General features: G+C 44.3%; 1 protein-coding gene across 1 annotated transcript; it reads left to right on the top strand.

Moving 5' to 3' along the window:
- The first annotated feature begins 30,712 nt into the window (after positions 1-30,712).
- LOC134400205 (cysteine-rich protein 1-like) lies at positions 30,713-61,929 on the top strand. Its single transcript, XM_063128502.1, has 4 exons — positions 30,713-30,816; positions 50,052-50,146; positions 57,711-57,765; positions 61,623-61,929. The coding sequence occupies exons 1-4, from the start codon at positions 30,771-30,773 to the stop codon at positions 61,703-61,705; spliced, it is 279 nt and encodes a 92-aa protein (XP_062984572.1). The 5' UTR covers positions 30,713-30,770; the 3' UTR covers positions 61,706-61,929.
- Positions 61,930-72,089: the final 10,160 nt, after the last annotated feature.

The raw sequence follows: 72,089 nt of genomic DNA, 5'->3' as shown, positions 1-72,089 counted from the left end.
CACACAGTAATCAAGTTTTCTTGTTTATTTACACAGAAAATTGTGATTGAGGATAGAATAGCACTATTCAATTAACATGGAGTGAAAATGCAGAGAAAGAATGATTTTAGCTAAATGTGATTGTGGACTTAGCAGTTATCTCCCCGCCATCTTTTTTTTTCTTTTGCTGATGGAAATTCTCTGCCTATAAAAGCTGCTTGACAGGCAGAATGCAATAGATGCTGGTATGGAATCAGCTGGGGAACAAAACACAGATTAATGTTTCGCAGTGCAGTCCTATTCCTGTGTACTCAAAAGTAAATCCCGTTTACTCCCAGGAAAGTGGGGATAGGATTGCAGCCTAAGAAGGTAAGGACATCTCCTTGCTGGAGAAGATTAAGGCTCACCTAATCTAGTGTTTTGATTCCAGAGGTGGATAGCCAGATAAATGGGCAGCTGGTGCAAAATATGACAGTGAGATTGTTACCTGGGACCATGCACTAAGAACATATTAATTCACGGGCTCAATCCAGAGTGCTGGATTTAAACTATGTAGCCCTACACAGTTTGAGGCCTCAGAATCTAAAGCAAATGTGATGATCCTCAGGTCCAGGGGTCAAATCCAGGCCTCCTGGGGTCCCAATCGGGCCCTTTGGGATTCCCCAGATGGCCATGCTCCCTTTCCCTGGCCCCACACCTTTTCCTCCAATAATTGATCATTAGGTTGTTTCCTGGCTTTTGTGCCATTTTGTTCTTCAATCTAAAAGGAGAAAGGCTTAGTTGAGTGAAGCGAGGACGCGCAAGACTGCGTCCAGACAACCCCAAAGACTCACTCCGTTGTCTCAGCAGAGTCGTGGCTGGGCGGAGCCTGGTGGAAGGTGACCTGTGATTGGTCGCCTTCCACCAGGAAGAGGGCGGGTGTGTGTGGCTCCAGTGGTCAGATGGCGGCCCAGAAACCCTGCGCTCCCTCCTCGGGGAAAGGAGAAAAAGCTCAGGGTTTTCAAGGGGACAGGCCCAACCCAGTGCCATGAAGACACCCCCTTGATTATTTCTGCAGGTATTGTGCCACTTCACCCAAAAGTGGAGCTGCACATTCAGGGTATTTATCTGTAAAAAGCGGTTTGAAATGTTCACAGAGTGCCCTAGTGTTGATGTGCCGTTTACCCATTCAAAGTGCCAATTGGCCGTTTCGCATGGGGCTAGGCCACTATGGAATAGACGGAGCAATTTTTTAAACTCATTCCCTTTTATTGCACTCGTCTCCTTTCCTGAAACACGATAATTGCTCAGAAACAGTTTGATTTATTCGGGACACCTGTCTATAGGCAAAACCATGGATTGCCACTGCATCTGCAAAGCAGCTTGGACTAGTCACTGTTAAGGGATTGCAACCACCATCTTCCACCTGCTTGTGATCAGATCTTAGGCTTCTATCGAGGCAGAATGCTGGGCTACGCATGGACCCACCATGACAATTCTCATGATAATAACCAGCTACTCCAGGAATCCTAGCTTGTCATCCATAGGTTACTCTCCTCTTCTATATGTGCAACTTCATAACATAAGGGTTATATGCTGCCAGAGTAATGTAGGAAAATGTCCCCAAGTGGCTGTGGTACATTGTAAACCCAAGGCTCACTGCTGCCAGAACGATGCTCATTGAGAACACTGGAGGCTTGATCGTCAGGCTGAAGCTATTATTGTTTATACTTTTCCAGAACTATGGAAGATCAGTGAAGGTTGGTGGCTCCGATTTCAGTGGGGTTGTGAATCCATTATTATTATTATTATTATTATTATTATTTATTTATTTATTTATTTATTTATTTATATAGCACCATCAATGTACATGGTGCTGTACAGAGTAATGGGTTTCAGTCAGAACCAGCCAGAACTCTAAAGGAGCTCTCCAAAACAACAGGATGAAATTTAATAGGGATAAATGCCAAGTTCTACATCCAGGAAATAGAAACCAAATGCACAGTTACAAGATGGGGGATACTTGGCTCAGCAATACTACAAATGAGAAGGATCTTGAAATTGTTGTAGATTGCAAGCTGAATATGAGCCAACAGTGTGATATGGCCGCAAGAAAGACAAATGCTATTTTGGGCTGCGTTAATAGAAGTATAGCTTCCAAATCGTGTGAGGTACTGGTTCCTCTCTATTCGGCCCTGGTTAGGCCTCATCTAGAGTATTGCGTCCAGTTCTGGGCACCACACTTCAAGAAGGACGCAGACAAGCTGGAGCATGTTCAGAGGAGGGCAACGAGGATGATCAGGGGTCTAGAAACAAAGCCCTATGAAGGGAGACTGAAACAACTGGGCATGTTTAGTCTGGAGAAGAGAAGATTGAGGGGAGACATGATAGCACTCTTCAAATACTTAAAAAGGTTGTCACACAGAGGAGGGCCAGGATCTCTTCTTGATCCTCCCAGAGTGCAGGACACGGAATAACAGGCTCAAGTTAAAGGAAGCCAGATTCCAGCTGGACATCAGGAAAAACTTCCTGACTGTTAGAGCAGTACAACAATGGAATCAGTTACCTAGGGATGTTGTGGGCTCTCCCACACTAGAGGCCTTCAAGAGGCAGCTGGACATCCATCTGTCAGGGATGCTTTAGAGTGGATTCCTGCATTGAGCAGGGGGTTGGACTCGATGGCCTTGTAGGACCCTTCCAACTCTACTATTCTATGATTCTATGAAAGTGCTGAAGTTAAGCAGTAGGTAAAGTGCTCCATCTCATTGTCTTCTGCATGGCTTTTGTAACGTTTATTCAGTCAGCCCATTAAGATGCTTGTTGTCTAACAAAAGGCTAACTTCTATTCTGTCCCCAGAGCCAAGCTATTGTACCTTTTGTTTTATCCTCATTCTGAGAACACCCAGAATCCTCCTGTCTTTTCTGCCAAACTTGTAACTGACCTTAGGCTTAGAAGGGGGCAATGGGAAAAACACTGGGGTAACTCAAGGCAGCCCTGGGGCCTGTCTACATTTTGTATATACTCTGTTGTAGCTGTGAAGTGGTGCACCTTTGTTTATATGACGCAGCCACTAATTCACATCCACGTTGTGGTTTTCGTCACGAAGCTGCGCATTTTCGATGTCTCGTTTTACTGCATATTTTTACTTGGCTCCAGTTGTTCATGCATTTGTCAGTGGTAGCTTGAGTGTGGCTAAGGATGCTTCACCTGGACACACCTCTGCGCATATGCGAAGCATCGCAAGGCTGCAGGGTAGGGGCGGGACCCAGGTCACCATGGCAACAAGACAGTAGAATTATGGGACAAAAGCAAGGACAGTAAATGTGTAATAATGCAAAGACTCAAGGAACTGTAGCCGTGTCGGTACGCAGATACAGGCTTTCAATGCTACAAAGTTGTGCTGAGTTTTCAACAACAAAAATAGACAGTTCCACCATTACTCGATCTTTCTGCACATTACCCCTGCGCCACAACGGTGCTGAACATTTTCTAGGCAGGATAGTCTGCATTCCATCCTGCGATGTATTACTGTCGTTGCCACTTTGCAGCTGCGATGCTGCGGGTTTTTGAGGGATAAGCAGTGAAAGCAGTGCTATATAGATGGTCCCCTGGAAACTATGGACAAGGCCTGGCTAGGGAAGGGAGGAGGACCTACTGGCTCGCCTCAAGACCAGGGAGTAAGAAGCTGGCGGTGGAGCAAACCCTGGAAATCTTGGACCAGCTACAGCAAGGGAAGCCTAAAGTAGATGGCCAAACTTGAACTGGATGCTATACTAGTGGTCATTTGGTTTGTTTTTGGAGCACTGTACCATGTGCATTGCATCATTTGCATATCGCTTGATTCCGACTTTGACTTACCACACCCTCCCAAGGTTGGACTGAGAATCGTGAGTGCTCACTTTCACAGAGAAGTAGCCGAGCAATTCCTAACCCAGAGAGGAATTGCCATCAGGGTTGGTGGTTACCAACCTGCACCCTGGCATCCAGGGACCCTTTATCCTGACTTATTTATCACTGAGGTGAAAGGCTATCCAGTGAGGTAACTGGAGAGCCAATAAAGTCAAACTTAGGATGCAATCCTATGGGTTGCACCCCTGTTAGATGGAAGCCTCCAGTGTTGAGGACTTCCAAGTATCCAAGGCTTGCAGACTGCTGCCAGCAGGGCAGGAGGAATGGCTGAGGCAATTATCGCTCCGCTGTTTTCCCTCAGTTCCTCCCCCCCCCCCCCAATAGATGGGCCTGTCTAGAGTAGTCAGGCTGCTGGGGCTGGCCATGGGATGGAGAAGCCATAGGAAACATTATATCCTATCCTATCCCTTCCCCACCTATCCCAACGCCCCCTTTGCAGACCTCTCCGAGGTCTTCTGGGGCCTTTTCCAACCTTGGAAAGCAAAGCCGTTGTGGTTCTCTCTGCAGTGGCTGTGAGGGGAAGAGGAAGGACCAGATCCCAGAGTCCCTCTTCCAAGGTCATAGCAGTATCTCCAGCCTTGGAGGGGGTGGAACTCTAAATAATCCTATGGTCCCTCAGATACTCTACCACGGCCCATAGGATTGCTCTTTTAATCGCCAACCTGTTTTTAATCTTCCTTTTTCCAACTGTGAATTCAATTGTAAAGGAAGTTCTGTTGTGTTCCTCCTCCCTGAGGAGCAGATGACGCTAGTAAAGATTCATAGGTAGAATTTTCCTACTCCCCCCCCCAATCTTTGTCCGTTATGCAATTTTTGTACCTTGCTATGTTGCCCTGAAGGCTCCGAAAAAGATCTTGCTTGTCTAATGTGCATTAAGCAAGCACCCATGAGCGTCGCCAACCAGAGGGGAGGGGAATGAAATGAGACTGCTGTTTATTTTAAGAAAAAATCATTTATGGCTAATACCACGATAAGCAGAAGAAACAGTACAGCACACTTTGCTGGATTGCCATAAAAATAGTTTCCTTGCAGCATGTAGCCAGCAAATACTCTTGTTAGCAAAAAGGTTGAATGTGTCAAGCAGCCCGTGTTTACCTTTTTCGGGATTCTTGGCTTTCTCTGTTACTTAAGGGCTGGCCATCTGGATGGCAGAACTAGATTTTGTCTCCTGTGGCACCATCAAGGACAGCGGGAGCAGAGGGGTGGGTGGGGGAGAATTAATTCTGTGATGCATGACCTACAAACGAACTCTTCCCTCGTGCCATTTAGGTTATCCTCTTGTAATAACAAGCATTAAAATCCATAGGACTCATTTACTGCTTCATTCTGCAACCAAGTCTATGATTCATATGTATCATTTCATATTGTAATGGGATGTTTCACTCTATAGTACTTGTTCTCGGTTAATTTTCATTGATACAGCTGTTGAAGAGTTTCAGCGGGCCTTTAAATCCCTGGTTAAGGGACAACAATTCCACGTACCTGTTTCCCTCAAATTATCCCCATAGCGTAAAGCTGTCGTCATCATTGTTGTTAGCTAAATCACACCCCAGGCGGTGGCGCTCCTAAGATCCTTTGCATACCAGGAAAAGGGTTTGGGGGGGGGATGTAAAAAAATCATTAAAAATCAACGGATGACCGAATCCTATTCAAACTTGGTATGCTGAAAGCCCACCTTAACATCTATTACTGTGCCAACTTTGATTTCTTTATCTTTAAAATGTACGCAGATGTAAGTATTTGTTTAATTTGAAGTTTAAAAATATCAAATCCTCCTCCTGCGCCCCCAGTGGCCGCTCGGAGAACAACAAAAGATTCGCTCTTAAAAGGGTACTAAAATACGACACTTCTTTTGGCTAAGAAGCACAATTAAAGCAGGATGCCTGGGAGTGCTTCACAGTAAAAGCAGATTATAAACTGGACAACTTCGGAATCCTTTGCACGCAATTCGCAGTGATTGCACAGTATAACGCTGGTGTGATGAAGCTAGAAGTGTTACTTGCTTTCCCTTTTTCTGTGGCACACTAAAGCAGAGGTGGTGCGAGACCACCAACTAACTGAGAAGGAACATACTGATTCAGATCATTGGTCCATTTAGATCAGGATGAGACCACAGTGATCTCACTTGGGATCTGTGAGCCCCCCTGACCCTTATAAGGTGGGTTTGTTTTTTTATTAAAATACTAGCAAAAAAGCCCATCATACGACAGGTGTAGAGGAGCAGTCTGATGAGGAGGTTAGTGGGTTTTGGCCCCTCTGCTAGGCTGGAAGCTCCTGGCAGTTATCTTTCTTCGGAACTTGGATCTTCCATAGAAGGCCGCAGTTCCGAGAAACGTCCCTAGATGGCGCCAGAGGGCTTGGAGGAGCCCTCCGGCCTTCTATCCTGGAACTTCCCTAGATGGCAGTTATTTTTCTTGGTAGATGGCAGCTATTTTTCTTGGAACTTCCATAGAACTTCCATTGTGACATCACCAACCAGTAGGCCAATCCACTGCCTCTGCCTTCTCTCCTATTTGCATAAGTGGCTTGGAGGAGGCCTCTGGGTTTTATATCTATAGATTTTTAATGGACAGCTGGATGTGCTGCAAATTGAAGTGCTGGCTGAGGCTCCAACCATCTTCATTTCCCTAGAAGGCCTCTGGGTACCACATGGGCTCAGAAGCATTCTTGGCAAGTAAGCATACCTAGATGCCCAATAAAAATGTGAAATAAAGAACCACTGCCACTGCCTGGTAAGCAGGGGAAGGAGAGGAGAATGGATCTTCATCTCCTCTATGGGGCTGGGGGCATAGAGGTCAATGACCATGGGTGAAGACAAAGGGGAAACTGGGACAGTGGGGGAGGAAAGGAGGAAGCGACCTGGGTGGTGGTTGGGGGGAGAACGTGGGGTCCCACATATGGGGCTTTTGTACACGAGGCATTTATTGGGCGCTTGTTATTCCTGACTCATCGTTGTTTACAGGTTCTTTACATGACATTTTAACCTTCTATTTTCACTTCTGTGTCTAACCAGGGGCCTTCCTAGACGAGGCCTTAGCGCGCCTTCTGTCCCGGCTTCCCTGCTGTGCGTCCAGATGACGCACAGGGGAATCCGGAGGCAGGCCGCGCTGAGGCCTCCTCCAACGCACCATAAGCGAATTCGCTTATGGCGCGCCTTTTCCCCAGCTCCGGCCTCAGGAACGTCTAGGGACTTCCGCAGCTTTTCGCGGCTCCTCGCTTACTCGCGAGGAGCCACGAAAAGCCGCGGACCTGGCACAGCGCCTATAGGAGCGCTGTGCCCATCGGTGGGGGGGGCGAAGGCTGGGAGGGTGGTTGGCAGGGTGGGTGGCATGGGGGGAGGGCGGGTGCGATCGCGCTGCGCGCCGCCCGGGCAATGCCTGGCATGGGGCGGCATTGCAATGCCGCCCCATGCCAGGCATTGCCCGGGCTCGGGCGGCGCGCGGCGCGATCGCACCCGCCCTCCCCCCGTGCCACCCACCCTGCCAACCACCCTCCCAGCCTTCGCCCCCCCGGGTAAAAAAACCCAAAAACCCCCCACTTACCTTTCCGGAGTCTTCGGGCCGCACCCGGCCCCTTTAAAATTAAAAAAAATGGCGGACGCCGCAGGGACACGACGTCCCTGCGCGTTGTGCGTCTGGTAGCCTGGGGGAGGCGCGCTAACTTCAGCGCGCCTCGGCCCTGCCTCCCTGCCGGCGTAAGCCGGCAGGTCTAGCAAGGCCCCAGGACTTTTGGTGGGTTTTCAGCTTGAGTTTGACTGACGCGCACATCCCTGTCCAGGGAGGAGTCTTCAGCCCATCCCCTGACCCACGTTCTGCCAAATAGCTGATCAGCATGATTTGCAGCCTCTTTGGCTGCTCAACTATTATTTAATTGAGTTGAAAGCACCAAGCATAGTAATTGCTTGCCCCTGTAAATTTACTTTACAATCACAATTATAATTTTCATGGCCAGATAAATCAAAGATGGTTTACTCTGTATCTAGAATTATTTCCATTCTTATAATGCTCTGTTTTGGAGAACAACAGCACACATGTAATGGATGGCTCTCCAGGCACGTGATAATTACCCAAACTGTACATGGTAGTAGAAAGCTGTGTGGTGAGAGACAGAATTCATACCGAAAATAAACATGGGTAGCCCAGATCCTAGTGAAGCCGCACATATAATAGAAAAATACCTAAATATGGATGAGGACATGTTAGTGTCTGGGGCAGAAAACCAAATTGGCATTCTATTAAAATGAAGCACAAACCAACAGGACATTTTCCTCCTCAGATGAATAATATTTCCCAATCTGGTGCTCCCCAGATGTATTAGATATTGGCTGGAGAAAGATGCGAGTTGCACCAGGTTGGGGAAGGCTGCTGTATTCATTTCTTCTACAGTTGACTGCCCAACATCGGCTTCTGAAGCCGGTGGGTAGCAAAATGGCTGCAACAGCAATTGGACGAAATATGTACAGCGATTTATCAGGATATGCAATGATTATGTGCAATGGTGGTTAGGCATTTGACATTTCAAAGCTTCTGAGATGTCACAATTGGTGCTGGCTAAAATAAAAACAACCAAGGAATGCCAACAAGTTGGGTTCTGAACTTTGAATTAAAGTTTCACATTTGACGCTTCCATTTAAATTTCACATTTGAAATCCGTACAAGAGCCCTCTAAGGCTGGGCCGCATTGTTGTGATCCCGAGACCGCGGAACGTGTGTGCGGGCATCACAGTTTGTCCCGGCTCCTCGTGGTTACTCGCGAGGAGCCAGGTGTGGCGTTACACCCCACAAGTCAGTTCCCTAATGTATGTCTAGGATTTGTAAGTCTATTGTGTTTAGAACGTTGACCTGAGTGGGTGGAGATTGAATATCTTAGGAGGGGGGGAAATGGAAAGGATATCTAAGGGAACAACTGAGGTGATAGGGTGGTGTGTTTTTAAAGTACTTGGGTTCGAGGGAGAATTAGAGGATCAGGGTAAAGAGGGTTGTCTTTTGAGTGTAGTGTGCAGATAGTCAGTTGGAGTATATTAAACAATCCTGATAATAAAGAAAGTTCAAGCGTGAAGGTGTGAGAGAAAGGAAAGCATGTATGAGAAGAGAAAAAGGATTGGATGAGAGGTTTTAACAAGGGTTTGAAAAGTTTTATTATGAAACAAAGTTTGTGAACATTGAAATAATTTTTTATTTAGTTTGTTTTGCTACCACAAAAATCCCACGTGTCTCCTTGGCATTTATCATTTGCAGTTATATACATATAACACTCGTTCTGACATTAATTCGCCATCAGCACATATAATTCACAGCACATTATTTTATTCCTGAAATTATTCCTGTTTAACCCCTTTCTCCACATAGTTTGTAGAAAGGTGGTGTTTGACCCTCACCTCAGGCTCATAATGTGGTGGCGCTTAGCTTGAGCAGGGAGTGTCCGTGGACAGGCCTGTTGTAAAGAGCCTGTGTCGTGGCACCGGGACCCGCACACAGGACGCAGAGCTCCTCAGGAGCTCTTCGCCCATTGGGGGTGGGGGGTGGGGAGCAGGGAAAATTGTAAAAAATAAAAAACTTACCTATTGCACACGAGCGTTTGTGTGCTCTGCTCTTTAAGAAAAAAACCCAAAATGGCGGACACAATGTCCTCTTCCTCCAAGGTCGTCGTGCGTCACATGTAAACAGAGGGGGGATCTCGCGATAAAAATATTGCAAGATCTTCACCCCTCCATCATGGTAGACCAGGTAGGTCTAGCTGAGGCCTGTGTCTCTGTCTGTCAGCATCATTATTATTATTTTTCAATGCATTCATTAATTTAAATGTAGCAGTGTAGTTGAAACTTGCAATAATATCTTAAGCTAATACATATATATTGGCTTGCCTAAAGTTACCCAATGAATTTATGACTGAGGTGACATTTGCACCCAAGACTTCTTAGCTCCCAGGCATGGCTACCACAGAACACACCTCCTCTGCTGAGGGAACTGCACTGGCTGCCTATTCACTACCAGGTCAGGTTTAAGGTTCTTGTAATTGTGTACCAAGCCCTAAACAACTTGAGACCAGGATACCTGAGAGAGCGCCTTCTCCCCTATCAACCTGCCCAGTCACTGAGGTCATCCGAAGGCATGCTCCTGGTGGTTCCACCGATTGGAGTCCACCAGGAGGAGAGCCTTCAGGGTGGTAGCCCCCCTCCTATGGAATTCCTTGCCTCTGGAGGTCAGGCAGGCGCCAACTTTGTATTCCTTTCGGCACCTCCCGAAAATATCATTATTCCAGGAAGCCTTCCCTTAATGACCAGTCACGGTTCACAGTTCACCTTTCATTTTGCTTCTTTTAAAAATCTCTTTGTACATTTACTTCCACCTGGCAGCTTTGCCAAAGGCTGCCATCTTCTTCCCAGGGGAAGATTATTATGAAAAGAATCTAGTCCAGCAGATATGAGTACCCTGTTTTTAAACTGGACTCCCTTCTCACAAGGCTCCACAAATAGTTTCATGCTCCTGACCCTGTGACTTCACTCTGCAGACATGCAAAACATTGAACATGCCGGACTGAACAGCCTGGAGGGGTAGAAAAGCAGCCCCGGCATCATTCTTCAGTAGAACAGGTGTGGCAACACACACTAAGTTGAGTTGGCACATGTAACAAATGTAGTTAAAGCACAGTGGTAGTTAAAGCACACTGGTGCGCAGCACTCATTAATGAAATGCGCTTTAGAAGTAGACAGAATTAATATGATTTCATGTTAAAAAGTGCAAATATTAAAGACATTGTATCCAAAATGTATATGTCACAATGTATGAATGTTATATTGATATAAAGGTTATGTTATTATCATATGAAGCCCGAAACAACTTGGGACCAGGATACCTAGTAGACTGCCTTCCCTTAAAGACACCCAGGTGACATTTAAGATCATCAGAGGAGGCCTTAGTGGTCATTTCAAAAACCGCCTAAAAACGAACCATTTCACCCAGGCTTTCCTTGGGCTGTAAATAAACTAATCATGGTGCTCCATTTTGCCGCTCCTTAAACAGTTTTTACTGCAGTTGTTTTAACGCCATGCTTTTAATGTTGTGTTTTTAATGTTATCTCTAAATGTATTTTAATATCAATATTTAATATTTAATAACAATATTCAGCAGTATATCCATGCCACAAATAAATAAATAATATTAAAAGGACATTTATGTTGAAAGTAAAATATATTTGGTGCTCTTGCAGCTCACTTCTAAGAGGTGAGAAGACACAGGGGCTCCAGCACCTATTAAGACTTCAGTTTCCTGAGAAGGAGGACACTGGAGAATTGTGGCATTTTTCATAAAAGATTTCTATACACTGAGTTCAAGATGAGGCTGAGATACATTACCAGTCCAACAGATCTTTAATCCCCCTCAGCAGACTAGGGATTTCCTGCAGAGAGCCCAAATCAGCTCCATCTTAGATCCAGAGACTCTCTAAACTAGGGTGACCATATAAAAAGGAGGACAGGGCTCCTGTATGTCCTGTAGACACTTGTATGCATGCAGCACCTGGTGAAATTCCCTCTTCACCACAACAGTTAAAGTGGCAGGAGCACTGCCTACATGACCAAATACAAAAGAGGGCAGGGCTCCTGCCACTTTAACTGGTGTGATAAGGAGGGAATTTCACCAGGTGCTGCATGCATACAAATGACACCTGCTGAAATTCCCTTTTCTATGCAACTGTTAAAGATACAGGAGCCCTGTCCTCCTTTTCATATGGTCACCCTATCTAAATAAGTGATTTATTGCACACTCGTGATTGGCCACTCACAGAAGTTTGTAGGTCCATTACACAACATCATCGATGTCCAGGACATCTCTTGCAGTATCCCTTGGAAATCCTGCTTTGAAAAAATCTGAAGATAATGCGGTATTGTCTGAGAAATAGCAAGATCTCCCAGTGTGTAATCTCGGCATTGTGCTATAATTCCACCACTTGATGGCACTGTCTCATTAAACTCAGTGGAGACTTCCCAGGAAGAGAAGTTTTCAATTCAAAATCACATGGTCGCTTGTAAAGGACTGCCTCATCATGGTAGGAGACTGCAGAGGATGAAGCCCTAGTAAGGCTGCAGGATTTTTCTTGTGTGTAGAGAAGCTCCCACTCTTAGGCAGCCTGGCTTCCTGCTATGCACACAGACCACACTCGTCCCTTTCCCTTGGGCTACTAAAACAAAAGGTTACCAGCTCAAGAGTTACAGAGTTGCGGGGTAGAGGAGGATCCTGAATCTCTTTATAATCAGAGGCACTGAGTTGCGAGGGTCCCTAGAAGGTAATTTAGACTGACCCCCAAGCACATAATATAATAACAAACTTTAACAAAAATGCAAAAGGCTAAACACATTTTTGCATTTCATCTTCATCAGTGGCCAATGCAAAAGTATAAAGTAAAAACATAAACCATCAACAGTTGCACTGACAGAGTCTCAACAAAATATTTGTTTTAAAAAGGCAGCTACTACTCACCACTACTATGGCCTGAGGTCTAATTAAAAATTCTTTCACTGGAAGGATGAATATGTATTCATGTATCTTCGGCAGACATTCCTTCTAGATGCATTTGCAATTAGCAAACATGAATAAAATCTTGACATGTAGCAAATGCCCCATCTGCAAATGATTCCAAGGGGCTGTCTTGACGTAGTCTTTGCCCCCAGGTGGCTCCAAATCTGTGCTGTGTCGGTTAGATGACACAGCTGCAAATTCGAAGCCACCCCAGGCCAAAGAGGTGAAGATGCGTGCCTAAAAAGTTGGGGACTTACCCCGACCTTTCCAGCCAGAGTGAGGGCAGCCCGGCTCGTTTGCCAGTCTGTCCTTGCTCAGAGCCACTCTGGGGGCACTCCTGGGTGGAAGTTAACCACCTATTGGTCACCAGAAGCCAGAGGGGAGGGCCTGGTGAGCCTAATGACCACCAAAAGCCTGTGCTACCACCATGTACCAGGGATAATGTGGGGTTTGGCAATGGAGCAATACCATAGAATCATAAAATAGTGGAGTTGGAAGGGGCCTATAAGGCCATCGAGTCCAACCTCCTGCTCAATGCAGGAATCCATCTTAAAGCATCCCTGACAGATGGTTGTCCAGCTTCCTCTTGAATGCCGCTACTGTGGGAGAGCCCACAACCTCCCTAGGTAACTGGTTCCATTATCGTACTGCTCTAACAATCAGGAAGTTTTTCCTGATGTCCAGCCAGAATCTGGCTTCCTGTAACTTGAGCCCATTATTTTGTGTCCTGCACTCTGGGGGCCTTGCTAGACGAGGCCTTAGCGCGCCTTCTGACCCAGCTTCCCTGCTGTGCGTCCAGATGACGCACAGGGGAATCCGGAGACAGGCCGTGCTGAGGCCTGGTCTTATGCGCCATAAGCCAATGCGCTTATGGCGCGCTTTTTCCCCAGCTCTGTATTTGGGGCTGGGGAAAGTGTGGAGACTTCCGTAGCTTTTCGCAGCTCCTCGCTTACTCACGAGGAGCCGCAAAAAGCCGCGGACCTGGCACAGTGCTCATAGGAGCGCTGTGCCCATCGGCGGGGGGGGCGAAGGATGGCAGGGGCAAGGATGGGAGGGTGGGTGGCATGGGGGGAGGGCGGGTGCGATCGCGCCGCCGCCGCCCGAGCAAGCAGGCGAGCGGCATTTGCCCGTGCAATGCCGCCCCATCCCAGGCATTGCCCGGGCAAGCGCCGCTCAGCTGCTTGCTCGGGCGGCGGCGGCGCAATCGCACCCGCCCTCCCCCCGTGCCACCCACCCTCCCATCCTTCACCCCCCCCCATTTTAAAAAAACAACAAAAACAACCCACTTACCATCTCCGGAGTCTTCGGGCCACCCGCGGCCCCTTTAAACAAACAAACAAACAAAAATGGCGGACGACGCAGGGCTTCCGTCCTCCCTGCGTCTCCGCCGTCTGGAAGCCTGGGGGAGGCGCGCTAACGGTAGCACGCCTCGGCCCTGCTTCCCTGCCGGCATAAGCCGGCAGGTCTAGCAAGGCCCTGGGATGATCGAGAAGAGATCCTGGCCCTCCTCTGTGTGTCAACCTTTCAAGTATTTGAAGAGTGCTATCATGTCTCCCCTCAATCTTCTCTTCTCCAGGCTAAACATGCCCAGTTCTTTCAGTCTCTCTTCATAGGGCTTTGTTTCCAGACCCCTGATCATCCTGGTTGCCCTCCTCTGAACATGCTCCAGCTTGTCTGCGTCCTTCTTGAAGTGTAGTGCCCAGAATTGGACATAATACTCTAGATGAGGCCTAACCAGGGCTGAATAGAGAGGAACCAGTACCTCATGCGATTTGGAAGCTATTTCCTAGATGTAGAACTTAGCATTTATCCCTATTAAATTTCATTCTGTTGTTTTCAGCCCAGCACTCCAGCCTATCAAGATCACTTTGAAGTTTGTTTCTGTCTTCCAGGGTATTAGCTATCCCACCCAATTTTGTGTCATCTGCAAATTTGGTAAGCGTTCCCTGCACCTCCTCGTCCTAACCAACCTTGTGCAGTGAAGTCACCCCCCAAAACTCATCCATAACTTGATGAATATAGTAGCCATAATAAGTTTCGCAAAGTGGATTGAAAATAACTATGTTACAGATAATATAGCAAATAGGTAGGAAGTTACAGAGGTTTGCTTCTTCTCCCTTCTTTTACATTGGAAGATGTTGTATCATTGTTTTTCCCCATTAGCTGTGGCCTTGTTCTATGATGATAATAAATCCTCCGGTAATTGGTGTCATATTTTCATACGGGGCATTTCTTGTTACATTCATTAAATATGGATGCTGGCTGAACTGCATATGTACAACCCCAGCTGCATTCGTATTGACAACAAACTCCATCCAAATAAAAAGACTGCTCGTATAATCTTTTCAGATTGCAACACATGAGGCTTGTTGCTGAAGGTTATTGTTGCTTGACATTTGGTTCTTGCAAATCATAAACAGCTCATTGGATTAAACGTCAAATGACTTTGTAAATTAATCATTCCCCCCCTTTTGTTTAGTGAATTTTGAACGGCAAGATTTATTCTACACGTGTACAAAACTCCTTGAAGAAATGTTGCTAATCCTGAAGTACAATCCTATACATGTTTAGACAGAAAGAAGGTCTTCAACTCCCAGTATGGCTGGCTAAGACATACTGGGAGTATTAGCTTTTGTTTGTTTTTGTTTTGCCTAAACATCTATAGGAGTACGCCCTTATGGAGTTCAGAACTGCCTTGCTGGATCAGACCAACCTCCATCTACCCCGGTTTTTCTTTCTGGCCCAGACACTTATGGGATGTTCACAGGTAAGTTTTAAAGACTTGCCCTGTTGTCCTTCTAAGAGCCAAATTTGTGAAGGATAAGCCTAGACTATCTACTAGCAGCTACTATAGCGAAGTGAGAACTTCTTGTAAGGTGCTGGGGACAATGCGAAGAGATGGCCAGTGCCTTCATATCTGTCCCGAGCTTCCATATTTGCTTGTTACATTTATTAGATGCTTTCTAAAATGCTGTTCTCTCAGCAATGTGCAAGGTCAAGTTTAAAACAAAATCAAAACAACAAAACTACAACAAGTAACAATAAAATCCAAGTCCAGCATGAAAGAATGGTACAACTGCAGGTGCCAATACAAAAATGAATCCCCTCAATAGCTAAGACCAACTCACTGTGGTACTGAAAAGAGCTGGAAGAATAAAAATGTTTTAGCCTGCTGCCAAAAAGTTATTAGAGTAGGTGCCTGATTGTGCCCCTCTCAGGAGAACATTCTGCAAATGGGAGGACCATCACAGAAAAACACACCTCTGACTGGTGGCCACCCTCCAGACCTCATTTATTTATTTATTTATTTATTTATTTATTTATTTATTTATATCCCGCCTTTTGCCCAATGTTGGGCCTCAAGGCGGCCTTACAAAGTTTTAAAAAATACATTGGGGGGAAAAGAACATAAACGTTTAAAATACACAACAAAATTATAAGACATTAACATAGAAGGAGGGCCAGATTATTCTCCAAAGGCCTGCTAGAACAAAAAAGTTTTAGCCTGCTTCTGAAAGCCCACCAAGGAGGGAGCCAGCCTAGCTTCCCCGGGAAGAGAGTTCCAGAGCACTGGAGCAGCCACCGAGAAGGCCCTCTCCCATCCACCAGGTGCGCCTGTGAAGATGGTGGGACTGAAAGAAGGGCTTCTCCAGAAGATCTCAAAGCACAGGCAGGCTCATAAGGGAGAATATGTTCTTTCAAATAACCTGGACCCGAGCCGTATAATAAATATGGAGGTACTCAGAGAAGGGCATCTCCTGAAGATCTGAGATTATGCGTAGGTATATAGGCTGTTTGTTTAGATCAGAGGCGGAGAACCTCTTTCAGCCTGAGGCCTGAATTCAATTTTGGAGAAACTCTTGAGGGTTGCATTTCACTGGTAGGCGGGGCCTAAGGCAAAAGGGGAGGGGCCAAATACCAAGAACACCAGCATAATTTAGCTACAGGGCTTCACATTCAGCAAAAATTCTGCAGCCTTTATGTTATGGAGTCTTTGCGGGGCAGGGGGTCTCCATAATTTTTTTAAATTGAATTTTCAATAAATACAAAAAAGAAGGAACAGAAGACAGAGAGAGGCAGAGAGACAGAGAGAGAAACACATTAGTATTAATGCATGGTCCCTCTGCTTTCCCTCCCAAAGCTTGGTCAATTTCAAAATTCTTCTTCCATCTTTTATTTTCTGATTCTATTCCAGGGTGGTATATTAATTTATCCTGTTTTATTTGTTTATAATCTTCTTTTCATGAGTCCCACAAATTTCTGTAAGCTTCTGCCAAAGTTACTCTGTTCAATTCTTCTTTCATATATTCTATGTATTTTCGCCAGTCCTTCTTAAAAGTATCTCTTTTCTTTATTCCTCTGTATTTACTCCCAACTTCTGTGTCAGCTTTTCATTTATTGCCATATCCCAAATTTTCTTTTTCCACATAGGGATTGTCAACATCCGAGCCGTCTTCTGGTAACTTGCTATTAATTTCCTCACGGCAGACAACAAAAAGCCAATTAACATTTTTTCTCTAATCTCTCTATTTTCTTTTACAACATATTCATCAAAGCTAACTCTGGTGTTTTGCGAATCTGTTGATTGGGGTTTTTTCCCCTTCTTCTTCTTCTATTGCTTGAAAAATCTTGTCCCAAAACTTTCTAACATTCCTACATTCCCACCACATATGAATTTGAGTTCCATTAATTCCACATCATCTCCAACACAAAAATGATAGATTTTTATTCATCTTTGCTAACTTCACTGGTGTCAGACACCACTTCTGAACTAGTTTTAGTGCACCTTCTTATATTGTAGTGAATATTGTTTGGAAAGGGAATCTATCAAAAAATAATAATCCCATGCTCCATCCTCTATCTCCTCTTCAAAATTTTCGTGGGTTTAACCATCAGAAAAATAATGTGTTTCCTCCCCCTTCCCAGTTTTTGCTAGTTCATTCCCAAATGTTACAATTTTACCGCCAGCTGAAGGCACTGTTTTATAGCGTATTTTCCATTTATTACAACATTTTCAGGGTTTTATAAAATGACGAATTCCCACTTGGAAACAGCTCAAGAGACCGGATGTCATGAAAAGAACCCCAAAACTTCCGTGAGTGACCAATCACAAGCATGCAATAAATCATTCATGTGAAGCAGCTCTAAAATTCTTACTGTCCAGAGAAAAAAGTCGGGGTAAGTCCCTGACTTTTTATTGTCTGCAGCTTTGTCGGAAAGCCCTGTGTTGGGTGTGCAATTGCAGTGGTGTCATATAATCAGTGCTGTGCCACCGCGCACCCACCCCAGGGTTTTCTGAGTGCTTAGACAGCCTCCAGAAAGGTTTTGCATATTCCCAAATCATGCTTCCTCTGAAAGTGGAGGCCATGTTTGTACTGGTCATGACCAATTCCATTTATAGACCCAAAAATGAATTTATTGAAGCCTTGTAAAAGTGACTTATGCCAGAGTTTCCAATCCATCACAAAGGGACCCTTTGGCCCACAGCAGTCCCTGTGGTGACAGGGAGGGAAGGTTATGGGGGCTAGAGTCAGAAGCACCCTTCTCCTGACCATCCACTCTTTATAAATTCTGGGGGCTTCCTGAGCTTTGTAGGACTCCTACGTACAACTGAGAACTTCTGGTCATCATGAGAGGAGCAAGGAAATAGGGAATCTCATGAGGGATGGGATTTCCCAGCCTCATAAGTTTGTAGATAAGGATTTGGGGTAAAGCCTATATGAGGTCTTGCCCTTCGTGGCTCAGCTTATGCTAGTGGCCTCAACACACCATCACCTGCCTCCTCCGAGGGAGGCCTCAGCACAACACTGAGTGACTCCTCTAAGTGAGTCTCAGAGGGTGGCGACAAAGGAGAGGGCCTTTTAAGTGGTGCCCCCCCCCAACTATGAGCACCGAGTTCCCCACTCAGACCCACCCAGTGCCAACACTGTCATCTTTCTGGTGCCAGGTTAAGACTGTCCTCTACTCCTAGGCATTTAATGGCATATGATGGCCTACTTCTGCCAGCCATCTAAACAGGTCTAGTATTCTATTGAAACTGTTTTTAGTTGTCTAAATTGTTTGAACTTTTGTATATTTATTTTTTATGCTGTATTTTATTATCTAATGAACTGTTGTAAACCGCCCAGAAAGCTTTGGCTATTGCGCGGTATAGAAATGAAATAAATAAATAATTCTGGCAATTATTTTTGTGATGCATGAAGTAGTATCTTCTTTCATCCATCCATATTTAACTGCTATCAACTCTGTCATCTGAGTGGAGGCAGATTACTATTACTACTGTTACTATAGCTGTTGTATAAGTGTGTGTGTGTGTGTGTGTGTGTGTGTGTGTGTATGAGAATTGGGGTGGGAATTGTTTTAATCATCTATAGGATCATAGGTTTGGATGAAGTAGAAATTCACTGAGCCATGGAACAAAACCATTTATGGTGTGAATCTAGGATAGATGGTACAGGCATTATCTCTCCATTGTCAGCTTATCGAGAGTCTAGCTGTTCATTCCTAATTCTGACGGCCTTTGAGAATATAAAGCAAAATACAGATGCACACCCTGCTTTTGTGGGGATTGGCAAACCTCCTAAGCTCAATAAAGACATTGCCCTCTCCTGGGACGCCTCTATGTTGAGTGAATTGAATTATGTAGTGAGTTATTGTAGAGAAGGAAGTGAATGTAACATGCAGAAAACCTCTCATCTAAAATTAATATCGAGCGTATTTCATTTACATTTGACGGTGTGTGAGTGCATGAGCTGCAGTTGCGGAGCGGTGACCAGGTGGGCAGGTATCCTGTTTTACAGAACACCGTCTTCTATTGGAAGGGCTAACCCGTCCAATGAGTGCTGCTTTTGCTGCCGGTTGTATTGTTGGCTTTCATTGTTGTTTTTATTGCTATTTTATTGTGTTTATGTATTTATGTATTTTATTGCCGTAAGCTACCTTGGGAGGAATTATGCCCTGAAGGGTGGCCAAGAAATGGTTTAAATAAATAAATGAATTCCATTTTCAGGATAAAGAACCACAAAAACTGATGCTCATCAACCATTCGCACCTGAACAGGCAGGCGCAAAGGTCACTTGGTCACAGTTTCCCACTCTATCATGACCTGTAAGTTATTTCAATTACATTTATAATAATAGTTTCTGAATTTGCACCTATACATAAAAATTAGCACATGCAATTTTTATGCAAACCATTGCTCTCTTTTGTCCTCTTTTTTTGGCAATGCATTCCTTCCATTTTGGCGATTCGTAAGTGGCTGCTTTAGTGGTAAGGGAAACACTCTGAACATGGGCAGAAGCATTTTCCTTCTTTGTTACTTTGATGGCAGCATGGCCAAAGAAGGGAGAGGGTGATGCTGAAAGGGGGCATTGCTAAGTAATGACAGGTAGAGCTGCAAGACGAAGTCTGAAAGAACTTGCAAGACGTTTTATCTTACATATACTACTGCAGCAGTTTGGTAAATATTAAAGCTGAAACAAATATTTGACAATATTCCAAATTTCCAATTTAACCACTCGTATTTAGAATGTGAGTGGTTAAATTCAAAACTTGCCTTTCTATTTTGGATGTGAAATTTTACATCAGGATTGGAAGCAAGCATTGGCTGAATCCTATACTCACTTGGCTGGGTGTAAGACTCATTGAACTCAATGGAGCTTACTTCTGAATAGACATGTATAGGCTTGAGCAGCTAAACTTGTTGGTTGACAACTTTGGCAGCCTTCAGAAATGACAACTTATCAGCCAGTAACTGTCAGACGCTAATACCATTGCATGTCAACCACTAAGGTTTCAGCTAGACCAACCAGTCTAGTGTTCACATGCGGCGCGCGACAACCTCAGAGGGAGAGGCGTTGTGCCCGCCATTTTGTTTTTTTCTTAAAGAAGATGCGCACGAGCACTCATGCACAAAATATAAGGAGATATATATATAAATTTCCCTGCTCCCCCCCCCCGATGGGTGCAGTGCTCCTGAGGTGCTGTGCGCCCCATGAGCGGGTCCCGGCTCCTCATGAGGAACCGTGAGGAACCACGACAAACCGTAAAGCCCGGCCACACATTCCACGGTCTCTGGATCAGCCCTGGACTGAGGCAAAACCGGGCTCAAAGGGTAGGGCGATCGGGGCAAAGGAAAGATCATCCTTCCCTGATCCCGGGATCCCCTGTGCATCATGTGAACGCACAGGGACGATCCCGGGAATCGTCCCAGGATTTTGCCCCATCTAGCTATGTCCTAAGACAGTTTAAAACACAAAAACACATACACACACAAAGTATCATTACTTGCCAACTATCAAATACTGTCCAGTATTGTTGACTGTTACAGAGAATATAAAATATTTTGCAAGTATTCAAGAAGACAAGGACCAGAGAATATTAGGCAACAAAATTTGAAGAGAGTTGTTTGGGAGCAGATTCATTTTCGGCTCTAGAAGCATTAGTGCTGTGCTATGTTGGGAAGACGGAACTGCTTAGCATTCTCTTCCCACGGTAACCATGCACCAGCTCAGGAAACTAGAGCTACTGAAACTGTGGGCTGTGAAAATAAAGAGGGCCACTGAAGAGGCTGGCAGGCTCTCGCCTGAGCCATGTATCAGGTAAGCTCCTAGAGCTAAGCACTGCCAGGAAGGAAAAAAACAACAAAGGGAAGGTTTCTAGGCAACCATAAATTCTGAAGCAATAGGCTATTAGCCTTTTCTGCTCAGCTGCATACATCAATCAAGCCAGCATCCCAGGAGGGTAGAAGCTAGGGGCAACCCATGTATATTCAATGTTTCTCTCTGGCAAAATATTTACCTGCTAAAATGTCACCTTCTTCTTTGATCTGCAGAACTACAGAAGGTCTGAGTTTGATTCTCCGTACACAAAGCGAGACACGCTGTAGAATTAGGACTTCTGCCTGCTTTGGCTACTGAGAGGACTGACGGTGCTAGACCAGCTCTTCTGACCATGTAGCAAAGCATCGTTGAGATAGAAAAAGAAGTGAGATCAGACACTGACAATGGATATTAATTGTGAGGGCGATATATATTACCTCTCAATATCAGGTGCTGGAGAACACAAGAAGTGCAGGTGCTCATCATGACAGTCCCCAATGCCACGCCCACAAGGAGAGTCCAAAAATGTAGGCAGCTGGGTGATCCGTATCAACAAACCAATCCTTGCCCTTTTCATCTCCGCCAGGAGCAGGTCTTACAGAAATATAGGGCTTTGCTAGACCTACCGGGTGTTCCGTCGTTGAGGAGCGGTGAAAGCGGATTTCCCCATTCAGCCGTGACGCCTCATGATCCACACCGGTGGCGGCGGCGGCGGCAGTGGCAGTGCCAGCTGAAGTGCTGCTGCTGCTGCTGCTGCTGCGTACCAGCCCCCTCAGGCACCAGCGAGCGCCGGTGTTGAGGGTGAACATTGATGCGGTCACTTCCTGATAGGGGTCGTGGCAGGTGTAATATGACCCAAGGTCAGTCGTCTGCATGGGCACTCTGTGCCTACATCTCCCATCATGCCTCTGAAGTGTCGGTGGTGATGACCGCCTCTGTGGCCTCCCCCCATCCCATGGAGCCAACCTACATCTGGGCGTAGGCATGGCAGCAGCCCAGAAACAGCTGTGCCCTCTTCCAGCCGCGTACCCACACCAACAGGCACACAGCCCTTCATGCCTGGAGCGACCCCCTCAGCCCTCAGTCCCCGCTAGCCTTTACATCTTTGGCGCAGCGTACAGCACTGCCATTATGCGGCCGCTGTGGCTGCCCACCCGAGGAGTCACCAACTTCCCATGAGTGTGGGATGCCCGCCTTTCCGAAAAGTGACCCATGCAGAGGTTGAAATAGGAAAAACAGGCGCACATCCCCCACCCATCCCCCACCCACCCCCAGCAGCACACCAGCCACTTTTCCGTTTCTCCGTTCCTGCGCAAACTGCCACTGTGGGAATAATTAAAAAAAGCCGCTCAGCTACGCTGCCCCAGCTGGCGGACTGGGCACCAATGGTGGAGGCGGCTTGACCGAAGCCGCTGACCACTCCCCTTAGCACGCCTTTTCCTGACCAGTGTGGACCGCAGTGACCTCACATCCTCCCACACGTACTCTGAATTAGCGCGGGCCGACAGGAAAAGGCGCACTAGAACTCACTTTTTTAAAGTCGGGAGAAAGAGGCTTCACCGCAGGATAACGACGGATCCTCGTGAACGTCATCTGGAAGCCTCGACACGACTGCGGAAGGTAACGCGCCCTACAGCCTCGTCTAGTAACGCCCATAGTGGAACCTAATTGCTCATTCAGGCCCAAGCTGAATACTTTGCATTACAACCAGGAACAATATATTGTTGCTGGGGAAATTCCTTCCCACCCCCATCCCAGGCTAGAGTGAGAATTGCAGCTAAGCGCAGAAGCAAATGGGAATTCTGAGGGGGGTGGCAGATGACATCACAGTCCCTGCGAATAAAAAAGTGCCAGCCCTGTAAGCCCTGGCTCTGCTACACCTCCGATCATGAGGGGGAGGAGCTACTGTGCTCACGTCCTGCTTGTGGGCTTCTCTATGTCATCTGGCTGGCCATTGTGAGATCACAATGCTGAATTCAGGGTGTCCATATGGAAAGGAGGACAGGGCTCCTGTATCTTTAACAGTTGTATAGAAAAGGGAATATCAGCAGGTGTCATTTGTATATATGGAGAACCTGGTGAAATCCCCTCTTCATCACAACAGTTAAAGCAGCAGGAGCCCTACCCTCTTTTGTATCTGCTCACGCTAGGCAGGGCTCCTTCAGCTTTCACTGTTGTGATGAAGACAAAATTTCACCAGGTGCTACATGCATTCAAATGACACTTGCTTAAATTCCCTTTTTTATACAACTTTAAAGATACAGGAGCCCTGTCCTCCTTTTCATATGGTCACCCTACTGAATTAGAAGGGCCTTTCAGGGTGATCCAGCATTTATTTATTTATTTATTTATTTATTTATTTATTATATTTATATCCCCCACTTTTTTTTCTCTTGCAAAGAACCCAAGGCAGCTTACATCATCCTCCGCCTTCTCCATTTTATCCTCACAACAACCCTGTGAGGTAGGTTAGACTGAGGCTCTGTGACTGGCCCAAAGTCACCCAGTGAGCTTCATGGCCAAGGGAGAGGGCACCCAGATCAACCCACTACACCACACTATGACCCTTGTCTATAAAAATATCAGGGACAGTTCACAATTTATTTACTTTTAAGTGGACACTTGAGATGTTTTTAAATAAGCATGTAAAAATATCTAGTCTGAATGGATAAATGGACTTACAAAGTATGGTGCACTCACAAGGGAGTTGTGATTGGCCACAGTTTCGTGTTTGCTCTTCACGCACTTGTGGGACAAAACAGACGTTGCTTTAAGCTTGTGCTGAGCAGCTACGACTTTTGTTCATTTTTATTCTAGAGTAGTGCAGGGGATCAACTTCTGATCAGGACCCTAACATGTGGGGGGCGGCGGGGCGGGGGGGTGCTTTTAAAGTCTGCACTGGGTTCCTTGCATCTAGCGTAAAAATGACCAATGACATAGCAGCTAGATACAGACTTATACAATGCTAGTGACAAAACCCAGCTTCGTTCTGCATAGTGCTTGAAAGAAACGTCCCTCTGATGTCCAAATAGTTTCACATTGGACCGGTATGGCATGAGGTTAGGCAACAATGAAAAGTGAGCATGTTAAGAACACAAGAAGTGCCCTGATGCTGGATCAGACCGAGGGTCCATCTAGTCCAGCACTCTGTTCACACAGTGGCCATCCAGCAGTCAGCCAGGGACCAACAAAGCAGGACATGGTGCAACAGCACCCTCCCACCCATGTTCCCCAGCAACTGGTGCACACAGGCTTACTGCCTCGAATACTGGAGATAGCACACAACCATCAGGGCTAGTAGCCATTGATAGCCTTCGCCTCCAAGAAAAAGACCTATAAAAGAATGAACGATTTTTGAATGCTCTCTTTCTAGCAAAAGAAGGCCAAAATGAGAGATCAGTGGGTAGACCAGAAGCATATCCGTGCATTTGTGCATTGTAAGACAACAAAGGGGAAAGAAACAAGAAAGAACCAGGAAGATTTTTTTTTAAAGAGTCTTCCACATCAGAACATAATTTTCTGTGGAGTCTAATGAATTGGGAGACTGGAAGAAATCTAGGCCATGCCATCCCATCCAATGGGAAACAAGAAGCAAGAGTTTTATATAAAATACTGTAAATGTATATAATATAGCATAATAAAAGTCATCTAATTTGACATGGGAAATCAGAAATCAGGATTGCATGTGTGGTTGTGGTTGTTTTTCCTGTTAAAAACACAGATTCTGGCCCACTTGCATTGGCTGCCTATACGTTTCCGAGCCCAATTCAACGTGCTGGTTTTAAACTTTTAACCTATAAAGCCCTACACGGCTTGGGACCACAATACCTGATGGAACGCCCATACACTGCGCTGAACATCTAAGGTCCTCCTCCAAGTGCCTACACCGAGGGAAGCTCGGAGGATGGCAACAAGGCAGGGGGCCTTTTCGGTGGTGGCCCCCCAACTGTGGAATGATCTCCCTGATGAGGCTCGCCTGGCGCCAACACTGTTATCTTTCAGGCACCAGGTTAAGACTTTTCTCTTCTCAGCATTTAACAACACTAATTTTGTTTTCTAACAGCCCCCAGAACTGTTGTTTTTAAATGGATACTATTGTTTTTTATACTGTTGTTTTTATGTTTCTGTTGATTCTTAAATTTTGTATACTTTTTTAATGTTTACTGTTTTAACTTTTGTAAACCACCCAGAGAGCTTCGGCTATGGGGCAGTATATAAATGAAATAAATACATAAAATAAAATAAAATAAAATAAAATAAATAGCAGCCATAGGGGAGGGGCAAATTGGATCTCAAGACCATGGCGCTGGGTAGGGAGGGGTTAACTCCCTCCCCGACTCTTCTTTATCCAATCTAAATCTCCCTCTCCAAGCAAGGTACTGTTTTCCCTCAACTGGAGGCAAGAAGGGAGTGAGAAGGGGGTACATTTCGATTTGGAAATGGTTTAAATCCCCCTCCCCCCACTGCCATGGTCCTGACCCAATTCCAACAACACCCCCTCCCCCACATGATTGACATTCAAAGAAGTTAAAAGAGACAAGAGATCCCATCACAGATCTGTCATGCCCCATCTCATTTGGCTTTCTGTGCAGCTTTGGTATCAGGGAAAAATAAATGTTTGACCAAGAGCAGATATTTTAAAAAAATGAGTTTAAGATATTGCAAGTTGAGTCTGACTTCAGCAATACTCTCTGAGAGAGCAAACTAATATTCATTATGTAACTATGGCTCATTAGCTTTGTCACCAGCTGCTACTTTCCTCTCACTGCAGCATATGCAAATCTCAGTCAGACACTGAGGGGACCGTGTTTTGTTGCCGTATTGGCTTTTATCAGCACTCCTTAGTCATTTTTACCATTTCTCCAGTCCCATCTTATATATAAGGTGAATAAAATTGACTATCAAGTGGAGTGTATGTAAAGTCTTGGTACGTTGGGTGTCTGCAAAGTTGTGTTAAAAACATATATGTATTTTTATTATAATTTATAAGGAAATATAATGCATATTATAATATTTGTTTATAACATGTGTCCCCCCCTCCGAACCCCCCCCCAAAGTAACAACAGTATTTAACGCTCCCACAAAATGTCATTCGGAACAGGAAGTTAGTATGTTGTTAGACAAGTAGGCAAGGGGGAACAATTTTACAGTCCAGACAGAGGGTGACAACTTTCATATCTTAATCAGATTATAACAGGGTAAAACTTTTATATTCACCAATGACCAAGCTGTATCTAGTCCTTATAAAGTCAATAAAAGGGCATCAGATATTAGAAAACAAGGCAGTCTTTTGTCTAACATCTCTTAAATGGGCATTTATGTCATCTCAACTTTCCAAACGTTACACAATCATTTTTTTTAATTGGGGGGGGGAGCATTAATTCGCCAGTTTCTTCCAACCAAAATCCAAGCAACAAGCAACAGATTTGGAACCATTCCTTTATGTACAGGATATATCTGTTCATCTACATAACCAAGCGGGTTTTTAGCCAGTCACAGGATATAGAAACACATGTAATTATTGATATTGCACATATAACCTTTCCCCAAAAAATAATTAATTAGAGGACATTCCCACCAAATGTGCATAAAATTAGCTTTGTTAGTTTCACATCACCAGCACCTACCTTCACAATTCCTATAAATGTGACCAAATTGATTAGGTCTCAGATAGTATTGATATAGTATTTTATGGTGGTCCCCTTTCATATTAATGCAAGATGAACATGCTGGGCCTTGTAGGATTTTTTTCTTCCACATCCATAAGGTAGTTGGATGGCCAATCAGTCTCTCCCATCTAGTTTGGAAGGTATTACCCTTTGGGGGTCCGTAAAGTTGTGTTGCACGCTGAAGACAATTATATTGTTAACCAATTGGGAGTTGATGTGTGATGAAATTCTCATTGCTTGGAAGGAATTTAGGGACAACCAGTTTACTAACCAGTTAGAAATACATAATTTTATGTTGCCAGTTGATCGGACTATATCTGATGACATGGATTCTAGGGGTACCCCTAGACAGAGGGTTCCTAGTGATACCTGTGTGAGAAGGCAGAAGTCCATATTTTTTTCTTTAACATATTTTTTGCGATAAGGAAAAAGGTTAGAAGTGGCAGGAAAACATGGGAGGGTTATGGGTGGAAGATGACATCTGGACATACACACAGAGGCCTGTAAAATTCCATGAACAAGACAGAACAATGACACTATAAAAGCCTTGTCTGGAATCACTCTAGTCCACAAAAGCGCAGGCCATAAGAAATTGGCTAGTCTTTAAGACGCCATGAGACTCTGTTGTTTTTGCTACAACAGGCTACCGTATTAACCCCCTCTGGCATTTACCACACACACACACACACACCGGTAACTTAAGGTCCCTTCGTACACACTGGGAGGCACCAATTGTGTGGAAAGGATTCCTATGATTTGCTGTGATCTTCTCATGCTGTGGAAGAAATCCCAAATGCATGTTTCATCAGCTAACGTATGAAGGGGCCAATGTTGGCTGCTGAGATGTTACACCAGGCAGATCTGCTGGCCAGTGCTGCAGGGTGAGTGGGGGAAGAAGGGAATTTCCACTCTTACTTGTAATCACAGGGAATTGGCTACGAAGGCTGGGGGTGCTTCACTCAGTACTACGCGAGTGTGCTTGGCTGGCTGTAGGGGATAGGTGCCCCTGGTGAAGGGACCAGAGAAGAGGACAAAAGAGGACAGAGATTTACAGAGATTTACATGCATGGACAAAAATTTAGAAATCATTATTATAATTTAAATAGATATCGGGCAGGCAGTATCCAACTGTGTCATTCCTCCAGCACAAATGACATTGCGCTAGTGGAAATTAGGTACTGAACTATAAGAGGAGAATCCATCTCAAATTACATTTGCATAAGTGCAGTTGCACAAGTGGTTGCACAACTGGTGGTGCAAGCGGTTTGAGCAAGGGATTTGGTGGAACTCCACTAGCACTATCTGAGTCTGTGGAAGACCTTGTTGGATAGCGCCCACACAGTACATAAAACCATAGTGTGGAAGATTGTCACAAGGTGACCTCTGTGCCAACCTATTCTGCCTGCTTCCCAGGTACTAATTGTTGATGGATAACAGTTCACTTCTTGTGGTTCTTCATCTTTAAACTGAAACTCAACAGGACAGCCTTTCAAATAGAGGACACTTACCAGTCCTCTGGTAACCCTTCAAATAAAGGACTGTCCTCTGTGCAAAAGGACACATGGCTACTTTATCTGAGTGAGGCACCCCCTTCATAACAGTTGATAGCATTGATCTCTATTATTTATTTACTTATTTAAAACATTTATATCCCGCCCTACATCATTAAGATCTCAGGGCGGTGTACAGATAAAAACATACAGTATAAAACAATAAATATACACAGTTAAAAACAAATTAAACCATAATCCAAGTTAAAACAATATATAATTTAAAAACAATAGATGCAGTTAAAACAGTTAAAACAATATGCCAGTGAGTTTAACCATCAAAGGCTTTGTTAAAAAGCCATGTTTTTACTTGGCGTCGAAATGCAATCAATGTTGGCGCCAATCGGGCCTCCAAGGGGAGGCCATTCCACAGTCAGGGTGCCTCCACAGAGAAAGCCCTCTCCCTTGTCCCATCATAACGTATATGTTGCATTGGTGGAATGCGGAGTAGGGCTTCTCTATTTAGACTCTATTTGTTCTCTATTTAGACTCCTATTCTGTTCTTCTTGTTCTGATTATTTAGGGGCTCTTCCACACGTCGTACTGAGGGTGCTTCTATGAGCCCCCAGTGCGACCCCAAAGCGATCGTGTACTTGCCTGTTCGGAGAGACAAGGAAGAGGCGTCCCTGCCGCCGCTGCCGCCGCCGCTGCCACCCACCTCCCTCCTCGCCAGCCGGGTCGGAGAGCTCGGCGGAAGAAGGCGGGGTGGAGAGGCAAGGACGCCTCTTCCTCGTCTCTTCGAACAGGCAAGTTACACGATCGCTTTGGGGGCGCACTGGGGGCGCATGGAAGCGCCCTCAGTACGACGTGTGGAAGAGCCCCTGGTGTCTGTCATCAGATGGGAATATTTGTGCAAGGAAGACAAAATGTCTGTCTTCTGGATGCTTGATAGAAGGTTGTTCTCAAATAAACCTGAACTGCACCACTTGCAGAGTTTTTGAAAAGGAGATTGACGGGCGTTGTTTCATGTACAACTTCTTTTCATATATCTACCGGTGTGGTTCTGCTGTTTTAGACCTGTACATGCACCACCACCACTGGAAGAGGCACAATGGGGGTAAGACAGAAGTAAGCATCAACTGTCCCTATCAGATGAGAGTTAGAGAAGTGCCGTTGGTTGTGGCAGCAAGTGTGAAATGGGAGGCAAAGGATCACAGGGGACTGGTGGGATAGAACCACAGGACAGGAACCTGAATCAGTGGCAATATCTTTTAGCTTCATCACACCAGCGTTATACTGGGCAATCACTGCAAATTGCGTGCAAAGGACTCCGAAGTTTTCCATCTTATAATCTACTTTGACTGTGAAGTACTCCCAGGCATCCTGCTTTAATTTATTTATTTATTTATTTATTTAATTACATTTATATACCGCCCCACAGCCGAAGCTCTCTGGGCGGTTTACAACATTTAAAAATAGTAAACATTAAAAGTATACAATTTAAAAACACACACACACACATAAAAACAGTATAAAAACAACAGTATCCATTTAAAAACAACAATTGTGGGGTCCATTAAAAACAAACTTAACGTTGTTAAATGCTGTTAAAATGCTGTTAAAAATGCCTGGGAGAAGAGAAAAGTCTTGACCTGGCGCCGAAAAGATAACAATGTTGGCGCCAGGCGAGCCTCATCGGGGAGATCATTCCACAGTCGGGGGGCCACCACTGAAAAGGCCCTCTCCCTTGTTGCCATCCTCCGAGCTTCCCTTGGAGTAGGCACTCGGAGGAGGACCTTAGATGTTGAGAGCAGTGTACGGGTAGGTTCATGTCGGGAACATGAATTAATTGTGCTATAAAGCCAAAAAACCCGACCTATTTTACTACCTCTTTAAGAATGAATCTTTTGTTGTTCCCCAAGCGGCCACTGGGGGCGCAGGAGGATGATCTGATCTGTTTAAAGTACAAATTAAACAAACACTTACATCTGCGTAAGTTTTAAAGATAAAGACATCAAAATTGGCACAGTAATAGATATAAAGGAGGGCTTTAAGCATACCAAATTGGAATCAGATTGGGTCATCCGTTGATTTTTTTAATGATTTTTTATATTTCTCCCCCTTAAACCTTTTCCTGGTATGCAAAGGATCTTAGGGTGTGATTTAGCTAACAACTATGACGATGACAGCTTCACCCTATGGGGATAATTCGAGGGAAACGGGTACGTGGGATGAAGCCCTTTGTGTAAACAAGACATAGCTTATTCCTCACACACACACACACACATCCGGGGGGGGGATCTACACTACTGCTTTAAAGCGCTTTAAAGCTCTTTATAACAGTTTTGACAACTGTTGGGGCCCAGGACACACTGCATATACAGTTTTCAAAACGTTTTCAAAGTGCTTAAAAGCGCTTAAAAGCAATAGTGTAGATCCCCCCCCCCAGTCTTCCCTCTGTCACTACACAACAGAACACTCATTTACTTACAACCACAGCATCCTGATTGAAAAAGCAGAACATATCACCACCCTGTCCCAGCCATGGTTTTCCTGTCAGCCCAAGTGAACAGAAAGCTGTTTATTCAAACAGTGCCGACCGATGAGTGGTGCCTGAAAGAAGACGAATGATGATTTCATACTGCCCTGTGTGTGGAAAACCAGTCTACTTTGGTAAGCTTATTTGTCTCATAACTGTATTAAATTGTAGATTTCATGTGTTCATATCTGTAGACTGGCTATTAAGGGCTATACTTTGAGGCACTAGTGACAAGAAAGAGTCCAAAAACCTCACTGTTAAAAGATTAATCATTGGGCACATTTTTTTTTATTTGCATGGTTAGGAAAATATATGGTTTCATACTGACTTGCTTCCAGAGTTATTGCTCAGGAAGGTCGTCACAAAAAGGGGCTTCAAAGTGTTTAGTACTTCTGGCACAAATTATCTCATAAAAGAGTGGGTTGCCAGAAAAGTTGAGATGCCCTCTTCTAATTCAGTAAACACTGGCCCTCTTTCCTTCTGGGTTCTGCCTGCCCATTGGTTATATCCTCTTTGCTAATTCTGTTTCCACTCCTTGAAGTTAGACATGTTTCGGGGAGAGGTCTGAACAGAGGAATGAATGCCACATGACTACCTCATTAATTTCTGAACTGTACACTGTTTCAGCAGAACTGCCCAGTTGTTTGACCTTTGTTTTCTCACAAAGAATGTACATCCACTCCTAATTTTGAAGTCCTTCAGAATTGCTTTCACAGCCCCCAATGAGAATCGTTCCTTTTTGTCAAAATGGCAATTTCTGTACTGAAGTATACTTTGGCTGCTGTGTGGAACTACCTCCACCCATGCCAAGAGAAAACAGAGCTTGTGCTTTTTAGATTATCTGCCATTTAAAACAAATGCAAAAGCTGCATCCAGTTTTCCTTGTGAACAAGATAAAGAACAGGTTTTGCAATTTGGGCAGCTTCTGTCATCCTATCCAGGCAAGGTCAGAATGCGTCCAGTAGACCTTTGTGATGGAAATAGCTGAAGAACCTGTGCTACATCACACTTCCTTATGTTACAAAATCCTGTAGTTGCTTCAACAATGACCCACTATATGGGTTGGGAGGAAGCTGAGCAGACACAAAGGGAACAGAAAGGGAAGTCTACAAGGTCACTCTGTGGAAATGTACTTCTCTCCCCGCCCCTCCTGCCATTTTGTGGTTCTTCTCAGGCCCAGTGAAAATAGTAAAACTAAACATTTGCAAAGAATTATTTTCTGGTTGAGATTGGCAGACTTTCCAAATTCCTCTCAGGGTTGTGTTGCCATTGTTGCCTTGCAAACTCTGAGGCAAATTGCTTCTAGTCTTTCAAAAAACAAAAAACTAGGTAGGCTGTGCTATGCCTTGCTGGACATGCCTGGCATAAACTCATGAAGCACTGCAGGCCTCTGAGCATGGTAGGAGGTCCTGAGGAGGTGCCCAGAAACAGGTTTGCCCCCAACAGGACCAGAATTTGGCACTTTGCTTAATTTTGGAGTCCATGGTGATTTTGTAATATGGAGAAGCTGCCCCAGATAGGGCCGACAATAGACTCCTATGCTGCTTTGCTGTATTCTGTTTTTCACACGAAGTGTGTATAATTCTAGGTAGGTAGAAGAAAGAGGTCTCTCCCCACCCCATCCCCCAACAGCAGTATCTGGAACTACACCCAACAATGCTGGGAAAACACTGTCCATGTGGTACAGCTAAAGTCCAAGGATCTTTCCTCCCCTAGATTATCATTTGCCCAGGTTTGTCCGGGTTTTTGATGACAAATCTGGGAAGGGGAGGGGAAATCCGGATTTTTTCCTTCAGAGAGCAGCTCTAATGGGAATTAACAAAAATGCTAATAACTCCGTCATTTTTAAAGATAAAGACATGAAACTTGGCACAATGGTAGCTCTTAGGAAGGGCTTTAGTCATATCAAATTTGAAACAGATCCGTTCATCCATTGATTTTTTAGGAATTTTTTAAAAATTGAGGTTTTAAAATTATTATTTTTAAAACCATCATTTTTAAAGATAAAGAGATGAAACTTTGCACCATGATAGGATCTGCCCATCCATTGAGTTTTAGGATTTTTTTTAAAGTTTGAGGTTTTAAAATTATTTTTTAAAAATGACATTTTTAAAGATAAAGGGCTGAAAGTTCACACCATGATAGCAATTAAGGAGAGATGAATTATATCTGTTCATCCATTTTTTTTAAGGATTTTTTAAAAAGTTCAAAGTTTTAAAATTATTGTGTTTTAAAACTACTGGAACCATATCCTTCAAACTCATGTTGTCAAACTTCCTCTTTTGGTGGAGACAGAGGCAGCTGGTGGTGGAGTTTTTTTTTTAAAAAAAAAAAAAACCAAGAGTCACCAGATGCAACCAAGTCATAAGCTGTTGTCCTATCCCCCAGCCACAGGGTACAAGTGCACAGCCCGGCTGGACTGTTGGGAGACTTTGGCAGAGAGAGAGGGGGGTGGGGGATTATTTGAGGCTGGAAATGTTGGCAGGCTGGCATAAGGCAGAGAGAGGCTGAAGGCAACCCAGATGCACCTGTAGCTTGGCCCTGAGGCTGGCTTGCCACACAGAGTGTTTCAAGAGTGCATCAAAGTTGTGCAAGAGGAGAGGAGGTGGAGGCAGCTGTTGGCAGAGGTTCTTCAAGTATTGGGCAAAAGGTGGCATATAATAATAATAATAATAATAATAATAATAATAATAATAATAATAATAATGTAAGAGTCACCAGACATGACCAAGCAATAACCTGCAATAAGCAATATCCCAAGCCACAAGTGTGCAGCCTAGCTGGACCATTGGGAGACTTTGGAGGAGAGAGGGAGAGAGAGAGAGAGAGAGATTGTTTGAGGCTGGAAGCTTTGGTTTGTCTGCAATGACTTAGAGTGCGAGACAACAGAGGCTGCAAAGACAACCCAGAGACATCTATTGTAACTTAGCCCCATGGTGCTGGCATGAAACGCAGGGCATTAGGAAGAGGGTCTCAGAGTCGCATGTTTGTGCAGGAAGTAGACAGGAGTTCAAAGTCTGGATGTGTGAAGTGGTGCCAACACACAAGCCTTGAGAAGCTAATGTATATAAGTGAGAAGGGTGGATGGGCAAAGTGGTGTTCACTGCCACAACACCCACCCTAATGTTAGAGTAGAGAAAGTTGTGACAATTATGCACAAGCTTTTTTTAAAAAATTGAAATTTAAAAAAGCCAGCCATCCGGCCGGCCAGTAACAAACCCTGTTAACAACAACAGCAGCTTGCAATGAGGGAAGATACAGTCAGAAAAGATATTTGAGGGAAGGGGAGAATGTAACACACAGAGTACCCCCTTGGTGCTGGACATGCCCCTTGGGGGGCGACCATGTTGTCCTCCTTTTTGGTTTCCAAAATATGGTCACCCTATTTTTGGCTCAATAAATGCACAGCTGCTACTTATTTGTTGTACAGGATCCAAATATATTCCCTCAGAAGGCCTTTATGTTGTGGGAAGGAATGTATGCCTCTTCACCCCAGAGAAAATTTCACTTGTCTGATTGAAACTCCTTTTGCATCCTTTGAAATTCCTCTGAAGTTTCTTTCTAGAAGAAACCTTCCAACTCACCTTGAAATTTTGCTTCAGGCCTCATTGTGAAGATGTCAAGATGCCAGCCTCAAGCTGCAGTTATTTTGTTACTGGGGAAATGTTTGTGTTCCCCTAGCTACCATGCATTCACATAATGCGGAGGTCCCCAACCTTTTGGAGCTGGTGGGCACGTTTGGAATTTTGAGAGAGTGTCTTAAGTGCTCTCACAAAATGGCTGCCATGGGTTTGCCTTGGTTGTTCATAAAATGGCAGCCACGGTGGGCATGGCCAGCCTCATTTCCCAGGAGGCAAACTGGTGAAAAATAACTTGCCCAGGATCCTAAATAAAAGGCTGAGGTGGGGGGCGGAACTCCAAAACAAACAAAAAATACCTTTGAACCCGAATAATGATACTGCTGGAGGATAGCACTTCATTTTGCAGCAAGCCAGCCTCCCAATTAAAAAAAAAGTAATTTTAAAATAATTAAATAAAAAGCAGATGAGGCAAGGAACCTGGTTGGTGCCCAAAGAGCTCATGGGTCTCCACCTTGGAAACCTCAAACATAATGCATTCATGTTATGCATTCACATTGGCATCAAGGGCAGTGGCCATGTCCCTCATGCTCATGTGCCTACTGGACACCCTGCCCCACCAGTGCAGTATGAGCATTAGTGAGAAAAGATGACTGAACATGTGAGGGGGTGTTGTATGAACATCAGTGGTGTCTGTTGTTATCATACAGGCTAGGAAGAATCTGACTGTGCATTTGGCATGGGTGACCATATGACCGGATTTGCCCGGATTTGTCCAGGTTTTTATGGCAAATCCGGGAGGGGGAGGGGAAATCCGGATTTTTTCCTTCAGAGAGCAGCTCTAATGGGAATTAACAAAAATGCTTATAACTCCGTCATTTAAAGACATGAAACTTGGCACAATGTTAGCTCTTAGGAAGGGCTTTAGCCACACCAAATTTGAAACAGATCCATTCATCCATTGAGTTTTTAGGAATTTTTTTTAAATTGAGATTTTAAAATTATTATTTTTTAAATCGTCATTTTTAAAGATAAAGAGATGAAACTTTGTACCAGGATAGGATTTAGGTGGAGCTTTAGGCACACCAGATTTGAAACAGATCCGTTCATCCATTGATTTTTTAGGAATTTTTTTAAAAATGAAGTTTTAAAATTATTATTTTTTAAACTGTCTTTTTTAAAGATAAACAGCGAAAGTTGGCACCATGATAGCTTTTAGGTAGAGCTTTAGCCATACCAAATTTGAAACAGATCTGAGGCCAGTAGCAAACCCTGTTAACAACAACAGCAGCTTGCAATGAGTGAAGATACAGTCAGAAAAGATATTTGAGGGAAGGGGAGAATGTAACACACAGAGTATAGCAAAAGCTTCAAAGTACAGCAAAATCTACAAAAGTAGGAGTGAGTGAAGTTAATTTCAGATACATTAAATCTCTCACTTGTTCTTTATTTCAGTGATTTTAACATTAAGATGTTATGTAGAACAGATTTGTCTTAAATGTGTGCTGTAAAATCAGACATGTAACCAAGGCTATGTTCGGGTGGGCATGCCTCCTTGGTGCTGGACATGCCCCCTTGGGGGTAACCATATTGTCCTCCTTTTTGGTTTCCAAAATATGGTCACCCTAGCATGGGCACCTACTGGACAATCTACTTCATATCAATGGTCACGCTCACTACTTTCATGCCAGAGGCAGCTCTGGAGATTGAGCCCCCATCTATACGACAAAGGGATTGCTCCTCATTAAATATGAACCCGAATGTTCATAGATTTGAATCTAGGCAAAGAGCATCACTCCGCATCAGCGACAGCGATATATCTCCTGAATTTACTGCTCAGAATATGCAGTCAAAAGAGAGCCCTTGTGGAGCAAGTTGCTCCGCTGGGCGTGAACCTTTTTTTCTCTGATGCAGTTATTAATGCACACATATGAAGCTATGGAACCCTAATGTTTTATCTGCGGTGCTCCCAGATTCTTCTAAGAGAAAAACTGGGGGGGGGGGGAATGAGGCAGCAGAGGAGGATGCGAACGGGGACTGAACACATCTCCTCCCTCTGGCTGCCCATTCCCCCCTCTTTGTTTTAATTTTATAAGCTCTATCTGCGGAGCTTCGCAGATTCATATAATTAAAAATGAAAATGGAAGGAAGGAACGAGACAGCTAGAGGATGACGTGATGGGTGGGAAGGCAGGAAAGCAACAAATCACTTTGTGCTGCCCTCAAAGCTAAGTCCACATTTCAAAATTCGATTTAACTCCCCCGACGACACATAACTATAATGCGGTGCAAACTCAAAGATTGTTCAAAAGCTGCGGTAAATCGCAACTACGAATCTGCGCATTATCCGGTTTAAAACCCGGCGCTGCGGTGAATGGGCGGCTGCGTCATGCGTCTGAAACCCAAATCTGTGTGTTTAAGTCAGGGTAAAGAAGCCGTATAGACTTGCCCTAGGGCTGCTTCGATGCTTCTCCCCTCATTTGGGGGGGAACACACATCCCAATAAGCTGAAAGAGCATGGCAGAGCCTTTAAAGCATGGCAGGGAAAACATTTCACTGGAAAAGGCCACATTCCCTTGGGGGTCATCTTTGAGGGGATGTAGCCAAGTGTGTGTGTGTGTGGGGATGCCAGAGCCAAACGTGGGTGAATGAAGCAACCCCTTTTTCTCTGTGCCTTTCTGCCACTCCTCTCTCTCTCTCTCTCTCTCTCTCTCTCTCTCTCTCTCTCTCTCTCTGCCACTCCTTTTTCTTTCTTTCTCTCTCTCTCTCCCCCTCTGCCAGGAGAGGGACAGATCATCCTTGCCAAAAGTCTGAACTCCAGAGTGCTTTTGAAATTGGGCCAAGGACCGCATGCAGCGCTAGGGCTGCAAGTTTTATCCTGGTTGCGCTTTTTATACTGTATTTCGTAATTGTGTTTTAAACTGTTGGGTGTTTTACTGTGGTCTTAATTTTTGTGAACCGCCCAGAGAGCTTCGGCTATTGGGCGGTATAAAAATGTAATAAATAATAAATAAATAAATAAATAAATAAATATAAGTTGCCCATCCCTGCATAAAATCTACTGTTGGATACTTGGACCACAGAGACAAAACTCCAGACAGCTATGACGCTCATGAAGTGACCATAGTATATTATCCCTTTATTCTGTTTCTCGAATGATTAATTTGAACCACCATTTGTACAAGTATGCCACAGTCAATCCCCCCTCCCCACAAGCCATTGAATAATACTTGATATTAGGATTGCAGGATTCCAAAGTATCCAAAGCTCTCCACAGACATTGTAGTAACTGTGTAAGGGAGAGTTCTGTAACAGAAGAGAAATGAGGAAAAGAAGTATAGTTTGCCTAAAGCCACCTAGTGAGTGCATGGCTGAAGGGAAATTTGAACCCAGGAGGGACTTCCCAGTTCATTCTCAGAGCACTCTGTTGGTCTCTGTAATCTAATCTGTTTAGCTCAGAGGGGGAAACCAGGCCAGGTGTGCACATAACGCAAGGTTGAGCATTCAGGAAGTCACAGCATTCGAAAGGTAACGAGTGCAGCAGAAACAGGAAGAGTCCGCCACAAACAGGAAGTATCTAGCATGGTCGGAGCCTTTCACAGCCCACATCAGCAGCAGAAGAAAAAGGAGACCAACCAGCCACCAAAGGCTGAACACACACAAAAGACGACAGTAAATGCAAGGGAGCGGGATGATTTTGTGTGAGACAAACCTACCCTGGGGGCTGTCTTGACATCTTCTTTGCTCCGGGAGTGGTTCCAAATCTGGATGGCGTCAGTTAGATGATGCAGCTGCAGATTCAAAGCCACTCTGGGGCAAAGAACCAAAGATGCATGGCTGGAAAGTCGGGGATTTACTCCGACTTTTCCAGCCAGAGCAAGGGCAGCCTGGCTGTTCTGCTATTCTGTCCTCGCTCCAGAGCCATTCCAGAGCTGCACCAGGGGCATTCCTAGCAAACGCCAAACTCTAATTGGTCGCTGTCTACCAGCGAGTGGAATGGACACCGGAACGCCTCGTGCTGCCTTGCCATGGGGAGAAGAGTTGCCCTTTCAGAAAAATAAATTATTTTCCTCCTCCTCTTCTTCCTAAAATAAATTATTTTCTTCCCTCGAGCTGCCTTCTCCTCCTTCTCGCCCTACATCGCTTTACATCTTTTTTTGTCTCAGGGAGGGATGGGTGAGGGGCCGATGACTGCTGTAAACCCAGTGCTTGCTCCTTGGCATGGGGATTATCTGGCACAGCCCCACAGGAGCAAAAGCATGGGGTTTGGGGGGAACGCGGAGCCAAGACGGCACCGTGAAGGTAGCTCCCTGCCGTTGTTGCCCGGTTCCTACCAAGTGAGTTGCCAAAGGATCCTCCTTGACTTCAATAGCCAGAGGTACAGTTGCTCCCTTCCCTGGACCATCCCCATCCCAGGAAGTGCATAACAAACACAGATGAAGAACAGGATGTCAGATGGTTGCCTTTTCCTTCCTTATTTCTTTGCATGCAAGAGTGTTGCTTACAAAACCCACCAGAACGAAAGCATCAAGTTAGATGTCTGTTACCAGAAAACTGACGAGCAAAAGAAGTTAGGTTTGGAAGTTGTTGTTTTTTATTTCAGGAGCTAGCAGGTATTTAAGGGTGAGCTTTCTTTGGGTTCATGACCAATGTGTACCCAAGAAAGAATGTATACTTTTAATTAGGGCTGTGCTCCGCTTCACTTCGGAGCGTAGAAGCAAAAGCGAGGCGGCCTGATTCGCCTCTGACAAAGGCCTGGTGTTCTGGTTTGAGTCCTTGGGCTCAGGTGAAGCCACTGCCAGATGGACGCAGCTAAGGGGGAGGAGGGAGGGGGCCTTACCTGGCGCCAGCTCCACAGTCCGTGCAGAGACGAGCCAGGTAAGGGGGCAGGGGGAAAGGGTCTTACCTGAGTCCGTTGCATTCTGGCAGAGGCTTCACCTGAGCCTGAGGACTCAAACCAGAAGACCAGGCTGCAGCCTGGTCTTCCTGTTTGAGTCCTCGGGCTCAGATGAAGCAGCCGCCAGACTGCAATGGATGCAGGTGGGGGGAGGAGAGAAAGGGGCCTTACCTGGTGGCGGCGGCTGCGCTGCAGAGCTCCGATTCGGATCTGGAGCTCCGCAGCGGAGCGGAGCAGAGCATACCATAGGCAGATCGACGCGGGGCAGAGCGGGCCTGATCCGGAATTTGTGGATCGGGTGCGGAGCGGATCAGGGGGTCCGTGCCCAGTCCTACTTTTAATCTTCTTGATAGCATTTTAAATATTTGTGGTTGCATTTTAAGAAATAAAGTTAAATTTCCAAGGGGGAAAAAGTAAACAACAACCATTGGCCAGATCTACACCAAGCAGGATATAACACTTTGAAAATGGTTTGAAAACTGTCTATGGAGCGTGTCCTGGGCCTAAACAGTTGTCACTACTGTTATAAACCATTATAAAGCAGTAATGTAGATCCTGCATGTTTCAAAAGTGTGGTGTGAAAGTTACCAGTACCTGTATGTCTTTGTAAACTGCCCAGAGAGCTTCAGCTATGGGGCAGAATAATAATAATAATAATAATAATAATAATAATAATAATAATAATAATAATAATAATAGGTTAACTGGATTGAATTATTTAGGGCTGCCCGTAAGACTGGGCTTGGCTCTGTGCCCTCCAACCGTCCAGATGTCTTGCCCCTCTGTGGTCTAAAAAGAACTTGTTTTATTTTAAAGTTGTATAGCATTTAAGGTACTTCTTATTCTTATTAGCATATCATGTTTACATAATGCTTTACAGCAGGACTTGGGGGACCTCCAGGTTTACTCTGGCCCTGTGCACTTTCCCCAGGCTGTGACCCCTCACCATCCCCACTCTGTGCCCTTCATGATACCACGCTCTGGAGTGCCACCAGAGATAGAAGAGTGTCGTGTTGCTGTGAATAAATTGCAGGCATTCAGGCACTCAGGTGAGTGCTGACACTTCCATTACATGGCTGCTAGGCACTCAGTTGTATGCACACCCCAACCACAGAGCACAGCACCTGGTGCAGCGCTTTGGGACTCTGGTTTGGCCTCTGAGCTCATGAGTAGACCTGAAAGGACGAGGGGGTTAGGGGAAAGGAAGGCACAGAGAACAAGAACAGAGGAGGCTGCTGAGCAGGTCTGCGAGAAGGTGTGTGTGTGTGTGTGTGTGTGTGTGTGTGTGTGTGTGTGAATTTGGTCCTATTTAGTTTGCCAATGCTTTACACTGATTTCGGAATCTATATCAATTGGGTTTGGATCACCTCAGAAAGTAACCAAACCAGGTCTAAATAAACAAACATTGCCACAGACTCAGAATTTAACGAGGATGCATTAAATAAAAGAAATTATAGAATCTGATGGCTAGCATGGAGGCTACATGAGCATAATTCAACAGCTTCTTTGTGTTTGTATTAGCAGCAGTGAGGGAAATCGTAACGTAAATTTGAGATTAACTGAAAGGCATGCCGTTGACAAAAGTGGCGCTACAAAAGTAGCAAGGAAACTAGCTGATGAAGCACTAGCAGTGCTGGTTGAAAAATGTGACCCCCCACAATGCCCTCCTGCGCTCTACTTGCATTTAAAAAGCTAAATTAAAATGTGTTAAATAATCTAACTTCCACTTGATTTCCTGCCTACTACTTGAATGTGAAAAGCTAAGGTGAAGCATTAGTAAGTATGTAAATGGTTAGTTCTGGCACCTAAATTGTTAAGCGTGGAAGCTGAAGTGAGAAATAAAATCTAAAAAGCTGGCATAAAATGTCCCCCAATCTAAGCGGTCAATTTATGTGTGAGCAGTAAATGTGTCTTAACCTTACAAAAGGCTCTATGGGCCTGTCTACACCTAAGGGTGTAGAGGGAGGGAGGGAGGGAGGGAGGGAGGGGGGAGGATCATGGATTTACCTGCTTTCGCAATCCTCCCCTTGCGTATTGACAGCTGCACAATGTCCAGGAAGGGAAGAGGGACATGATGGCCACTGTTTCCAACCCACCCACCCCCAAATGAAGATGGTGTGCAATTGCGCTCCAGCACATGTAACAACGCACAGGGACTCCCGGGAGGAAAGAGGGACAAGAATGAGTTTTCCCAGGGATAAGTACTCTCTGGGGAAATCCGATTCTTCCCACAGTCTCGGGACGATCCCGAGACCGTGGGACGTGTGGCCGCCCGTCCCGGCTTCTTCCCGCCCCCCCCCCCCCCGCAAGTAGCAGGGATCAGTAGAGGGAAGTAACTGAGCTGGGAGGAATCGGGTGGGGAGTGGGGTCGGGCCTTTTTTTTTTTTTACTTACATTTGAGTTGGAGCGCACGTGTGCTCAGGTCCTTTTAAAAAAAAAAAAACGCCCTCCTTCCTCCCGGGATGTCATGCTCAGATGTTGACTAAGGGGAGGATCTCACAATCAGAATATTGTGAGATCCTCCCCCCTCCCTCCCTCTACACTGGGCTGGTGTAGAAATGGCCTTCATCTTCACCAGGAGCAGGGCTTTTGTAAAACTAAAGGGCCTTAACTTCCCATTCAAGACCAACCCAACCCAAAATCCTTTGCATTACAACAAGGAACAATGTATTCTTGCAGGGAAAATTAATTTCCTCCCCAACTACTCTGAGGAGTGCAGCTTTGGTCAGAGAGAACAGGGAAGTCTGAAACGGGTGGCAAATGATTACAGTATCCCTGCTCATAAAAGAGTGTTGGCGCTGTCCCCCTGTGAGCCATGGCTCTGCTACACCACTGGTCCCATCATCATGTTTACTCCTCATGTATCTGGGAAACATCTCCTTGCATGGTTTCTTTTGGGGTTCTTCAAAACTTCCATAATCTGTTTTGGAGTCCTTTGAAATTCCCCTGAAATTCTCCTATCAGCATATCTTATCCCCCACAGTATATCAGTTTATTCTCAAGGCCTCTTAGACCCTCTCACAAGTAGCTACATTCTCCGTCTTCCTTATCCTTTCAGGTGTGGACCACAAACTAGTGTCTGAGCATATCATGAAGTTCTGCTCTTCTCTGTTCGTATCTTCAACAGCTGCGAGGTCCTGAACTGAACCTTCTCTCTATGTGTGTTTTTTCCTCCTGTGACTTTGCAGAAAACAAAATTAAGGCACAATAAGCTGTACAATATTTTCCAATACAGTTTCTCATTCAGCTTTCAGAACTTTTAGTTCAGAGATGTTACAACACTGCAACACTGAATGGTATGAGATCAAAAGTTCTTCTTGCACATGGACCTGGGGTCTGAAATATAGTTTTGGGACCTACAGACTCTTTATTGGTCTTTTTGTCAGGATCAGGCTAGCAGTTTGTTGCTTTTTGGGGACCTGCTCAACAACATTATTTAATTATTTCAGTGCTGGATTTCAACAGTCATTATTTCTTAGCTTCACCCCCACTCCTGTAATAAGGGACCACAACACTAGCCCTACAGGGTTCCTGTAAAGATTATTGAAACAATGTACATGCGATGGAGCCCTTCATAGAGGCTACTGTTGTGATAGAACCCTTTATAGAGGCTACTGTTTTGGCCAGATTGGCAAAATGGCTTGCTTGAGGCTGACACTGTTGCTTTTTCTTATCTCTGTTGTCTGTGTTCTACCCTATTTCTTCGTTTCTAAAACACACTTTCCCCCCCCCCATATAAACATCTCTAAAAATGGGGTGCATCTTAGAATTGTGGGTGTGTCTTAGGGGTGTTTTTCCCCCCTGTTGGTGGTACTGAAATTAGTGTGCGTCTTACAATCGATGGCATCTTACAATTGAAGAAATATGGTAATTCTACTTCAAAAGCTTTCTAGATTGTAGATTTGCAGTAAAAACTGGCCAATTGACTTCCTAGTTCCAGCTCTTGACTCCCCCCCCTTTCCCGCCTTCCTCCCTTTTTCAGTCACTCACTAAGGGTGATAAAATAAATATTAGTGCAATTATTTCACAAACTGGAATTTTTACAGGAAACAGCCGTATTTGATTGATTTAACAGAATATGTGTGTGCACGTGAATAAATGTAGACTTTTGAATAATATAAGTAGTAAAAGAGATTGTAGCTGGATAAGCAGGGAGGTGGCTGCCCTGATCTCCAAATTGAGATCGTGTTCCACACTGCTTCTCGTTCTGACTTTGGTGTCAAAGATCAGGATGGGAATATTTTAAAAAGTAGAACTTGGACAAATCTATCATTTATTCAGAGTAATGATCAATTTGTGTGCTTATCTAGCCATTTCTGGTGTCATTCAATCAGAAGAAAGGTAGTGCCAGTCATTAATAGAGTCAAATACTGTCCAGAGAGCTGAGAACCAGAAAACAAAAGAAAGATGATCAAGAATAGAGTGGCCAAAGAGCAAGAGTCAGGACCAAGGCCAGCACCAAGTTAGCCTTAGATGTTGCCCTGGTGAAGGCTAGCAATTTACCATGCCCTTTGGCTAGAGCTGGGTGACCTGCAGCCTGCAGATGTTGTCGAACTAGAACTCCCATCATCCCTGACCATTGACTATGCTGGCAGGGCTGATGGGAATTAGGGTCCAACAATATCTGGAGGGACACAAGTTCCCCATCCCTGCCATAAATGCAGCTGCAGAGAAGATGGTGGTCCACTCCCCTGGTGAAAGTCAGTTATCAGTTTAAGGCCCTTGAGCCAAATGCTCTGAGTCATTGGTCTCATGGTTGCATCTGTTGTCACCTCTGAGTATGGTAATGAGATTGAGGAAAGCAGAATTCTGGGTCTTTTTGTGGTGGAACTGCTACCTTAGATCAGTGGTTTCCAACCTCGGGTCCCCAGGCATTGTTAGATGTTAACCCCCATAAGCCTGGATCATTGGCCATGCTGGTGAGGATGTTGGGACATTAGTCCATCAACATCTGGGGATCCACTGCTAGCTGATACAGTGGGATAGGTATTGTGTTCCTCAGCTGAGACTCCAACATCTCTTTAGTGAGGAAAGAATCAGGAGGGTTTCCTCCAGTGCCTGTATCTCAAGAAAGACTAGCAATGAGGTCCTAATTAACATCCAGTCCCCTGGTCTCCTCTCCTGCAGTGCCTTTTGTGTTGAGACGTTTCCAGAATCCACGTTTTGTTTTAGAACCTGAGTCGTGAGATCAAACTCATAGAGTTGTGGGAATAAAACAGCATGCTAAAAGTGCTACCCATGTGATTAATAATAACTGATAGAATTAACTCCTCTGCAGGTACAGAAATTAATGATGCTGTTGCTAAATCACTGGGGTAATTAAGTCTTGATGGTTATGGAAATGGTTACCACTGGCAGTATTTTCATATCACTAGCCATGACTATGTGTTCCCCACCACCACAGTACCTATTACCACCGTTAGGAACTGCTGTGGTGTTTGGTCAAGTAAATGTTCCTAATAGGAGTAATTAATGCTGATGGCTTACTAATGGTACTCTAAATGCTGTCAGAAATGACTCTGTATATGAGTCCTGGCTGTGAAATCCCTCCCATTAATGAGTGCTTATGGGCACAACATGACCTTAAGAAGCTGGTTTGCTTGCCAATGTTTTGACTTTACAAGGAGGAATGTGACAGGAGAATATTTAGGGCGACAAAGAGGATTGAAAAGAAGAAGAAATGAACTGAACTGACCATCGATAATATGAGCAATTTAAACTCAGATATACTTGCACTTACAATACTCTATTTTTCCCCCATTTGTAAATGTCAAATTTGTTTCCGTTATTACTTTGCCTCTCTCAAACTTAAGTATTACATGTCCTTGGGAGCTTTTTCATAGGACACCCCACCAGGTGACTTGCTAATGAAAAACAGCAATGAAATACATTATCAAATGCCAGACCTTCCCTATTGCAAACTTCAGTAAAGCATGCCTCAGCATATTTTGCAAGGACCACTCTAAGGCCTCAGCTAGACCTACGGGTCTAGAATGATGGAGGGGTGAGGATCCCATGATATTTTTATTGAAAGTTCTCCCCCTGTTTACACGTGGTGCGCAATGGCCTCGGATGAACAGGACTAGGGTGACCATATGAAAAGGAGGACAGGGCTCCTGTATCTTTAACAGTTGTCTTGAAAAGGGAATTTCAGCGGGTGTCATTTGTATATATGGGGAACCTGGTGAAATTCCCTCTTCATCACCACAGTTAAAGGTGCAGATGCCTTGCCCTCTTTTAAATCTGGCCAGTCTAGTATAGCTCCTGCACCTTTAACTGCTGTGATGAAGAGGGAATTTCACCAGGTTCTCCATATATACAAATGACACCTGCTGAAATTCCTTTTTCTATGCAACTGTTAAAGATACAGGAGCCCTGTCCTCCTTTTCATATGGTCACCTTAAACAGGACATCGCTCCCGCCATCTCCTAACTTTAGGGTGACCATATGGAAAGGAGGACAGGGCTCCTGTATCTTTAACAGTTGCATAGAAAAGGGAATTTCAGGAGGTGTCATTTGTATATATGGAGAACCTGGTGAAATTTCCTCTTCATCACAACAGTTAAAGGTGCAGGAGCTATACTAGAGTGACTAAATATTAAAGAGGGCACCTGCAACTTTAACTGTTGTGATGAAGAGGGAATTTCACCAGGTTCTCCATATATACAAATGACACCTGCTGAAATTCCCTTTTCAATGCAACTGTTAAAGATACAGGAGCCCTGTCCTCCTTTCCATATGATCACCCTATATATGTGTCCATTTTCACCCATATTGCTGTCTGCCCCCCCTACCCCACCCCACTCACCGCCCCACCCCAAAAGTGTTTTCCTTTTCAATAGGTTCAAAGCTTCCAGAAAATGTTGCGTCTATATTTTTAAAAAATATATGTCAGGATCAAATTTGAAAATACAGTTAGGATCCAAGATCAGCTCCCTTCCGTTTTGCTGGAGAGAATGGTTTCGGCAAAGTGAGTGAGGCCAGACTCTGGAGTTTGTGGATTCAGCAGGATTGAGACTGCTGCACTGTTTTCAGTGCTCAGCTTTTATTTGATAGGAAGTGGAGCCCTCTACAGATTCCTGACGTGAATGAATTCCTGTGGAGGGATGTGCTCCCATGCTTACTAATGCTTCACCTCAGCAAGGGCAGCGAAACATTCAGTTTGTGCGGAACAGCCTTTTCCCTAAGGCAAGGAGGACGCACTGTGCTCAGCAGAGAAGGCTAGAGCATTCCCTGCAATTGAGCTAACGAAGGGAACATGGCCTTAAAGTGTGACTGATGCTTCGTGCATTTAATAAGTCCCAGCGCTTCCTGCTGGAAGGTGACGGGACAAAACCGCTGACAGATTTATTTTCCAGTATCAGATGGCTCCATTATTAATCAGAGAAGGTACATACCAAGGGAAGGCAGGAGATGAAAGATAAAAATAAATCTGGATGGGGAACGGATGGAACTTCTTTCACCTTTCTTGTTTGAATTTTCAAGCACTAAATGAGAAGTAATTTTCGATAAGACCTCACCTATATTTTTGCAGCATATTTTAAATATACAGTTTAGTATATTGGCAATGCTCCAGAGAATGTGGATTGTGGATCCCTCTGCTAGCTACGACTAGGGATGTCGTAGAAACCCGCAGGGGATTCACATAAGTTCAGATTTCTATGAAACTGACCTGCGGATTCTGGACAGGATCAACTTTTTCTGGGTCACTCAGATTCCACAGACTTGGGGACCGGTTTTTCACTTTGGGGGAGGACTTGTGCTATTTTGCATTAGCCCTGTGGAGTATTAGCACAAGTCGAATGAAATTCTGGTAAAGGACATCTGATTCTATCAATGAGCAGATGACAGAATGAAGTACGCCTGACAATCTGTGAAACACGGGATGTATTTAACAAAATCTGTACGACCCTAACTGTGGCCTGGTTCAGTCAACACACTAAACCATGCTGCTTAACCACAAAATGGTTAAGCAGCATGGTTTAATCGTGCAGCTTTATCTAGTGATTTGAACTGGTATGATAGGGGCAAAAGTATCTGATTAGGATTTGGAAGGCTGGGATTCAAATCCACACTCAGCCATGAAGCTCAGCACATGATCCAGGGCCAGTCACTGGCAAGATTTGGACCATCATATCATGGCTAATTAAACCAAAATATGTGCTAGCCTTTTGCCAGTGCCTGCAGCCCCTTCACTTTTCCCTTTGCAATGAGCTGCAATTAAATCAGAACATCTCTAAGTAACTAGTTTTCTACTCCATTTAAACTGGGAGACTGTGGTTACCAGTAGGGATGTACACGGACCTCCAGATCCTCTTCGCGCCCAATCCGCAAATTGCGGATTGGGCCCGCTCCACCCCGCCTTGAACTGCCCAGGGTCCACTCCGCTCCACTGCCGACCTCCTGCTCCGAATCGGAGCTCCGCAGCGGCGGGGAGTGGCACCAGGTAAGGACCCCCTCCCTCCTCCCCCTTACCTGTGTCCATCCCGGCCTATCCCAGCTTCACTAGAGCCCGTGGCTCAACCAGGAACTGTAGGCCTACACTTCCTGGTTGAGCCGTGGGCTCTAGTGAAGGTGGTGACAGGCCGCGACGTACGCAGGTAAGACCCCCCTCCCCCTTACCTGGCTCTGCCACCATCGCCACATGGGCGGCGGCAGCTGCAGGGCCAGGTAAACCCCCCTCCCTCCTCCCCCTTACCTGCGTCTGTCCGCGGACCCATAGCTGCTTCAACTGAGCCCAAGGACTCAAACAGGAAGACCAGGCCTAGTCTTCCTGTTTGAATCCTCGAGCTCAGTTGAAGCAGCCGCGGGACCGCGGACGGATGCAGGTAAGATCCCCTTCCCCCTTACCTGGCTCTGCCGCCGTCACCGCATGGGCGGCAGCGACAGCGGCAGGGCCAAGTAAACCCCCCTTACCTTTTTTGTGGATCTCTGGATCGAGGCGAAGGATCCGCCTTCACCTCGATCTGCTCCGCAACGCTCTGCTGCTCCCCCGATCCTCTTCGCCTCCGCCTTAAGGGGAGGCAAAGCCCCCCGATCCGCTTCTGCTTCTCCGGTCTGAGAAGAAGCGGAGCACATCCCTAATTACCAGCTTCAGAACAAGCCCAGGATCTTAAATCGCAGTCTGAAGTTGGTTTAAGAACCCAACTTGTTCCAAATCTGCTAACCACAGTTTCCTGGTTCAGTTCAAACAGGAAACTATGGTTTATTAGAAACTTCCTGATTTAATCATGACGTATGCAAAGGAAGGAGCAAAGGGTTTCTGCCTTGGCAAAAGGCCTGTGCGTGCCTCAGTTTAATAGTATGAGATATCATCACCCAAAATGGATCACTCTCCCTCAGCCTGACCAACTTCACAAGGGTGCTGTGAAGATAAAATTAAGAAAGAACCATTTTGTCTGCTCTTTGGAGGAAGGAAATAAAAGGTAATAAATTGCCTAACTAGTAGAATAAAGCACGCTTGTGTAACTGCAAAAATATTAACTTTAGTAGTCTACTTACTGGATGGAGTTACATTGCCCCTGAGAACTAAGACTTGCAGTTTGACTGTACTTGGCCTTAAAGCTGGATGCCCAGGTTTCGGCAGTGGCCAGGAGTAACTTGCACAACTGATGGCCTGAGGCTAGTGTGCCAACTATGCCCCTTCCTAGAGATGTCTGATCTGGCCACGGTCGCACATGCCTCAGTTACATCCCATTTGGACTACTGTAAATGTGCTCTACTTGGGGCTGCCTTTGAAAACTATTCAGAAACTTGAGCTGTTTCAGAATGTCATAGCAAGACGGTGGATGGGGTTTGGGTACAGGGAGCACACAACTCCCTCGTTACAATTGCTTCACTGGCTACCAGACGGGCAATTTGTTTCCAGGCGGAATTCAAAGTGCTGGTTATGATCTATAAAGCCCCATCAGGCTTGGAACCAGACTACCTGAAAGACTGCTTTCTCCCATAAGAGCATGGTGGTTCTTAAGGCCCTCTGGAGAAGCCTTTCTTTCAAGACTGCGGCGTTGAGAGGCGCATTTGGTAGTGGTGTGAAAGAGGGCCTTCTCGGTGGCTGCTCCCTGGCTGTGGACCTTCCTGCCAAGGAAACTAGGTAGGCTCCCACTCTGCTGTCCTTCCGCCGGCAGGCAAAGACCACTTTATTAGTGGGCCTTTGTTGTGTAAGTGGATCTGCTGACTTGGCGGCTGTTTTTACTCCATTATGGTTGTGCTTTTAATTACTTTTACATGTTTTATTTGTCTTTAAGGTGTTGAATTATTATTGTTTTTATCAAGCTTTGTTAGTGAATGGAAGCCACCTCGAGCGCTAGTTTTGGTAGAAAGGTGAATTACAAGTCAAATAAACAAACAAACAAACACTTTTCATTTTAATTTTCCATACCAAAAGCCCAAAGCTTTCAGCCTGCAAGGAAAACTGTGCCTCTCCTTGAGCACTCAGAGGAATTTCCTAAAAACCTCAAAGGCACAAGTGCCCCCTAATTAGAAAACACAAATCATATATACTCAACGTTCTGTGACGTGGGGTGAAATATATGTATTATTTTAATTATTTTTTTAAAAAAATGCTTTTGCAAACGATGGCAAAATATAAAAGAAACGCAAGACCTGATTGAAGTGACGATGAAAGCTTCTTTATTGTCCCAGCAAGATATGAAATATCCAATATGTAAAGTTTGAGCAAACTTCAAAAAGATTCGTGTTGCAAAAAAAATGAGGTGTTAAAACGGAGGGGAAAAATGCCAAATTGTGCCTGCATTAAAGGATTCCACCACTCCTTTCATTCCGAAATTACTTTGGCAAGTAATTCTGTGGATCAAAGCTGCATTCCACATATGCTCCTCTATTAATGAGGTGCTTGGAGTATAATTACTCATACCTTTTTCCTCTGTTAACAGCTGAGCGGAAGCGTTCTCTCGGCAAAGACTACCATCCCCTTTGTCTGAAGTGCTACCATTGCAAACGGCAGCTCAGCTCTGGCCAGCACGCCGAGGTAGGGACCCAACCATCGCCCCCAACTGTCTGTTTCCCTCACTTGTTACATCCTGACAGCAATCTGTCTCTCCTGACCGAGGGACTCGGCTTTCAATGGCCTGCCTGGGATCCGGTTGCCAGACACGCAAGGCTGCTTAGAAGTGCTTTAATGTGAGGGCTGGGAAGAGGAGGAGGGGGTGTGCGAGTGTGTGTAGAGGGAGAACTGAATACTGCAGGGACCCCAGGTTTGTATGTGCGTGCGTGGACACTGCACCTCTCTATACAGAGCCACAGTGCATTCCAGCCAGTGCCGTCTTAACGCATGGGCACGCTGGGCAGTTGCCCGGGGGCCCCACGAGCATGGGGGGGGGCATGCTAATCTATGCACAGACCAGAATTTAACACTAATTTTTGTTTTTCAAGTTCAAGGCTCATGTTATATTGTCCAAACTTTTGTATTGATTAATCTTTGCTGTACAGCATGTTTTTTTTTTAATGTCAAAACACTGATTTTGTTGGAGGTACCAATAAATATAAGTTTAGTTTATCGATAATTTACATTTTTATTCCTGTGAGTGGTTGTGTAGGCAGGGCCCAGTGTACTGCTTTGCCCGGGGGCCTATAATGCCATTAAGACGGCCCTGATTCCAGCCCAGGGTCTCTATCCATTTTGCCAGGACCCAGAGAATCAAGGTGGTGGGTGGATCACGTCCTCTTCTGCGCTTTTATAGGACTAAGTAAAAGGGGTCACTCAGGGATACCGTAGGGGTGGAGGTAAAGTCCCCCTTGGCTCCTTTCTCTAGTGCAGGGTGTACATCCTCAGGCCGGGGGGGAGCAAATCTAGCCCTCCTAGGGTCCCAATCCACCCCTCAGATGATCCCCTGCCCCCCTCTCCTACAGCCACTGATCATTTGGGGGTTTCCTGGATTTTATGCAGGGTTTTTAAAAGACTGAACTGCCTCGCCTTAGTTACTGGCAATAAGAGCTTTAAGTAAAATATGCTGACCTTATTGGCCCCACCTTTTAGCCTTCGGCTCCACCCACCACTGGAATGTGGTGGCCCCCAACAGCCTGCTCCTAGTGGCTTGATGGGTTAAACATTGTTCCCGCTTCAGTGTTCCAGATTCCATCCTGTTGACTTTGGGTGTCTCTACATTAAGCAAAAAAAACCCTGCAATCTTACCAGATCTTTCTGCTTTCAGTTTCTTTGCAGGATTAGGAAGGTCTTCTTTACATGGCAGATGCATGGTTTGAATTGAGGGACTGCCTCCCTCCCTCCCTCCCTAGCATGTGTGCAAAGAGCAGGGAGTGGGGATGGAGTTTTCATTGCTTAACTTGTGATGTACAGTTTTCTTGCAGCCCACAGGAAAGCTATGACTTACTTCTAAGTAGATGTAAGAATGTGCTGTAAATCTGCAACCCTAGGGACTCTTATTTCTGAGTAGACATAAGATCATGCTGTGAGTCTGCCCTGTTGAACTTAATGGGGTGCTCTGAATCAACAGAGGATTTTGATTCTGAGCTCAGTGGGGTGGGGGATCAGATCTGTCTCTGTTCAGGGAGGCATTTTACTCTCTTCTCCTTCCAATCAAGAAATGTGCTGAAGCATTTACATGGCAGACACGTGGTTGGAATCGAGAAAAGTCCTCCCTCGGCAAGTTCATAGTGGTATGCCAGCATTACACACTGCCAATTAGCTTTTATTACTAGCTTATCTCCGATCATTTTGAATGCTGGATAAAGGGGGGAATGTGCAGGAGATGTCCTGGAGGCTGATGAAGTCTTGTAAAGGACCAGCAAACTTCCATGAGTGACCAGCGTGTAAGACATCACTCATGTAGACACACCCTTTGTCTCACGGAATTCAACAAGAGTGATTGAGAAGTGGAGCAGCCCCCTGCCATCTGCCTAGTCCTACCCCTTCATTTGAATGCATGATCCCAGAGTGTGATGCTAGGTTGTGATAAGGCTTTTACATATATAGAAATGAGCTGAAAGCTTGCCAGTTTGGACTGGTGGTGGAGGGTGAGTTAGGAATAGATAGTTCCAGTTCTTTACCAATCATTCTTGACCTAAGAAATCACCCCAGCAGATTCCAAGAGGGTGCTCCGGGTGCCATAAAAAGCTTAAAAACATAGCATTGGTGACAGCAGCAGTGAGCAAAAGGGATAGATGGACACAATTCAGATAGCTTGGTGCCTGTAAGACTGGCTTTTACAGCACTCAAATCCTTAACCTCTATGATTTAAATTATCCCGCTGGGGTGGAGGCATAGTAATTGCAGCTGACACACGCTGGTGATAATATTATGTAGCTTTCAATGGAGCTAAGTTGGAGGGCATCCGTGTAGAAATTTGACTTCAGCAGTAAAAAGATTATCCCCATCACTTGAAGTCCAGAAAGAGCCAAGCAACTTCTATTATTCTGTTCCAGGAAGGGCCGCTGCGAAGTGCTGGCTCCTAGTGTTGGATAAAGGGAAAGGAGAATCGATTCCAATATGCTTCTTTCAGGGAAAACCCAAAGCAAGAGAATTCAGTTTGCCAACACTATAAAGTGTTTTCCCTAAGAACGTCTGATCCGCTTTGCAGCATTAAATTAAGTTTTATTCGTGGGTTGTTTGAAATATTCATAGTATATGGAGCAGCCCTAATACTTGCACAGCTTGTGGCACAGCATTGTCAGGGGCCGGGGGTGGCGGGTGGAATGCAGACATTTCAGCCACAAACGACACCGACTGAGCATAAAAACGTACCATTGCAGGACCGTTTCTTGAGATTTACCGATTGCAGCATCACCACCAATTTCTTTTTTACACCAGAGAGTTCTAGCTTTAAGAATATGTCCCTAGAATGTCTGATGTAAGTGGCACAAGTCTGTTCAGGAAGATATCAAGATGCAGAAAATGCATTACATGATTCTCTTTAGTACAGGCTTTTATTACAGGATATGTTGATACAGGTAATAGGGAATTTGGTAAGCAGTGAGTGGGATTCCAGAGAGACCTATGCATGCACCCAAGGAGTGTTTATGCATGCGCTGGATTAGCAGACTTTGCTTCAGCTGCAGCCCATTGTGCTGTCTTGGTTGCTGCACTGGAGCATCCCCTGTGAGTTGCTCTGGGGAAATTGCTCCTTCGAAGGTGCTGTTTGCGTGCTATCCTGATCATTATTGCACACGTGCACACAGACCTGTTTGCACGATCACAGAGTGGTTAAGCCTATGCGGCAGGGTCTTGCTATTTACTGTTTTACTCTGTACAGCACCATGTACATTGATGGTGCTATATAAATAAATAATAATAATAATAATAATAATAAGAAGAAGAAGAAGAAGAAGAAGAAGAAGAAGAAGAAGAAGAAGAAGAAGCCATGGTGGCTTGTAAATCACCCTGAGCTGTTCACACAACATGCTATCGCACACTCAGTGGTTGAGAGAGCGCTATTGTTGAACCGTGGGTTGTTTGTTGAACTGTAGGTTAGCCTGTTGTCTGAACCCAGGATATTTTCTGCAGTCTGGCTTGTTAACCACCCTGAACAATGCAAACACAAACCATGGGTTCTCAAGGTGGCTTGTTCTAGAAAAATAAGCCATATTACATGGCTAACAAGCCACCCTGTGGAAAATGTCCTGGGTTCAGAGTGCACACTAATCCACGGTTCAACAAACAACTCACGGTTCAATAACAACCCAAATGCAACCAAAAAGTGTGTGTTAGCATGCTGTACAGACTCAGGCCTTAGCTAGACCTAAGGTTTATCCCAGGATTGTCCTGGGGTCAAACCTGTTCATCTAAGTGCCACACAGGGCATCCAGCCCTCAGGCAGGGACGAACCTGGGATAATCCTGGGATAAACCTTAGGTCTAGCTACGGCTTCAGTCTCTGTCTGTACTGGTTGCATGTAGCCCAATTCACATAATTACTCTTACTGAGCACAGTTTGTCATGACATCTGAACCCAGCAGGGATGGGTGGCTGGAGTGGTTCACAGTTAAAGCTGCAGGAGCCCTGCCCTCTTTTGTATCTGGTCACTCTCGTATAGCTCCTGCAGCTTTAACAGTTGTGATGAAGAGGGAATTTTACCAGGTACTGCCTGCATACAAATGACACTTGTTGGAATTCCCTTTTCTATATAACTGTTAAAGATACAGGAGACCTGACCTTTTCATATGGTCACGCTAACAAACCACCCAGAACTTTATAACAGTCTTTGGGGTTTGGATGGTTTGTTAACCACCCCAATGACCCACCCTCACTGGGTTCTGACATCACAACAAGCCAACACCCAGCGAGGGTAAACTGGGGTGGCATGCAATGTCATGCAAACTAGCCCACGTAACCCAGTGGAAGCTATTTGCATTATTTTGTTAAAGTGCATGTTAAATGCAAGAATGGCACTTAAGTGCATATCTGGTCTGGGGCTCAGGAGTAGGCCTGGGGAGAAATTCTTCTTAAAGCCCTGGAAAGACGCTACCCATCAGAGTAGATAATAATGGCGGATAGATGTTTTGAACTGGTCTAATGTAACTTCTTATCCTCATATGGAATAATGTAGATATGATTAAATTAACAAAAACACAATTTCGAGAAATAGAGAGTTATTTTATTAACTTCTAGAACAAGCAGAGGCCCGTTTGGAAGGAGTAGGCAATATGTCTTTGTGAGCTGATTATCTGCATTGCTTTCTGCTGCTCTTTCACCTTTATAGAGTCTATACAACTTCCCAAAGACGAGCCCATAAGGTATGATCTGCTGGGGTCCTGTACACAAGCACATATGTAAAGATGCCACACCATGAAAGGTTTTGTGGACCCCACCCCTTCCCAGTCAGGAAGCTTGACAAGAACTTTGTTGTTTCTTTTAAACAAGAACAGAACAGCAACAGAAAACTTCTGATGCCACCCAGATACAATTAAGTACAGTGCCATCTAGTGACTAAACTATCTAATTACACTATCCACTATCCTAAGCATGCCTAAATCGAAATCAAAAATTATTTCTAGGCCGCCTTTAAGGATAGAACCCTCTCAAGGTAGCATCTAGTGAAAGAAGATGCATAATCCTTGGCACTTCTCTGCCCTGGTCCATCTCATTGGCAGTACGCCAGGCCTCAGTCTTGGCTAGGGTGACCATATTTGGGAAACCAAAAAAGAGGACACCTAGTATGTGTGTGGGGAAGCAGCTTTCTGAGTCCTGCAGAAAGTACATTATTCCCCCGCCACCTTAAAGAACCCGATTGGAGTAGAGGAGGGGAAAGGATTTCATTCTACACCACCACCATCCACTCCAATTGGGGCCTTTTCTATAATGTCCATGAATGACCCACTTTCCCCTTTAAGACCTCAATTGGAGCTCGGGGTGGGGAAATGATGTGCCTCAAGAAAGCATGTCATTCCCTCCTGCCATGCTAATGGCAGCCTTAAAGGGAAGGTGTGTCATTCCAGGACATTATTGAAAATTATAGAAAATCCCCCCTGACACCATGGAAAGAACAAAAACCAGGACAAATCCGGGGAAATCCTGACAGTTGGTCACCCTAGTCTTGGCCATCTTCACTGCCTAAATTAAGCACTGCATCCTACCAATGAAAGCGTAGCCAAGAGCTTTGGCTATTGGGTGGTATAAAAATGTAATAAATAAATACATAAATAAATAGCTCATCAGAATGGAGCTTAGCTTGGAAGAGCACACGGTCAGGCTGCCCCTGTGCATTTTAGCTTTGGAGAACAGGCTACCAAGGCCTGTGTGGGCAGCAGTGCTTTGACAATGGATGTGTCCAATGGATGTGTCCAATGTGTGCAGGCTAAGTACAGAGCAAACCATTTTTCTAATAAAAAGAGGGTGGGGCAAACGTATAAAACAAAGTAAGTACAGCTATGTTATCTCAAGTGAAGGCTGGGTGAACTCCCCACATTCCTTTCCCTACTACGTTCTCTGCTTTGATACCATTCTCCTGTGTAACAGCCGTGTGTTTTACTCTGCGTGATCACGCCCACATCTTTGCCAGAATTTAAATCCCATTAACGAGAACATTTGGGGGAGGTATAATGACATGCCTCCTCTATTCCCGCACTGAAATGGCTTCCAACTCAAGGTGTGTTTCGAGAGATGAGGGATACGGGGGAAAGATATTCATAAGAAGAGGTAGGGATCTGTCTTTCCTACTTATTGTTAAAAGAGTCCTACTGGTGCCAACGCTATAAATAATTTTCTCTTAGCACCTGGATTAAGGATAATAGGCTTCATGGGAGAAATGACCTGGCTGTATTTAAAAGGTCCTGAGGTAGTAATGGACAGTACAAACATTCAAGCATCCTTCAGCCAAAGTATGAATTTGAAAGGAGACGGGTGAAACTCATTTATTATTTTTTCCAATATTCCGTTTATATGTGTCTCTATATATCTACCCATATGTAACACTTTCAATTAAATCCCTCCATGTCCTTGCCATATGTTTTTTTTTAAAAAAGCCTCAGGGTAGCGAACAACCATTTAAAAGACTGAAATCCAATCAGTTTAACACAATGAAGTCAATTAAAAATTAAAATAAACAGCATCAATAACAATTCTAAATCCATGTTGGCAGTTTCTAATAAAACATCACTTAGAGCGCAATCCTATGGCCCCTGGGAGATCGTGCCAAGGGCCTTAGGATTTTCCCATGGATTGCGCTCCCCTTAGAAGGAAGGCTCCAATCTCAGAGGCTTCTGAGTATGCATGGCCCTGCCGAGTGGCTGCCAGCAGGGTGGGAGGAGCAATGGAGGCATTTTTCACCTCTCTGCCCTCCTTCCTCCTGCAAATGGGCCTTTAAGCCCCGCCCCCTGGAAGAACCACAAAAGGCTGTGCAGACGAAACTGGAGTTCTCCGCGGGCTGTATTAGGCCCATGGTCCACAGGTTCCGTACTGCTGTTTTTAAGTAATATTTTCAAAGTGTTTTGTTATTGGGGTTTTTTTATCATTGGTTGTATTGTTTTTGCTTTTATTGTGTATGTCACCATGAGAGCTTCAGCTATAGGGCGACATTATTTAAAATAAATGCATATACATCTTTGTCCAGCAAATTCCAGCCTCAAACTGTTTAACCCTTTATTTATTTATTACATTTATATCCCGCCTTTTTTCCTCCAAGGAACCCAAGGCGGCATACATATTTCTCCTTCTCTCCATGTTTATCCTCACAACAACAAGCCTGTGAGGTAGGTTGGGCTGAGAGTCTGTGACTGGCCCAAAGTCACCCAGTTGGTTTCTATGGCTGAGTGGGGACTAGAACCCGGATCTCCTGAATCCCCAGTCCAACACTCTAGCTACTACACCACGCTGGCTCTCCCTTTCCTATTGACATTCAAATGGTACAAACTTCCTTTTACGCTAGGGGGATGCGACATAAAGTCCAGTGTTTCAGAGTAACCAGTGCATGACCAATGGCCATGGACCAAGTTCCTGTTACTTACCATCAAGTGCCCAGCAGGGGCAGCACCTTCCATGTCATGCCAGTGTCTCACACAACAGCTTGTGTGACATTCGTGATGAATAAAGGCCCTTAGCAAATGAGTGACAACTGACCCTTTTATGTTCTGTTTCCACAGTATGATGACAAACCTTACTGCTCCTATTGCTATCTTCAGCGCTTTGGACCAAGAGGTAAACTCCCATTCCCTAACACAGTGGCTATGCAATAGAGACGTCTGTTTGTGAGGCAAGAGGAAGGGCAGGGAATCATCATCTTCTCTGACCAACTAGGCCTCTTGGAGAAATCCGCAACGGAATCACATGCATTCAGATTTCTAGGGATCCGGCCTAGGGATCAGGGCCGGCGCTACCATTAGGCCAGCTAGGCAGCCGCCTAGGGCGCAGACCTCAGAGGGGCACTGTACTGCCCTTTAAAGGTCACAGTTTTGTACAAATTATCTGTGTTAAGAAAAAAACATAATAAAAGGAAAATATAGTTCAGAAACTCTTCTTGAACAGCTGAATTGAAGCTGGGAATTTGGAGGGGGGGTGCAAGTAGTTTGCCTTGCCTACAGTGCAAAATAGTCTGGCACCGGCCCTGCTAGGGATTCCACAGCAGACTGGCTTTTCACAAGTCGCATGTATACTGAAGACGCGAGGAATAGTCTTTATACTTTTCAGAAATTTATGCCTATTTAGTCATAGAAAAATATGCAAAATAAAAGAACACAAGTTGAAACGGCATATTTCCTTCATAGGTTGCTGAGGGCTGTGGTGGTGGTGTTCGAACACTTTCACAGGTGCAAATTTGCACAAATGCAAATTTGCGCGAATTCAGGAAATTAGCCCCAAAAAACCAATTCCATCAATGAGCGGACGATGGAATGAAAGGCCCCTAACAATCTGTGAAATGCAGGTGGAACGGGTTGTAGAAAATCTGTACATCCCTCTCACTGACAACTAGCTTTTAACAGGTGTTGTAATATTTGCTGATGCATACAGAAGACGCGAGTGTGCAACACAAGGATTTTACTTAAACTGTGTGATTCTTATAGTAATTTATGCTCCATTAAACTAGCTGCATGCATTCTTGCAACTTGGCACGGACCCTGGGGGCAAAGTCCAGGGCCCCACAGGTGAGGTCCTCAGCCTGCCTGCCTGCCCCAAATAACCACCCAGAGAGCAGCAGGTAGGGCAGTAGCAAACAAGCCGGGTACCAGCTCTTCACAGCATCTCTTCTTCCATCTTATTTTTCTAAACATTTAATATTCAGAGGGTACCAGGTGGACATGAACATAGTTAGAGATGCTAATTTTATTTTAATTTTTTTTACCTCAAAAATATATTATATTATCCCATCGAAGACAAAACGGCACTTATTTCCAAGTAAATGTGTTTAGCATCAGAGCAGTGGAAGCAAACTTCATGTTATTCTTGTAGTTATGCTGGTGCTATGACTGAAGTGAGTTTAAAATGCAAAATAGCACATCCTTACAGTCTTTCCTTTTTCAACCAGTCTTTGCTAACAGTTTTTATTTGTTGTGGGATTTTGGGGGGCTCTAACTTATCAGGAATGTAGAAGCAGTTGTAAAGCATTCCATGGTATGGGTAAGGGAGAGAAGAGAAATGTTAGTTGTACTCTTCACAACTGAAGAAGTCCACATGGCCATCTAAAGCCACACCCCTATCAACGAATAAGTCCATTAAGTCCAGGGTCTAAATTTACCTAGCTGCAGCTCTGGTTGCATGCACTGGCATGTTAGCAGTGGTGTGGGCTGATTCAGATGGCCGGGTCACCGCAGTTGTATCAACAATCTTAACTATGTTGATTCTATGGGAGTTTTCTTGAGGTCGGTCAGGTTCAATACATTGCAGACATTCCGACCACACACACACACACACACACACACACACACACACACACACACACACATTGTTATCATTCTTCATTCACTCCTTCTTGCTTCGCTGGAAGCTCAATCGCCCAGAGAGCTTCGGCTGTGGGGCGGTATATAAATGTAATAAAATGTAACAAAATAAATAAATAAATAAATCCACAGAAGCGAGGGGAAAAACACTTCGTTTTCCTTGCATCCGTTTGGCCAGAAGCCAGCCTTCCTTCTGTGCATGGCATCTGGCATAAAGGGGTGAGAAAAGGTGAAAGTGAAGGCGCTGCCAATTCCCACTTCGCCGTACACTCTGGGCCTGCCACTTAGTCAGCAAGCCCTTTCTTAGCTCCGGCGAAGTGGAACATACCGTATGTTGTTCTCCAATTATGGTAGTCGGAGAGCCCAGCAATCTCTCAGGAGGAAAGAGGGGCGGTGGTAGAAAGGTCTAGAGCAATACCTTCTACTACTCAGTGTCCATCTTGTGGGAAAAGACAGGCACTCCAATGGCCCAGTGGATAAATTGTTGTATAGGTAGAGTGCAGATTTTAAACCATGGTAAAGAAGACAGTCCTGGCTTCTTGCAAAGAATGGACTTTAGCATTCAATCATTTAGAATATAGGGAATGACCATGGAGAGGTCTGCAGTAAATTTCAATTCATTTCTCTATTTAATTTATGACCTCATTCTTTGCCAAAAAGGCTCCCAGAGGGCAGAGTGTGCCGCATAGCCCATTGGACCTTAAGACATACCCATGCTGATCTTTGAATCATTTGATGGCACTAAGAATGATGATGATGATAAAAAAAACCCTAATATTTATTTATACTAAGCCTTTCAAGGCTTCAAAGTGTGCACACACGCTTGATGCGAAATCCTTATAACAAACCTGCAGAATGATTCTGTCAACTTTGCCAATGAGGAGTGAGTAGCTTGCCTCAGATGGAACCCTGTTGCTAAGAGATATTAAGTTGGTTTGCATGATCACCTCAGCCCACTGTCACGCTGGGTTGCAGTGAATGCTGGCAGCCATTTTGAATATTCACCACCATGGCAGGCAGGCACCATGGCTTATGGTGTTGTGCGAACCCAGCAACGGTAGCTTATACAAGGTTGTTTTTTTTTAAAAAAAAAACTTCACATAACCCTACAATAGCCCATGGGTTATGTGAGGGTTGTTTAACCTTCACATAAGCCACCCTCACCAGGTTTGCATGACACGATAAGCCACAGAACCAACCTGCCACAACTTGAATATTCAGAAGGGTAGTCGGCATGCACTGCGACCCACCATGGCTTAAATAAGCCATGGTGGTCTGCAGTGATGGTGCAAACCCAGTCAGAGCGTGGCTGCCACTCCCAAGAGCTACAGACCTGCTTCTCCTCTCTTCTCCCTGCAACATAAGGCAAACTAAACACAGAGCAAAGGAAAACTTGCAAAGTGAAATTGTTGCACTGTGAGTTTCTCTGCTCCCCCTCCACTTTATTGGCTGCCATTTGCAGGGGGAGGAAAGTCGTGAGGCCATGACATCGCATGTATTTAATTTACTGACAGTTACCTAGGAAGGAGACGTACTTTTAGCAACAACCACTTATTGGCCAAAACATCGAGTTTCTGCCTTAGGCAAGTTTGGGTATTAGTACAATGTGTAATGCCATCCAACCTGAGTGTAATCCCCTGCTGTCTACTACAGGTGTATAAACTGGGACCGGGTTGCACATCTACAGCTTATTATGTAAAACGATATAAAAACATCGGAGGTTATGTTCATTTTGGTTTCTCGTGAGACTGAGAAGTTCAGCCGAGTCCAGGTTTTAATTGAACCTTTTTGGCAAGGCTTCTGCAGAACTCTGAGCAGGCTTAATGTCCTGGCAAGAGGAATCTTTGATAAGGTTTTCAAAGGAAGTACTGAAGATTAGGTTTCTGCACCAGATTTTACAGCATGAATCCATGTTTTAGGCCTGGTTCAGACAACGCGCTAAACCATGCTGCTTAACCCCAAAATGGTTAAGGGATCCCCTTAACCATTTTGGGGTTAAGCAGCATGGTTTAGCGTGTTGTCTGAACCAGGCCTTAATTATCAACTTTTGAATGTGAGTTTCTCTTTATGGCTGTATTCTTCCCCCACCTCACCTAATGTTAACAAAAATATTTTTTAAAGGAACAAGGCCTTCAACAAGTCGCTCATCATTTGGTGGATCTCCTTCTTCGAAGGCTTCAGCAGAAATCCGAAAAGCGTCCTAAATGTCATTTCTTCATTATGTTATGGAAGCAGCACTTTATAAAACCTTTATAAGAGCTTCTCTTCATTTTTAAAAAACATCCCGCAGCCTTACCGGGGCTTTCTGCTTCCAGTTTCGTTCTGGGATTGCAATCAGGGTGACCACATGGTTTGAATTGAATACTTTCTCTATCTGCCTGCTCCATTCACTTTAATAAAATGTCACCATCTAGTGGTGGAATTATAGCACAACACCAGCTTTTGTGCTTTTTTTTTTTTTAAAAAAAAATAGCTGATTATCTCTGTGTGTTTTTAAGTGGCATAAGGGGGGGGGAATTGCGGGAGACATCCTGGCAGTTGATGACATCATCTAAAGGACTGGCAAACTGGCCAATCATGAGCATGCAATAAATCACTCATGTAGAGAAGCTCTATATCTTTTTAAAATAGATTTTTATAACAATTTATAAATCTGCATTCCAGGTACACATTGTAATAATTTCAGTTGACAAAGGTCACTTATATATGACTACTAATCCAGACAAGTTCAGCCAACTTCCAAAATGGACTTAATCCTAATACTACAGCTGTGAGAAATATATTTTATGTTATAACTAGTGTTGGTGAGATGTATGTATACCTGTTGGGAAATAGGGAATATCCTTAATTTTAATTTGACTAAAGAATATGCTTATTTGGTATACGTTGACAATGTATAATAAAACTCTGGTGAACATTGTCAGTTTTGTACTTCCATGTCCTTTATCCAGCTTCACATCAAGTAATTCGCTACCACAATAGACATCTTCAGATTCGCTACCAAAAGATGTAGTGATGGCCACCAATTTGGGCGGCTTTAAAAGGGAGTTGGCTCTAATTCTCCAATGGTGCCCATGAAAAGGTTCCCCCAATATGGCACCTGCAAGCATTCTCCAAAACCTTTTTCCACATTTTTTTTTACTATACGTACATCGATTTGTATATATCCATAGCAAAGAATACATGTGACATGTTTACAACTTTCTAGCAATAATACATAGGCTTCAATGTATAGGCTTCACTGGATGAGGGCTAACAAACTGAGACTCAATCCAGACAAGACAGAGGTACTGTTAGTGGGTTCATTTGTCCGGCGAGGTGATGTTTGCCCTGTCCTGGACGGGGTTGCACTCTCCCTAAAGGATCGGGTCCGTAGTTTGGGGGTGCTCTTCGATCCAGAACTGTCACTTGAAGCACAGGTGAACTCAGTGGCAAAGAGCACCTTTTATCAGCTTAGGCTGATATACCAACTGCGCCCTTATCTGGACAGTGATAGCCTAGCTACAGTTATCCATGCTCTGATAACCTCTCGTTTGGATTACTGCAATGCGTTATACGTGGGGCTGCCTTTGAAAACGGTCCGGAAGCTTCAGCTGGTACAAAACAGGGCAGCCCGTTTACTAACAGGGACTGGCTGGCGAGATCACATTACGCCAGTCCTTTTACAACTTCATTGGCTGCCAGTCCAGGTCCGGGCCCGATTCAAAGTGCTGGTATTGACATTTAAAACCCTAAACGGTTTGGGGCCAGGTTATTTGAAGGAACGCCTCCTCCCATATGTACCTACCCGGACCTTAAGATCATCTACAGGGGCCCTTCTCCGTGAGCCCCTGCCAAAGGAAGTGAGGCAGGTGGCTACTAGGAGGAGGGCTTTCTCCGCTGTGGCACCCCGGTTGTGGAATGAGCTCCCCAGAGAGGTCCGCCTGGCACCTACACTGTACTCCTTTCGTCGCCAGCTGAAGACCTTTTTATTCACTCAGTATATTAACACTTAATTTTAACTTAAATTTAAATTATACTGTTTTAACTCTGTATTTTAACCTTATATCAATTTTGCTGCGTGATTTTATCCTGGTTGTGCTTTTTATACTCTATTTTGTATTTGTGTTTTTAACCTGTTGGTTGTTTTATGATGGTTTTAATTGTTGTGAACCGCCCAGAGAGCTTCGGCTATTGGGCGGTATAAAAATGTAATAAATAAATAAATAAATTCAACAAAAGCGGATCAAATATCCAAATAAGTATCAATTTAAAGGTGGCCTCTATATGCCTCCTGTTCAAATATAGAAATCATTTAAAGTCCTCAATCCATTGCACTATAGGAGGTGAGCGTTTATCCTTTCAGTGTTGTAATATCAGACTTTTAGCATCAGAGAATCCATTTATGCTGTTTATTAATTTCTATGAAGCAGTTAAATAATATGCATCAGTGAATATTAAAGATTGTTCCAGTACAAAATGTTTCTGTGGACTCTCTCCCCTCCTCCGCCAAGAAGAAAATACTGGACAAAATATATATTTAAAAGAAGCATTAGCTGTATTGCACTGCCAGCAATTAGCTGAATTAGACAATCCCTTATTAAAGAGATGCTGCAGTGTCTGATAGTCCTGAAGCAAAGGTTTTTTGCTGAATAAGATGCAGCCTAAGATCCACAGACACGACAGGTAGACGTCAAAGAGGTGACCCGCTGATTAGGCATTTTGTGGTGGTGCCCATAACAATTTCTAAAATTCCCAAATGTGCCCACAGGTCCGAAACGGTTGGGGACCACAGGTTTAGGCAAACTGTTGGAGGACAAGGATATCAATGGCCATTAGTCATAATGGCTGTATACATTACCTTCTGTTTCCCGGTTGCAGGGGAACGTGAGACGGAGGGTGCTATTGCACTCACGTCCTGCTTGTGAGCTTCCCACAGGCAGTTTGGCTGGCCACTGTGGGAACCAAATGCTGGAGTAGATAAGCCTTTGGACACTGAATAGTACGGATCAACAATAAAAACTTTATTTCATTACATCTGGGCACCACAAGTATTTTCTATAGATAGACACAACATATCCTGAAAATATTGGAGGAATGAATCACGACACTGCTCATATGTTTCAGAGCTTTCCCAGATGATTAAAAAACAAAGAAACGAAACAGAAGCGATTCTTACACTGACTTGCATAAAAATTGCAGAGGTTAATTTATATGTACAGATGCGCATTTATTTATTTATTTATTTATTTATTATTAAAATAGAAATACAACACATCTCACTATAGTGCTGAAGGCTGTAACTAGTCTGCTCCCCAGGTGATAATTGTTGATGGGCAACAGTTCTAACAGTCCATTATCTTCAGACGTTCAACTAGAATTGAAACGGAACAGTCTTTCAGATAGGGGACAGATCTCTGTTAGCCCTTCTAAAGGGGGACACATGGCCATCCTATATCTCTGCTTCAAATTTGTGGATGAACCTTCAGGGTATCATTTCATTAAAAAATAAATACTTTAATAAAGTCAAGTTTCATAACCTCACAGTTGAGTGGTGTGATTTGGAATCACATCATTGACCAACTACTTAAAAAACTTCAACAACAAAAGGCCCAAACAATGAACATCAAACTAATCATTTACTCAAGCGAGTAAATGAGTCAAGTGACTGCAATTTGAACTCTTCTGTTTCATGGGCACAGAGTCATCGATATGTTATATGGGCAAATTCAGCAGAGATATGGAATGAGAAGGCATTTTCTTCCTGAATTGTGGAATAGATTGCAAATCAGCATGTGTAGCCAAAGGAACATTTTCATTGCAGCAGGTAATATATACAGTGTTATCTGCAGAGCCTAGCCGTACTTCTATGGGTACAGGCACACGGTCCATAAATAGCTCAGCCAGATGCACATGCCAGTCTTCACAGCTCCTGTGAGAATGTTTAGCCCATCTCAAACTTGAGAAACCACTTTGTGACTTCAAGAGTGTTTGTGGGAATTAGAAAAAGCAAACCTGCCCCCAGATTTTGGCTGTGATACAAACACAAGCTTTTTAAAGCAATAAATAGCAGCAGCGTCCAACTTCTGAGGTTCCAATCCATGTTCCATGATCTTCAGAAGTGTGCTTGGTAGGGACACGAAAGTAGACTTTCTCTCTGGGTTCAGTTTCCCCCATCTCTCTTGAGTTTAAAAAGGATGGCAAAGGCTTGTGTGTGTGCCTTTAATCTAGAGCTGCTTTAATTTAATTGTGAACTGCCCAGAGAGCTCCGGCTATTGGGCGGTATAGAAATGTAATAAATAAATAAATAAATAAATAAATAAATAAATAATCCAATACATCAGGGATGTAAAGGCCCTTTAAGGCCACACTACATCAGTGAGGGTGGCCCGCTGACATCAACCCCCACATCCTATGTTTCATTTCTCCATGCTGGGGGAGGTATGAAGTCCATGATTCTCTCAGGAAGGAGAAAGAGACTTGGCCAGCACTAGGAGAAGGAGCCACCCACTGGAGGAAGCCAAGGAGGTTCCATGGGACAGGTGCAGAACCTCAGTAGGCCAGATCAGGGCCCTGAAATAAGGGATTGTGCTATAAAACATTATGCTCTGGGTTTATGTATTACAACTTTTTTAAAAAAGGGTGCAGCAATCAAATCACATTTCCAGAAAGAATAATGAAATACTTCCTGCATATTCTTTTTTTTTAGACATTGATTTTCATACAGTATGCTAAGATCATAGAATAGTAGAGTTGGAAGGGGCCTATAAGGCCATCGAGTCCAACCCCCTGCTCAAATGCAGGAATCTATTTTAAAGCATACCTGACAGATGGCTGTCCAGCTGCCTCTTGAAGGCCTCTAGTATGGGAGAGCCCATGACCTCCCTAGGTCATTGGTTTCATTCTCATACTGCTCTAACAGTCAGGAAGTTTTTCCTGATGTCCAGCCGGAATCTGGCTTCCTGTAACTTGAGCCAATTACTCTGTGTCCTGCACTCTGGGAGGATCAAGAAGAGATCCTGGCGCTCTGTGTGACAACCAATACTTGTTTGCAACCTGAGAATCAAAGTTCCAGGACTCTGTATGGGCACTGATACACAGTCTTGCTTTCCACATGGAATATGCTGGATGTGTCTTGGTTGGTTGCGACTGATCTCCTGTTTTGAACACTCACTGTGGGCCTGTTCAGACATCATGCTTAGGGTGACCATATTTTGGAAACCAAAAAGGAGGACAAAATGGCCGCCCTCAGGAGGCGTGGCCACCCCAACATGCCCACCCCCAGGGCGGTGTCAACTCAACATGTCCGGCCCCCAAGGGGGCATGGCCTCGGTCACATTTATTTATTTATTACATTTTTATACTGCCCAACAGCCGAAGCTCTCTGGGCGGTTCACAAAAAGTAAATGATAGCAACCAATGAGTAGCAAAGGCACACAACTACTATAATAATATACTAAATACTAAAAAAGGAACTTACACTTATATAAAAGCATTTCTTTATTTTTTATAACATAATAAACAACCACAACAGTCATAGTACTAGGGTGACCATATTTGGGAAACCAAAAAAGAGGACACCTAGTGTGTGTGTGGGGGGGAAGCAGCTTTCTGAGTCCTGCAGAAAGTACGTTATTCCCCTGCCACCTTAAAGAACCCGATTGGAGTGGAGGAGAGGAAAGGATTTCATTCTGTACCACCACTATCCACTCCAATTGGGGCCTTTTCTATAATGTCCACGAATGACCCACTTTCCCCTTTAAGACCTCAATTGGAGCTCAGGGTGGGGGAATGATGTGCCTCAAGAAAGCATGTCATTCCCTCCTGCCATGCTAATGGCAGCCTTAAAGAGGAAGGTGTATCATTCCAGGACATTATTGAAAATTATAGAAAATCCCCCCTGACACCATGGAAAGAACAAAAACAAGGACAAATCCGGGGAAATCCTGACAGTTGGTCACCCTAATCATGCTAAGCCAATGTGGATCGTTCAAATCGCCATCCATGGTAGCTTAGCGGGTCAGGCATGTGTGTGTTCCCCCTATGATGGTTCATGTACCCACCTTCTGCAGTGGGGGTAACAGGCCCTGGGGGTGATTCATAGGTCACGTGTAGGGCTCCGCGTGGGTCATACTGATTGCTCAGTAAAAAACAATGGCCAATCATAGAGTTAACCAGCAAGAGCATCCGCCACTTCTGATGTCACTCTAGCTGGCGTGGTCTTTCTCAGTGGTCGCCGTCACATAGTGATAGATGGCGCAGCTGGTGTGCACCTTTTCCTGCTACACTGGATACTCATTGGTGGAGGCAGAGGACGTAGATCTACCCACAGAACAGGGACGGGTAAGTGAACCACGGGGTGCTGCATGGTTGCTGCTCATGTGAAAAGCCCCCTTGCAGTGGTTTTCTTACCCCTCCCTGATTCATAGTTACCCTACCCATCCACTTGTGCACAGGTGAATGAAGCCCGTGACTTCTGGCTTCCTGTAAAAGCCCCAGGATTTATGAAACCATTTTGTGGCTTCTCTTGCTCTGAAAATACCAATTGTTCAGCTCAGGTTGTGTGCTTGATTCCACCTGCTGTCCTGGATCTTTTTACTCACATCCTTCCAAGGTGTTTGTCAGCAACACAGACAATGACACAAAAAAGGAAACCATCCCCAAACCTATGTGGAAGAGAAGGCATATTAAGCTATGGAAATTACAAAGGAAGAGGAAATGGTGTTGAAGGGAGAGAAAGCCTCTTTGATAAAGTGCTTTTTTACACAAGGCTGGTAATCCACTACACCTACATGCAGTTTCATCACAGAACGGAGATCCGAGCAGTACACAAAGAGTGTTTCCTTTCCTACTTTTCCACCACATAACCTCTAGGTTGCACTGTGATATAGCAGAATAGTGGAAATACACAAGTGGAACAGCATTTTCTTTCGCTTTCAAAAATAATAGCCTAGTTTCCCTGCTCTAAAAAAACTCATTAAAAGTGCTGTTTATAAACAGAACTAAACTGAAGTGTCATGACATCATCTAAAGAACCCATGAACAATTGTGAGTAGGGAATGACGAGCTTCAAAGCAAAACCAAGGACCTCTAGCTGCTGCCATCTTCTTTCCCCATGAACACCTTTAGGCCACAACTTTGGAAATGAGGATGCCAAGTGCCTACAGCCTGATGCTTTCACATGCAGAGCATCCAATTTGTGGTGCTGCCCAGGACTGTTTCCCAAATTGACAAATGGGAGTCAGCTGGGAGTCAGCCCTCTCCAAAGCTTATCTCCTCAAGGCCAAATCCTGCACACTAAGTGGGAAGTGAGCTTTCTTCCGGAGGAGAATGTCCTGACAAGCTAGCTGATGCTAGGGTCCGCCGGAAGCTCAAACGCATGGGGCGGAAGGAAGGTGTGAGAAAGTCGGTCCGGCTAGGATTACACCAGAACCTGCCTCCGCACCAGGCTCTCTGAAGTTACTGGCATTTGGGAAGTGGCTTCCTATTCTTCTTGAGCGGACAATTGTCTTGCTTAGTTTGCATAGTTTTGCCTAGGGGGATGTTTCCAAGAAGTTAGAGTCTCTTCAGGTAGAAGAGACTTTGTTGCTTAATAAAAGCTTTGTGGATTACTTAGCAAGCCTCGTCATTTGCCTCCCATCGAAAGCAGGAGTTTTCTGAGAAACAAGACATCAGCCTTCCCAGCTGACCAGATTTACTCATCTGCACCTTCTCCTTCAAACATATGGCCTTCCAAAAACGGAAGGTACTTATTTCTGAGATTTGTAGGTATTTGGTTTCAGAGGTTTTTCTGGGCTGTATTTGAAGGCTTAAAAGTACCTGCTGAGCTATGGAATGAGAGAGGTAAATACCAATAAGTGCTTACAAAATATTCATGATAGGTTTTTAAATGGATCCTTCAAGGTATTGAAAAAACAACACTGTGGAATATTAAAGCTGTGTTATCTCTTCTGTAACCATAATAGCTAAATTATGACACATCATAACTTGTGGGTGGGAGAGAATTATTGAAAACATTCTTCTAAGGTGCTATTCTTCAAGGAGAGAACCTATTAGGGTGACACAATAATTTTCTGAGGGTAATTTACTAGACTGATAAAATGATGTTAATTTATTTTATTATGGTCTATATTTGGTGGGTGGGGGTTAGCCAAGCCACAAAACAGGCTAGCAAGGCAGTTAGTGGAGACTGAAAGAGCAGTAACATAAATAACAGATCTTTATAAAATAGGCAATAAGGTTAGCACAGCTCCACCTACACGCTTGGAAGTTATGTGGAAGACGCCTGGAACAGGTTCTCTCTTTCACCTGAGATGGGAAGTTCACACGCAGTAAAGGCTGATTGTCACTTCCTGTAACTGCAAACGCAAGTGGTGAATGCCAATAGAAATGGAGCCAAGGCAAGGCCACTGGAAAACAAGGGAAATGTTTGCAGAAGTACAGACATAAAGAAACACACGGACACACAAACATATCTCCCTCAAGGAGCAATCAGGAAAAAGAAGGAGCTCAGTGACAAGAGAGCATGCACAGTAGCCATGAGTGAGGGCGGGAAAAGAAAAATAGAGTGGGGAATTTCCCTGCTTAGGGGGAAACGGCTGGCTTGGAACCCCCTAAACAGGACTCCTCTTAGGTACTCCCTTAGGAGTGAAGATATACCGCAACATTTTATTGCAGGTCCCATTTGTTTCCTGATAATGCCGAAGTGGTCCACACATTAATTTCAAGACAGGTGAGGCTGTCTCTTGCCAACAAGAGCAAATTGCCCTCCAATGAAGTCACCTCATTGCTCAGACCTGCATGTAGGCCACACCCAGAAGGTGTGTTGTCTTGTCTGATACGCCAGCTGCGCCCCTTCCTAGAGTCGGAAGGCCTAAAGACGGTAGTGCACGCTCGGGTAACTTCAAGGCTCGACTTCTGCAATGCGCTCTACATAGGGCTACCTTTGTTTTTTGTTTTGTTTTTTTGTTTTTTTATATAGTTTTTATTTGTTTTCTACACTATATAAACATACATAAAACATTACAATAGTAATAATAATAACAAAAGAAAAACATTAAACAACTGCTACATACATATTGAATAAATGTTGAGTACATATATGTTGAATAACTATTACCTATACATTATCATACTACAACATAATCATTCTTAACATAAAAGTGCACCCCCCACCTCGGGATCATTCCTGAGTCCAAAATCTAATCGTTTCCTCTGCTGGCGGTTTCCCACTTCCCTTAGTAAACACAAATATTAGGAACTGTTTCCAGATTCCTTCAAACTCATTTATTTTAGTTACGCCTTTTCTCCACTTAATATTACATGTCAATTTATCATTAATGGCTATATCCCATACTTCTTTGTACCATTCTTCAATAGAATATTCCCCTTGAATCTTCCAGTTCCTAGCTACCATCAATCGCGCTGCAACCAGCAAACTCGATATCAGCTCTATAGTTCCTTTTCCACACTTTATATCTTCAAATAGTGACAGCAATGCAATCTTTGGTGTTTGTTCTATTTTCATTCCCACTACTTCTTCAATTTCTGAAAACACCATCTTCCATAATCTTTGTACATATTTGCATTGCCACCACATATGTAAATACGTTCCTTTTTCCCCACAACCTCTCCAACAATTTGCTGAATGCTGATCATTTATCTTATTCAATCTAATCGGGGTTAGGTACCACCTCCATAAAATTTTAAAATAATTCTCCTTTATTCTCACTGATAAACTTCTCAACACTCTTTGTTTCCATAGTCCCTCCCAGCTCTGTCGCCCTATTTGTACCTTCAAATCTGACTCCCATACCATTTTCTCTGGGTTCTCTCTAAACTCCTTCTCTAACAATAATTTATATATTTCACTCATTAACCCTTTTAAAACTATACTACCTCCTTTCCCTTTTTCCTTATTTACTATTAACTCTTCAAACTTCGTCATTTTTCTACAAACTCTATTATCTTTAATCCACTTTTTATTCCATTGTTCTAATTGCCCATATTCTAACCAAGATAATTTTTTCTCCTTTAACAATTTTTTCATATCCTCTCTTGTTTTTATATCTCTTAACCAATCCTTTAATTTCATTTTACTTTTCTCTTTTAATATTTTACATAATCTACCCTTCAGATCCTCTGGGAAATTCTTTAACATTATTATCGGTGCTAAGGGAGAGTTGCTCGGAAGCAGCTTCCCTTTAAATTTACTCCAAATTTCCCATTGAGTCCTCAGGAGTGGATTATCTATACTTCCAACCCACTTTCTCCCTCCATCTTTAAAAAAAACATTGTCCAAATTCATCTCTACGTTACTTATAGTTTTTTCTTCCATCCAGTATAAATCTCCTACTCCTATAATTGCTTCTACAATATGTCTTAATCTATTTGCTACGTAGTATAATTTTATATTTGGGAGACCCAATCCACCCTTTTTTTGGCTTAGATGCCAATTATTTTTATTCACTCTTGCTCTCTTTTCTCCGTTACAATATTTATTAATAATAGTTTGCCAACTTTTTATCTCCGTTTCTGATATTTTTATTGGTAACATCCTAAACACAAAATTAATTTTAGCTAATATCTTCATTTTTATTAAGGCTATTC

This window comes from Elgaria multicarinata, chromosome 6 (assembly GCF_023053635.1).
Source record: "Elgaria multicarinata webbii isolate HBS135686 ecotype San Diego chromosome 6, rElgMul1.1.pri, whole genome shotgun sequence".
Classification (NCBI taxonomy): domain Eukaryota; kingdom Metazoa; phylum Chordata; class Lepidosauria; order Squamata; family Anguidae; genus Elgaria; species Elgaria multicarinata.
The sequence above is the reverse complement of the archived record's forward strand: the minus strand, read 5'-3'. Positions and strand labels throughout refer to the sequence as shown.

Coding starts and splice junctions, on each gene's coding strand:
- LOC134400205 (XM_063128502.1), top strand. CDS start 30,771: ATGATGATTTCATACTGCCCTGTGTGTGGAAAACCAGTCTACTTTG. Junction 30,817..50,051: donor TGGAAAACCAGTCTACTTTG/GTAAGCTTATTT, acceptor CTCTGTTAACAG/CTGAGCGGAAGCGTTCTCTC. Junction 50,147..57,710: donor GCTCTGGCCAGCACGCCGAG/GTAGGGACCCAA, acceptor CTGTTTCCACAG/TATGATGACAAACCTTACTG.